At 42.8% G+C, this 71619-nt stretch overlaps 2 protein-coding genes across 6 annotated transcripts; one reads left to right on the plus strand and one right to left on the minus strand.

Moving 5' to 3' along the window:
• Positions 1-3269: 3269 nt before the first annotated feature.
• ETV4 (ETS variant transcription factor 4) lies at positions 3270-21331 on the plus strand. Of its 4 annotated transcripts, none has more exons than XM_044672250.1 (12): positions 3270-3359; positions 3693-3786; positions 4104-4151; positions 11547-11600; positions 12758-12884; positions 13578-13736; positions 14045-14319; positions 16594-16668; positions 17924-17992; positions 18188-18360; positions 18895-18996; positions 20232-21331. In XM_044672250.1, the coding sequence occupies exons 1-12, from the start codon at positions 3300-3302 to the stop codon at positions 20454-20456; spliced, it is 1461 nt and encodes a 486-aa protein (XP_044528185.1). In that variant the 5' UTR covers positions 3270-3299; the 3' UTR covers positions 20457-21331. The 4 variants fall into 4 exon arrangements, with proteins under 4 accessions (XP_044528185.1, XP_044528187.1, XP_044528188.1 ...); XM_044672252.1 differs by having other exon boundaries at positions 16594-16653; XM_044672253.1 differs by having other exon boundaries at positions 13596-13736.
• Positions 21332-25386: 4055 nt separating this feature from the next.
• DHX8 (DEAH-box helicase 8) lies at positions 25387-55637 on the minus strand. 2 transcript variants are annotated; one of them, XM_044676653.1, is made up of 23 exons: positions 55561-55637; positions 52613-52698; positions 51720-51792; positions 50269-50354; positions 47905-48014; positions 46727-47044; positions 45741-45885; positions 45398-45601; positions 44516-44603; positions 43988-44085; positions 42712-42859; positions 40637-40818; positions 40030-40224; positions 39113-39298; positions 38745-38955; positions 38378-38559; positions 31653-31793; positions 30430-30585; positions 28839-28976; positions 28247-28375; positions 27889-28085; positions 26999-27178; positions 25387-26148 (listed from the first exon to the last, which is right to left on the minus strand). In XM_044676653.1, the coding sequence occupies exons 3-23, from the start codon at positions 51751-51753 to the stop codon at positions 25929-25931; spliced, it is 3348 nt and encodes a 1115-aa protein (XP_044532588.1). In that variant the 5' UTR covers positions 51754-51792; positions 52613-52698; positions 55561-55637; the 3' UTR covers positions 25387-25928. The 2 variants fall into 2 exon arrangements, with proteins under 2 accessions (XP_044532588.1, XP_044532587.1); XM_044676652.1 differs by having other exon boundaries at positions 46727-47050.
• Between the last annotated feature and the right edge of the window lie 15982 nt (positions 55638-71619).

Here is a 71619-nt window from a genome sequence, read left to right on the forward strand (position 1 = left end):
CGGGCAAACAAGGTTAAGTGACTTGTCCAGGAACATATAGCTAGTAAGCATCTGAGGCCAAATTTGAACTCAGGTATTCCTGGCTCCAGGCCTGTCATTAAATCCACTTCCCCTCCTAGCTGCCTGAAGATTAGGGGAAAGAAGGTATGGGGATGGCAAGTGGAGTCTGGGAACAATAAGTAAACCAGTTTAGCTGGAAAATTGGGTGTGAAGGGGAATAATGTCACTCTTTACCTCTGATGCACTGACCATCACAATCTGGTTTGTACTATAGATTTGTGTTGGTATTTTTGTCCCCCTTAGAAGCTGCAGAATGGAGCCAAAAGCTCAGTGGTCTTGGATGCAGGAGACATAGGTTAAATCCCAGCAAAGGCATTTCCTGTTGGACTTTCGGCAAATCATTTACTCTGAGTCTCCTTTCTTCATCCATAAAGTGGGCACAATAAAACACTCGGGAACTACTTAACCAATTTGTTGTCCAGAAGGTCCCTATAATGGGTTATTTTCCTCCCTTCATTGAAGAAGTGAGGGCTATGGGTATAGAATATTGCATGTACTGTTAGTCACCATAGTTTTGTTTTGTTTGGGGGGAGGGGCAGAGTTGCTAAAGTGCTTATCTTTTTTTATTTCTTTATACCTCATTGTAAGGAATGACTGGCTGGGAGAGGGCGAAGAATTTATTTCCAAATGAATGATGTAACAGCAAAAGATACCAATAAAAATAAAATATGCTTTTAAAATTTTAACATGTAAGAAAAAGGTAAATCCAATTATTATAGATATCTACTTCCCAGCTAGACTTTTTGGGGGTGGGGTAGGAAGAGCAATTGTCTTGGATTCAGAAGATCTGAGAAGAGAGCCCTAATTGACACTTTCCAAGGTGTGTGCCTATAAACAAGTGATTGAGGATTATGCTTGCAATACCACTAGATTCTCCGGAAGAAAATGCTTTGTAAACCTAAAAGTATTCTAGATACTCTATCTTTGCCCTCTCAGTATCCTCCTCCATACTCCAGATCAGGTTTTGCCTGCAATACTTTTTTAAAAGCTCACTAGATTTTAATCTCTTGCTTATTCTCAGACATTTCTGCTCTCCAAACAGTATGAGTCACTCAGGAAAGACCCTCCCCCCTCCATCTCCACCCCCTTGGCCCTCTATATATTTTGTGGCTGGGAGAAGAATATTCTTCTTAGAAGTCATCAGCTGTGGAAGTTGGGGCTTGATATCAGAGGCCAGGTGAAATAAGCTGCCATTATGTCTCAATTAGAAAACCTACTAGGCTCAGAGTGGCGGTTAACATCCCCTCACCCCCCCAATCCACAGCCTGAGGCCAGGATAAGAATTCCCCGCCACCCTTCCCTTCCCCCCCTCCCCAAAAGCCTAGGGAGGATACTTTACTTTCATTGGAGTCTGAATACTTCTCCCAAGAAAGCCAGCCCAGAGAGTAGGAAGAGTAGCGAGAGGGCCCTAGGCTGGAAACTGCCCTGGGATACTTGCCGTTTGCCCAGCGGCCTCTAAAACGGGCAAAGTCTACTCCAACCCCCACCCCACCCCCATCTTCCATCTCCTCCTTCCTTCTACCTACCACGTCATCGTTACGGGTAGGGCCCACCCTGCCCAAATCCCTGAATTTACTTGGACTTGTCCTCCCCACCCCCTCCAGGAAGGGAGAAGGCATTGCTATTTTATCTCCTCAAAGCTCTTGTCCCGATGGCACCACTCTTTTCTGCCCACTGAAGCCTGGCCATTCTCCAAGGCCACCAGACGCAGATGCTTCCCCCCTCCCCCATCTCACCCCATCCCCATACTGGCTCCAAAGATGGCCCGCGGAGGTCTGGATTCACCCAAAACAACCCTTTTCCGGGGGGTTTAACCCTTGGGGTAAGAGATGGAAACACTGACAGGGAAAGTGTGGCGGTGGAGTTTACCAGGATCTCGTAGGGGAATGCTTGGCTGGCCACCTGTGCGCTCTAGCTATATACACAAGCAAACACGCGCGCACACACACACACACTCACACACACGGATTCTTGGGGTGGGGAGTGCGCTGCGCACGCACCTATATAGCTATACAAACCCAGACGGGTGTGTACACACATTCACACACACACAATTCCAGATAAAGACACCCGCCGCCTTTCCGTCACAGAGGCTGTTTGTAAGCTTAGCAGAGAACCCGCCGGGGCCCCTCAGCTCCGCTAGTCTCTGCTTCCTTGCCTTACACGAAGCCCTTTATGAATGAACTCCGACAGCAGCAAGTTTATTTTTTTATGAATGGGAGCCCAAGCCGTGAATGAAGCCCAGAACCAGGCCTTGTGTTCCGATTGGCCTGGGTTGCTGGGAAACTCCGCCCCCAGGCTCGGACGGGCTGCGATCCTGATTGGCGGGCGTGTCCGGCCCTGGGGTTTCATTCACAAAAGTCAATGAAACAAAGGGAACGGGGAAAGCTGAGCCCGTGGTGAAGGAAATGCACCAATCGGAGGGTCCCCCGGGCACACAACTGTCTGCTCCGGCCGGAAAACAAGTTGGTGCGCTTGGGACTGGGGACTAAGGAAGCCTTGCTCTGACTCGAACCCCGGAGTCCCTACTTTCTAATCCAGGGACATGCTCCGGACCCCAAAGCGGCAACTGCACTGACGCCCCCTCCTCAGGTGAGGGTGAGGGGAAAGGGAGGGGGAGGAAGTGTGATCCCCGCCCACACACACACACATACACACACACACACACACCCCACTACATACAATCGTGAGTTCACACACATGTCTCTGTAAATTTCGGGGAGGAGGGGGAATAAAAGGGGAAGCAAATGTTCGAGGTTAGAGCGGAGCTGGACCCGGAGCCCAGGTGTCCAGCAGAGAGGTGGCGGGCTTAGTTGCACGCGGATGGTGCATCAGTCTCCTTCCCCCCCCCACCCCCACGCACAAGCGCGCGCACTCACACGCACACACACAGACACACACAAAATAACTCTTATGTAACCGATCCCAGCAGTCCGGGGTTGCAGAAAGAAGGGAAAGGAAGAACTGTAAAGCTTCCGAGAGCAGGTGGGGGTTTATTTGGCGGGAGGGAAGTGGCAGTGGGGAAGTCCTCATTCCCTCCCGAGGTGGAGAAATTTGGTCATCCCACCTTGGACTCCCAACTAAAGGCAGTGGCCCTCCCCCTCTCTCCCAAGCCCCCTCCTGGGCTGTCTCGTGAGCAAAGCCCCGTTCCCACTCTCCCCCTGCCCCCATCCCCACTCCTACCCCAGGTCTTCCCCCCCTCGGTGGGGCCGAGGCTCGAGGTCTGAGGGAGGAGCCGAATGGAGAGGAGGATGAAAGGCGGATACGTGGACCAGCAAGTGCCATACACCTTCTCCAGCGTGAGCGCGGGTCTCGGCCCCTCCGGCACCGCGGGCACCTCAGTCCCCGGCTTCCTCCGACCCCCTCCCACCCCCGCAACTTTCCTCGCCCCTGGGCCATCCCTCTGTCCTTCCGCCACCCCCATTCTCGCTCCTCCTATCCCCACACGTCCCAAGCGGGGACCGGCTCTCTGCCAGTCCCGGGGGACCCAGCTCAGACCTCCACGCCCCAGCCCCGTGACCACCCTTGGTTGCCTCCACCCCATCCATATCCATCCCCCAACCCCACCACTCTAGAGGATGACTCGGGGTCCATTGGGCCCTTTTCTCCCCCCCGCCTCCCCCCACCCCCAGAAATCGCCCGGAAATGGGAGCCTGAGCCGAGCTCTGATGGTCACACTGGGGAAACTCATGGACCCTGGCTCCCTGCCGCCCCCGGAGTCAGAAGGTGAAGTGCCAGATCCTGGGGACCTATCCCTACCCTACCCCACCCCACCCCATGCCACAACATATTCTCCCAGTCCCCAGCCGGGGCTTCCTAATAATTACCCGGGCTCAATCTGTAATTCCCCCCCCCCCCAACACTTGTGGCATTTCCTTTCGAAGGACAGAAGTATTCTTTCCCCGAGTGCTCCTTACTTCAGTGGGTTCCTTCTGCCTCAGTGCGGTTGGGGGTGGGGGGAGCTCCCCGGCTTTGAGTTCATCTCTCGGTCTTCCAACTCCACCAACACCTCCCCATCCCATTTTATTCTATTCACCCCTCAGATCTCTTCCAGGACTTGAGCCAATTCCAGGAGACCTGGCTGACGGAAGGTGAGTTTGGGGTGGCGTGGTTGCTCTTCTTTCCCTCTGGCCTGTTACCCCCCACCCCCACCCTCCAGCCAGCTCCGGGACTCCCCCAAACCACCTCTCTTCTTCCCCGCCCCCCACCAGCCGAGTGTGTGGACATATATATTGATGTATTTATTTTCTCTTGCCCCGAGCGGGCTCCTAAGCTTGTGTAACTAGGCCTGGGGATGAATCAGACCATTGTGCGGGGTATTTGCTTATGAATGGAACTTGGCCTCAGGCCCATTTTCCTTGTTGAAATTTTCATTTGCAAAGTCTGCTTGGCCTGGTAGGAAGACTTAAGGTGTGTATTGGGGTGTGGGGGGTGTAGGGGAAAGGAGCAGTTAATTTGTTACTTATCGGCTAGAGTTTCCAAAACATTGATTCTTCTCCCCCTCCCCCATCTCACCAGACAATCAGCTTATTCAGTATGTAACACAAAAGAAGAAAAAAAGTTGAAATGATGTGTTTTTTTTCCCTGTCTTCTTTGCCCCCAGGGCCTAGGGATGTAGCCCTAAATTCCCTTGCTCATAAATCAGATATTTCTGCTTTTTTCCTCTCTTTCCCCCTCATCACCCACCAAAGTGATATTCTCCCAAATCACCTTTTCCCAGCGGGAGGCTGGAGGGCTTGGTGGTGCTTGGTGGGTGTATTGTGTTTCAGTCTGATGCATTTGCTGGGGGTCGAAACCAGATTTGGGTGTGGTTGGTGGATGTGTTTCATCTAGGGTGTTTTGGAAGGGATAGTTGACAGATTTTAGTTGGATCTGAGAATCTTAGATTTAAAGATGGAAGAGATCTTTTGATCTTATTCTGGTTGGTATATTTCCATAGGTTTGTTTCTGAGAAAACTGGTGGCGAGTTAATAGTTTTGTTTGTAAACACTCTGGATAATCAGGGCTCAAAGGATTAATATGCCATTTGAAGTTCATTTCATTTTAACATCTTGCTGATCAAGAAACAAAATAGAGATTTCTCCCACCTCTCCTCTTCCCTACCATCCCTCAACTGCAGGTGTCTTACCCAGATGACATTTTGTAAGTTCCAAACTGCAGGGGATCTTGGGGGGATCTGGAAAGAACTCTTGACTAGATAGCTAGGATTTTAGAGATATTTTGGGGTGCTATAAGTAAGACTTTTTCTCAGCCTTGTATGTAGCCTAAGAAGATCACTCACTCTTAGAATCACAGATCCAGAATCCTATCTCCCTATCCCAATCACCTTCCTTCCAGGGATTCCTGGTTTAAGACCTAAAGTGGCTTAAAACTAGGGCCAGGAGGCTATTGCACCATTTTTGTCACTTTGCTCATTTCTCATAGTTTCAAATCCCTCTGGCTTGCCAGGCTGAAGGTCCCCAATTCCTGTAACCCTAAAGTGGGCAGTAGCACCCCATGGTGCTGAGACAAGGAAGATTGGGCTCCCAGATTGGCTCTGGCATCAGCCAGTCTCATCTGTGGCCTATGTTTAGGGGTGAAGAGAGAAGAAAATGGCTCCCTGTCCCTTCACAGAGGAAGGTTCACCCCCTGATCAAAGGTTTTAGGGATGCTTAGGGGTGACAGTCCCAGGGAGCGTGCATGTATGTACATGACTCTATGCTCTTGTGGGTAATGCTCATTCTGGTACCCTGGAGTCCTGGCACATTCAAATCCAGTGGGTGGACAGTGTATGGCCAGAGAGGGGGAGGGAAGTATAAGAAGCAGGGGGAGGGGGATTGGGATCTCCCTGGTTCCCTTCCCTTCGGAGGGAGCGGCTCCGGTTCCCAGCTGGAGATGGAAGGGGCCTGAGGTGGGGATGCTGAGGCCGCTCACTCACACTCTCTCTGCGGAGACAGATGCAGCTGCCGGGGCCATGTCCCCCTCTGCCGTCAAGCCACCATCCTGGCCTTCTCTACTGCCTCCTCCCACAAGGTCAGTGTCCCCTCTTAGTACAGGGGGGCCCTGAGATACTGTGTATATGTGGGGAGGGAGGCTGAAGCTTGAAGGGTGTGGTGGGGGGGATGGGCAGGAATAGTTCCTTTGGAAATGAGTGATTGTAGGGAACCCCAGACCAAATGTGGGATGACCTGCCACCCCATTGCTTCCTGGAAAATTTAGAAGTCTAGTTTACCTCAACCCTCCAGGGGCAGAGTCCACACAGTTATGCCATGGGGTGTTTTTGTGATATATTTGGTGCCGAGTAGCTTCGGAGCACCACTGCTGTGCCCAGGACCAGGGTACCAAGATGTGGGCAAGGGAACCCTTGGTCTGGTGGGCCACTGAGGTGAAGGGACAGACAGCTTAGAGATGTTTGTTGTAGGGTGTGTCTGGTGTTTATAACCAGAAGGGAACTAACTCCCAAGCCCCGGTTTTGTGGAGCCTTACCTTGGAAGGCACCTCCATTTTCAGGGTAGATGCCAGAGTTCCATTGAGATGCTGGAAGAGGAGAGTGTGGGAGCAATTCCCTGAAGTTAGGTCTGATTTGGAGGGACCATTGACTGGTAGGGACTGGGGAGCTGACCGGTATTAAATAAGGTTTCTCCTCTAGGGCTTTCATCGGCGAGGAAGAGGTAGTGAATCTGAACTGAGGTTCTGTTTGGTGGAAATCAGAATGTTTGATATATCTTCTTGTGCCATAGGGTTCAAGCCCTCTGTTGTACTGAGATCCCCTTTGCACCATGAAACCTTTTGATCTCCTTGGCGAATGGGCATAGACTGTGACCTGATTCAGGTTCTCTAGGTCTATAATTGTCATAAGAGTTGGTCAAAGGAATTAGGGAATGTTCCAGTGTTCAGGAATGGGTTTATATCTCCATCTATGTGTACGTATGTCTATACATATGGAAATGCATATAATTCTGTGTTAAGGTATGTTGTGTATAAGCATGCGCTCAATTTCTCTGCTGTCCTCACCCGTAGTCTTTACCGGCACTCCCTTGGCTTTTCTTGTTGGTTCTCCCTCACAGGGCTGCTGGGCACAAGTGTTAGCCCTACCACCTGGGCTTAAGGAAAGGTGGTTTCTTATAGAACAGAGGTTGGCATTTGGGGTATGTGTGTGTATTATGTACAAATCATAGTCCATAGACACATTCCTGAAAAGCTGCATGGGAGTTGCTGAGAGTAGGGAGACAAGGCAAGTAGTTATATGCTCTGGAAAAGAGATCTCCTTCCTTACTTCCTTCCTTTCTCCTCACTGGCCTGTCCTTCTATTGCTGGGGTTCAGAAGTGGGCAGGAATCACAGAAATCTAGCAGAGGAGAGGGGCAGGAGTCAGTATATATGCAGCCAGACTCCTACCATATTCCCAGATCTATCAACAGATAGAATTGATGCTGCCACATGGAGACAGGCACAAGGTAGGGGAGCTATCTAGGTGAACTTTATCTAACCTACCTTCAAGATTAATGTAACCTTTCTGGAGACTTTCTGGAGGTTGGGAGACTGTCCATAAATCCCCCTTCAAGCATCCTTCCTTATCCTTCTAATTTTCCCCCTTTCCATTCTGGTTTCCAGAATTGCATAGACTTGAAGAATATTAGAATATGGATGGACCTTAGAGGTTATTTCCTCCAGCTCCTTTCTATTACAAGGCCCAGAGAGAAATTATTTGCCTTCAGTCATACAGCAAATCATTGACAGATCCAGGAAACAAAAAGTTTCTTCAGATCTCTTGCTGGCTTGGCAGTTCCTTGCCATCACAGCCATCCTCACCCCCTGCTCAGAAGAGATCACAAGAGCCTAATATTTAAAGCTGGAAGGAGCCTTACAGGATCACAGATAGAAACCATCAAGTCTAACCATCCTTTTTTATCTGCTATGGAGAGAGCATGAGTTTTAGCTTGGTATCTGGCTAGAATAAGAGAGGGAAGTCAGAACTCAATCAGATGAATAAATCCATTGAAGAAAGTGCCCTTGCTCTCCAGGAAAGGAAGTTTCAGGGTCATTCTTATTGTCATCCCTGATCTGCTCTCTGAAAATCTCCTGGCAAAGGAGCCCATCCCTCATCCTCTAGGCTTCTCCCTCCAGCCCCCATCCCCACCTGAACCTTTTGTCTCAACAACAACAACTGTGATAGCTACCACAGCACTTTAGGGTTTACAAAGCTCTTCACAATGTTATCTCATTTGATTTCCCCCCTTCTCCCCCCCAGCAACTCTGGTAGATTGGTCCTCTTATCCCTTTTTTTACAGGTGAGAAAACTGGGACTGATGGAGGTTTAAGTGAATAAGGTAGCATTTGAGCTCAGGGGTTTCTGATTCCTAAGTCCATCTCCCTAGTCACTGAGACTTCTAGCTTGCCTTAGTATGGAGGTACAGACAGGATCGTGGAGGGCTTTGGGAACAGAGCTGAGCAATAGAGGACTCCATGTAGCATTTTATTTCTTGTCCTATTTTACATTCTCCCTTCCCTTCCTTTCCCTTCTTTTCATTCCTTCCTTCTTCTCTTCCCTCCTTCCTTCCTTCCCTCCTTTGTTCCTTCCTTCTTTTCTCCCTTCTTTCCTTCCTTCCCTTCCTCCCTTTCCTCCTTCCTTCCTCATTTCCTTCTTTCCTTTACAACTCTTACCTTTTGTCTTAATATCAGTTCTAAGACAGAAGAGGCTAGGCAAACAGGGTTAAGTGACTTGCCCAGGGTCACAGAACTAGAAAGTACCTGAGAACCATTTAAACTCAAGCCCCTCTGACTCCAGGCCTGGTGCTTTATTCACTGTGCTACTTAGCTGCCCTCTCATTTGTTTCTCTTTTTAAAAATTAAACCTTTTTTGGAAAGTGGCTGGAATCCTAGAAACCCGGGGTTTTAGACCTAGAAGGAATTATAAAGTTATCTATTCTAGCCTCACCCCTTCATTTTACAGAGAAGGATCCTGAGTGAGGCCCAGAGGAGGGAAGAGGCTTGCCCAATGTCACACAATGAGTGGTTTAACCAGGACTTGAATGGGAATTAGATAGAATTCCTACCCTGGGGACTTTCATGGGATAGTACCAGTACCAGCTCTTCCAAAGTCTAAGGATGAAACAGATGAAAAGATGATAGTACCTATAGAGTACCGCAATATGGGCCTTGGGTTCAGGTTAGCACTACTCTTAATGGGATAGTGGAGGGAGTGACGTCAACAAGGGCTGCCCTGGCCCCATTACCTCAATGGAAACAGCTGTTTAATGAGGCCCCAAGGGGACCTTGAGTGCGTCACCTTTCTCCAAGCTCTGTGCCTTCACTCCCCTCCCTCTCTAGAGACCCTCTTTGCCTGAGTGGGCAAAGGAAGGGGGGAGGAATCTTTTTCACTTTGTATCCCATCACCCTTCTCTATATAGCCACGGCTACCATCCCCATTTGAGTTTGGAGGTGAGGAAAGGTGAGAGTGGGATAGAAAAGAGAATGAGAAGTCTGGGCCTTCCCAGAACAGAGAGCACTCATGACTGGACCATGTAGAGGACAGGTCAGGGAGAGGCTGAGGTACTCTGGAGTCTTTAAGGTCTTTGAGAGGTCTTAAGTGTCCTTAACTCAGTAGATGAATTCCTGAAAATCTGGATGTGTCTATCTTCTAGAAATGACTTTAGAATAAGATGTGGAAAGCTAGAGAGAACCTCAGAAACCAGAAAGTTCAACCTCCTCATTTTACAGATGAGGATAGAGTCCCCAGGAAATTAAGTGATTTACCTGAGGTCACAGAAGGAAGAAGTGAATGAGCATTTAATAAGCTCCTACTGTGGGCCAGGTACTATGTTCCCAGTCAGCCCTTTACAAATATGATCTCATTTGATTTCTACACAAGTAAGGACAGAGGTAGAATCTGAACAGAGGTTCCAGCATCTACTTTTTTTTCCCACTGATTCTCTCGATCGTTTCTGAGTTGTTTTACTTTTCTTTGTGATGGGTAGGTCTAGGAATGGCAGTGGCTGCTTGTATTTTGACCTGTTCTTCAGGCTTTCTCTTCCATCTCTCAGAAGGCAACCCATGAATATAGAAGCCAAATGTACCAGGCATCTCTGTTCCTCAGAAGAGCTTGGTGGTAGTGAGGCAGCTTGGTGGCTCAGTGGATTGAGAACCAGGACCAGAAATAGGTTCAAATCTGACCTCAGACACTTCCTAACTGTGTGGCCCTGGGCAAGTCACAAATCCTACTGCTTAGGCCTAACAGCTCTTCTGCCTTGAAACCAATACAGAATTGATTCAAAGACAGAAGTTTAGGGTTTAAAAATAAAAGAACTTGGTGGTGAATTGATTTTATATATAAGTAAATAATCATACCCTAATTTTTCTGTTCTATATATCGGTGTGTTCTCACTTAAGAAATATCTGTGATGTTTAGTTACAAAGAAACAGTTATAATGTTCGGTTCAGGATTAGGAGAGTGGGTAGGGGTTGTTTGGTTCTTTAAAGGTCCTATCTTCCCAGGCTTTGGAATCCCATCTCACCATCTGCTAGGCCACAGTGGGCATCTACATTCCAATGGTCTATACCCAGGGACCATCTTGACCCCAACCCCCTTTGCCTATTAAACAGTATAGGTCTTCTCCCTCTAGCAACTGCCCAGGAAAGAAATCCTACTGGATCCCTTAGAAAATAGTTGTGGGGTCAAACTCCCCTCTATCTCCAACCCCAAGCCCCTTTCCCTGGAGAGTCAGAAAAATCTTTGTCTCTATTAGTTTACCCAGAAGCCTTCCCACCACGCTCTACCTGGGAGGCCTGGCCTCAGGAGGAATGGCTCTGCCTTCTGTTCCCCACAGAACAGATTGCCTCCACCCATCCTACTCCTATCATTCTGCTCCAAATTCCCTACAGTTGAACTACCCCCCCCCAATCCCCCACCTTCACACCCTTAAAGCTTGTGTCAACTTGTCAGACTTCCAAGCTCTGAAAACTCTTAGAAACTCCAGCCAGGTCCCCTCCACACCCTGACAAAGCAGCAGATAAAAGGGCTAAGGCACCATGCCATCCCCACCCCCAAACCCCTTCATCCCATAATTTTCCCCTATCGCTCCCTACTAAGGCATGGGTAATGCCCCCATTCCCCACGCTACTCATCCATGACTTCTCTAAGTTTGAGTTGGGGAGAAGGAAGAGAGGAGGGCGGGGAGTAAACCTGTTTCAACTTCCAGAGGGGGAAAAAAAGGGAATTAAAATAAATCATGTAGGAAAAGACACTGGAATCTCCTCAGACAGGTTCTAGGAATGTTGCAGCCACAAAGTAGAGGAGAAGAGGGCAGAGGGGCCGAGTGGTGTCTGAGCCTTAGGACATGAGGCCAGTTCCAGGACAAAGATGCGGTTCCTCTCACCTGGGTTCCGCTACTCCACAAGGCCCTCTTTGGATGAAGATGATGGATCTGGTCACCTTTCTGTTATCTCTCCACCTCTGACACTGGCCTCACTCTGAGCTCCAGGCTCACTCCAAACCTTATTTCTCTGCAGCTCAGGTTCCCGACAGTGACGAGCAGTTTGTACCCGATTTCCACTCTGAAAACTGTGAGTTTGGGGGCCCTGTGTACAAGGGAGTTGGAGAGGAAGGACTAAGCCAAGGAAAGTTCAAGTATACATCAGACAGACCCATTTTCCCCCTTTCCTTGATAAAAAGTGTGAGGTGGGGTTCCTATTTTTTCAACGTAAACAAAGACTAGGCTAACTGGCAGGTTCTGACCACTGGTCAGAGGTGCCTGAAAACAAGGAGGCTCTGAGCCACATAAGTGTGGCTTCATTGTTGATCTCTTTTATAAGATCAACAATCAAGCCACATTTATGTGCCCGGCTCTGTGCTAAGTGGTTAGAGGTGCAAAGAGAAGCAAAAACCCATAGACAGTCCTTATCCTCAGGGAGAGCAGAACAGGGACAGTTCGTCTCAAACAACACATAATATGAAATACTTGACTCGATATTCTAAGTATTTGGCTCCAGAATATAATAGTAAGACCCCTATACATTCCTTTTTCTCTACCTCCATTCTCTGAATGCTCAGAACCCAACTGAGCCACGGTGGAGGAAAGACCATTTTCCACAGATAATCATGAATATGGTAGGTACAATGCAAAAGCTAAAAGTAAACATGAGGCAGAGGTTCTATGGTTCTGGGTTCAAGCCTCATGCAAAAAAAGCCCTTCTTCTACCCGGCTTAAGGTATAAAGTTTAATGCTTCCAGTGAGCCAGGATGAACACAATTATGAAATTAGAGATTTATTTGCACAAGTTCTCTGGAGTTTGGGTTTATGTTGAATATTGAACTTTAGGCAGCATCTCTGGCTAATGTCTAACTCTAGGCACTGTCTCTGGCTAACATCTAACATCGCCGGGTTTCCATTAGCTCTGATGTCCAGCTGTGCACTCCAGCATATTTACATATCGCTCAGAATATAACACATAGCAATATTGACCAGTGATTTTATTTGACCCGGTTCTGGCTTTAGCCATAGAATGTAAGAGCTGAAAGGCCCCTTAGAGATCATGGAGTCCAACTCTTCTTTTTTTTCCCCAAAGAAAAGGAGGCTGAGGTTCAGAGAGGTACACTGACTTACTTAACCCCAGATAGCAAAGACTCAGGGAGGGAGGCAGGAGACCTAGGTGGGGAGGAGGGAAACCAGCAGGCTACTGATCTCTGATCCTGCTTTGCCAATTCCACTCCCCCCATTCAGTAGCTTTCCACAGTCCCACCACCAAGATCAAGAAGGAGCCACAGAGCCCTCGAGCAGACTCGACCCTGTCCTGCAGCCGAAAGCCGCCGCTCTCCTACCACCATGGTGAGCAGTGCCTTTATACGAGGTGAGTCCTAGGCTGGGGATCCAGAGAAAGGAACTGTGGCTCTGCTATGGGGAGGAGCGTGGGAACCACCAAGTTGGGGGCTCTAGTGAGAGAGAGAAAGAGTTAGAGAGAGAGAGATAGAGAGAGAGGGAGGGAGGAAGGAAGGTAGGTTTGATGACCACCAGGACTGCCCAGCTGTCTGAAGGATGAGCTGTGACAGGTATATTTATTGGGGATTGGGAAAGAGGGGGCATCATCTTCCCTAAAGCTCTCTCTCCATGAGAAAGGACCCCATCTAATCAGTCTGAGCTCCCCTGAAACCAGCCTCAGTAGAAAGAGGGAAAAGGTGTTGAATTAAAGACGATGAATTAAAGAGGGGCGACAATGAATTAAACCAGGACAGGTTAGATTAAGGGAGAGGGATAGCCACAGTGGAGATAGAGGGTCTTGGTATTTTCAGCCCCTCCTCATTCAACAGCCTCTCTCCTCCCATCCTTCTATATAATGTGGGGCTGTGACCTCACTATCCCTGGGGAGCGTGTGAGTGTAAGGGGGAGGAGGCAGACGGAGCCGAGAATGACATAATGATAATAATTTATACTTGGATAGCTCTTTAGGGTTGGAAAGTGGCAGTTTGAGGAGCTTGTAGAGGGCTATGCCTAGGAAAGCTCACCTGACTTCCCTTCTCTCTCACCAATGTCTGCCTGCCTCTAGTGCCTATGACACCCCCAGACAAGTTGCTATCAAGTCTCCCACACACAGTGCCCCAGGACAGTCACCTCTGCAGCACTTTCCCCGGGCAGAACGGAGTTTCTTGAGACCCCCAGGGGCAGCCCCACCCAACCCCAGCCATGGGTTCATGATGGAGCATAGGTGAGTGGGGAACTTGGTTTTGGGGACCCACAGCCCCGGCTTTCCAGGAATTCCCTCTTCCTCCATCTTGGACCTGGCTACCTTCCCCGAGGCGGTGTGGTATAGTGGCTAGAGGTCATCTGGAGAATGAAGGAGTTGTACTGAGTAACCTCTCCGGTCCCTTCCAGCCCCCAATCTGGCATCCTCTCGTGGTAGGGAGCGGAATACCGCCTGTACTTCCACCCCAGCCTTGTGAGGAAAATACCCTGCTGTAGGAGGGAAACTAAGGGAAGCCTCTAATATTTTCTGTTCTCTCCTCCCCCATCCAGCTCCATTTTCCAGCAGCCCCCAGAGATCTGCCACTCCTTCCCGTCTTCCCAAGGTGGGGGCCGGGAGCCCCCTCCAGCCTCCTACCAGCCCCAACTGCCGGAGCCCTGCCTGCCTTATCCCCCACAGAACTTCAAGCGGGAATACCACGACCCCCTGTACGAGCAGGCAGGTGGGGGCGGGGGCAGCGGCAGCGGTGGTGGCAGCGGGGGACACAGGTACCCGGGGTCAGGGGTGGTGATCAAGCAGGAACAGACCGACTTCGCCTACGATTCAGGTGAGAGGAGTTGGGGATGTTAAGTGGGAAAGGAAAGTCTGGGTGATGGAGGAGGCTGGTATTAATGATGGCGAAGTGGAGGGGGGATATATGAATGGGAGAGAGACACTGCTGGTGTTAGTGATGGTCAGATGGGGCTGGGGGGTGGGGAGAGTGGCCACCGACTGAATGGGAGAAGAGGGCCCAGAAAAGCAAGCCAGCCCCGAGTGCTGAAACCAGGGAGCAAAAGAAGTGGTCCACATTCTCCCCTCCATGTTTCTGATCTTATTTTCTGCTAACCTGAGCTTACCTGCAAAGCTGGGTGGGTTAAAAAAAGAATGGAAACAAGTGGAGAAGAGGGGGGATAGTTGACCCTAACTAACCACTGGGGCTGGTTTTAAACCAAGGGAACCTCCCACCTCATTCCCTATTTCCACACCTGACAGAAGGGTAGGAGAGGAGTGTGCGTGTATGTATACACATGCATACGTGTGACACGCCTATATGCACACATTTGCTTGCTGATAGATATAGTTTATGTACATGTGTATACACACAGATTTAACGTGTGCATGTATACATGTTTAATATATTATAGGCATGCATGTAATGTGTTTGTATATAAGTAGTGTATGTGTGCACAAATACACATGTGTGTACACATGCATATACATGTTGCATGCACACATGTAATGCATTTGCACACATTTTAGTGTGTATGTACAAATGTGATGCATGTGTAGGGCACAAACACATCTATGGCATATATATACACATGTATTTAATGCATGCATTTATATATACACTTGCAATGCATATGTGCACATATACTCTGTATGTATGGCACTTTATGCACACACATACATGTAATGCATGTGCACAAAGAAATACATTTAGGCATGTATGTAGAGATATGTGTGCAGAAACACATTTAAGGTATATGCATTTACATGTACACATGGCAATGCACAGGTGCACATTTATGGTGTGTTTATTGTGTTTTGTGTACACACATACATGTAATGCATGTGCACAAATAAATACATTTAGGGGTGTGTACAGAGGTCATGTGTGTGCACAAACACATTTAAAGTATATGCATGCACACGTACTTCATATGTGCAATTATAGAGGCACATGCAGTGCATATGTGCACAAACACCGTGTAGACGCATGTATTATGTGTGCCGGTGTGTGTGTACACAAGGACACTTAATGTATGTGTGGCACCTATTTAATGCGTGCTTATGTCTGTATCCACAGGCACACGTGGAGTGCGTGTGCATTTACCCATATCCCCACAGACACTTGGCTGTGTGCATACACATCCCCTTGACTTAGGAAGCGGGAGATGAAGGAAGCCTGGATGGAGGCAGAGCTCTTGCTCCTGACCTTCAAACACTGCACAGTGGAAGGGAATCCAGTTACATGCCCTTGAACTCAGGGCCCCTCCCCCTTCAGCTCCCTCTGAATGGAGTCAGGAATTCCATTCACAAAATGGAGGCATAAATGAGCCCACCCCACCCCCTTCCCCAATCCCGGAGGTGTCAAATTTCACTTCTAGCTTTTCACTCATAGGTGTGAGTGGGGGAAGGAATGGACCCGGAACTGTCTTCTTCCGTCCAATCACCTCTGGGTGGGAGCAGCCGATGCCTGGGGCGGGGCGGGGGCGCCGGCGGGGGAAGATTCTCCTCCCTCCTCCCCCCCCCACCCCTCCCCCTAGCCCTACGGGTTGCAGATTCGGGGATTGGTCCAATAGGATCGAGGTTCTGGGCTGTTGTCTTCCAAATTGTAGAAACAAAAAGCTGGCCCCAGATTGGGGAAGGAGCCCAAGTGTGTTTGGGAACTTGACCCACCGCCCCTCTGCCCGGACTCCCCGCAAAGAACATACTGACTCCTTTTCTCTGGGAGCCGCTGCTCTTCATTCATGCACTCCCGTTCCTCCCTCCCCCTCTATAAACAGGAAATAGCCGCTCCCAGAGGCTTCCTCTGGGGTTGGAATTATCCTGGCCTCCTTTCAAATAGAGGGAAAACCCGACTCAGCAACCCTGCCTGCTCGCCAGGCAACAGCTGCCCTCCACTCCCTGGCCCAGGGCTGTTCAGACCAGAGACTGAGGAGAAATGGGCACCTTCTCTCCGTGGTGGGGATGGGGCCCAAGAAGGGCCGTCAGGATGGGAGAATAAGAGGGATGCAGGCTAGACATCAGGAAGGAATGAGACGGGGTTGCTTCCCCATCCCCCACCCCCATCTCCCTTGACGCTGATGGTTCTTTCCCCCACCCCCACCCCCCACAGATGTCCCTGGGTGTCAGTCCATGTACCTACACGCGGAGGGCTTCCCTGGCCCCACCCCCGGTGAAGGAACCATGGGTAAGGCAGCTGATCCCCAGCCCTGACTCCTGGCCCCAAACTCTTACCCTGCCCCCATCACACCAAGCAACCAGGATTGTAAAATGTCAGGAGTGGAGGAAGCCTTGAGACTCCAACCCCTTCCCCTCATTTTACAACTTCTGGTCTGGAACCAAGACATCAAATCTAGTCCCAGATACTTTCTAGCTATGTGACCTGGGCAAGTCACTTCATCTCTGTCTGCCTCAGTTTCCTCATCTTTAAAATGGGGATAGTAACAGCAACCCCTTCAGGGGTTGTTATGAGGATCAAATAAGATAATATTTGTAAAGAACTTTTTACAAGCCTCCAAGCACTATGTAAATTCTAGTTGTTATTATAAATATTATCATCATTATCATTATTAATAGAGTATTTGGGGTCCGGAGGCAATAAATATCACACCTGGAATTTTAACCTAGGTCTGTCTTCTGATTCCTAATCCAGTATTCTCTGGGCTATAAAGCCACAGAATATCTCAAACCAAGATTTCCTCTATGGAATCTCATTTCAGTAAGGCATTTTGTTCCACTCTCTCTTTGCCTCTCACTGTCTCTTCCTCCTCTTCCATCTCTTTCCTTTGTTTCTCCCTCCCTCCCTCTTTCCCTATGTATCTCTGTCTCTCCGTCTCTCCCTCTTTTTCTCTTCTCTCTCCCTCTCTTTTCACTCTTCCTCCTCTCCGTCTCCTCCTCCCTCTTTCTCCCCACCTCCCTCTCCCCTTCTCCCTTCCTTCCTCCCTCCAATATCTCTCAGTATGCATATATAGAATCATGGATTTAAAGCTAGGGAAAAAACCTCAGAAGCCATCAAGTCCCAACTCCTTTATATTACTATATGAAGCACCATGTGCCAGGCACTGTGCTAAGCCTTTTACAATTATTTTCTCATTTGATCCTCAAAACCCTGGGAAGAAGGTGAAACGTCCAGGGCCACACAGCTAGGATGTTCCTAAGACTGTATTTGAACCCAGGTCTTCCTGACTCCAGGCCCAGTGCTTTATCCATCATGCCACCTTTACAGATGAGAGTTGAAGTGATCGGACTTGCTTCAGGGTCCACAAACTATAAGCATCAGAAATGGGATTTCAACCCTTGTCCACTGACTCAAGAACCAGTTCTTCCCCCCTATATCTATTTTATAGATATAAACTGCCTCCTTTCTGCAAATGGGTTGGAGGGGATCTAAGATCCCAAATCTCTAAAGTCTGTCTTCCACCTTCTCTCTTTCCCCCCCTTAGGTTATGGTTTTGAGAAGTCTCTTCGGCCCTTCCCAGAGGATGTGTGTGTGGTTCCAGAGAAATTTGAAGGTTGGAGAGGGTGACTGGTGGGGTGGCAGAGAGGGTGGGAGAGAAGTGCTGCCCGTCTATGACTCCTGTCTGAGCCTCCTTGGTGTTGTGGGTTTGGAAGTCTTCTCTGCATCTCCTTCCTAGAAAGGGAGAGGTTCAGAACCTAGAGAGGGCTCCCCATCACCTCTCCTTCTGCTGCCATGTTGTTCTTCACAGGGGACATCAAACAGGAGGGTCTTGGGGCATTCCGGGAAGGGCCCCCATACCAACGCCGAGGCTCCCTCCAGCTCTGGCAGTTCTTGGTGGCTCTGCTGGACGACCCGACTAATGCTCACTTCATTGCCTGGACAGGCCGAGGGATGGAATTCAAGCTTATAGAACCAGAGGAGGTAGGTGACTCCCTTCCTTTTCCCGCCATGAAGCTTCTACCCTCCTCACTAACCATGAGGACTGAAAAACCCACAGGTGAAAAAACCCATGGATTCCTTCACTATCTGCCTCTCTTTTTATTTTTTTTTAAACCCTTACCTTCCATCTTGGAGTCAATACCATGTATTGGCTCCTAGGTGGAAGAGTGGTAAGGGTGGGCAATGGGGTCAAGTGACTTGCCCAGGGTCACACAGCTGGGAAGTGTCTGAGACCAGATTTGAATCTAGGACCTCCCATCTCTAGGCCTGACTCAATCCACTTAGCTACCCAGCTGCCACCCCCCTCCCCTCTATCCTTTTATCAAAGCCTCATTTCTATCCAGCCTGGGGATTTGGGAGGATTCTGCTGGCTGGTGCTTAGACTAGGCCTGACAGTATTAAGTGTATCAAAACCAGGCACTTCTCCTGGACCACGTCCTCTTCTCCTCTCTGACTTTCTGCCCCATGCCCCTTCAAGAGCATTTCTCCCCAGACTCATTTGCCCATCTCCCCCAGGTCGCCCGGCTCTGGGGCATTCAGAAGAATCGTCCGGCCATGAATTATGACAAGTTGAGCCGCTCGCTCCGCTACTATTATGAGAAGGGGATCATGCAGAAGGTTGGGCTCGCCAAAAGGCTGGGGCTGGTGGGGAGTGGTGGGAGGGATTGGTGGTGCTGCTATGGGAGAAGATGGAATGAAATCAAAAGCTTAGGAGAGGAAGGAAGTTGTGTTTAGTGGGGGGGGGGATCAACCATCATCACCCCCTTCACACCAAGGAAATAGTTGGCGGGGGCTGGGGGAGGAGGGGGAAGGGCAGAATGTGGAGTTAACAAGTTTATCTGTCAACCTGCTCTCCCACCTGCCCCAACAGCTGAACTGCTCAGAGTTATGAGATGAACAGTTAGGTCAGAGTTTCCCAAGCTATTTTTGTCACAGGAAACTTGGGCTTTAAATATATTAATGGAAATGATGGGATTGAAGCTAGGATAATGGAGCATTAAAGAGAGATTGGGGGGAATGGGATAAAGGGAATTATAATAACTTTTCCTCCTCAGCCCCAGGTGCCATTATCTAATAAGCAATTTTGATGCATAATTTAATAATTAATAAGAACAAATAATAATTAATATGTTAGAAGAGTAACTATTGATAGCATGGACAGTATTGGAAATGGAAGGAGGCCCTGACTGGGATGCCCTAGAAAGAGCACTCACTCTGGTGGCAGAGGGCCTGGGTTCAAATGTGACCTTTGTGGATTGTGGACAAGTCTCCAAGGTGCTAACATCCGTTTTCTTCTCATCTGTAAAAAAGAGAGATATTGGACTAAATGGCCTCATTTCAGTCCTATCTGACTCTTTGTGACCCCATTTGGGGTTTTCTTGACCAAGATACTGGAGCGGTTTGCCATTTCCTTGTCGGGCTCATTTGACAGATGAGGAAACTGAGGCAAACTATGTTACTTGCCCAGGGCTGCGGAGCTAGTGTCTGAAGCCAGATTTAAACTGAGGTCTTCGTGACTCCAGGCTGCGCTCTTTGCACTGCACCACGTAGCTGCCCAGCTCTAGAATTATGTGCCTGTATTTTCACCTAGAACTGCCAGTCTCATCCTGTGGGATTCCAGAATGCCTTTTAGGAATACCCAGTTGGGCATAGAACACTTCTTAACTGAATGGGGCTGGTACAAAGGGATAGGTGCTGGCTTTTCTCTTCCCAGGGAATCTGAGCACGAAAGGATTTCCCTCTTCTCCCCACGAGAGCCCCGGACAATCCTGTTCAACACAGGGAAGGGGTGATCTTGTCTGGAGCCGGGGGGATAGATGGGATGGCTCCATCCTCTCCATTCCATCCCTCAGGTGGCTGGTGAACGCTACGTGTACAAGTTTGTGTGTGAGCCCGAGGCCCTCTTCTCTCTGGCCTTCCCAGACAATCAGCGCCCGACCCTCAAGTCTGAATTCGACCGACCTGTCAGTGAGGAGGACACTGTCCCCTTGTCTCACCTGGATGACAGCCCTGCATACCTTTCAGAGCTGGGGGGGCCTGTCCAGCCCTACGGGCCTAAGGGTGGCTACTCCTACTAGCTCCAACATGTCACCGAGAACCCACAAACCCCCCAGGTGGGGGCAGGGGACGCTACTCTGTGACCATCCTCTTTGTACATATGGATACATTTGGTGTTGGCAGGAACCCTTCACTCCCTTCTCTGACACTCCAGGAAACTTTGGGGGGCAGTTCCCCAGCCCTGGTCATCCATCCCTTCTCACTTTCCTTCCCCCACTGAAATGGACCCCACTCATGGTGCTCACTTGAATGGCTAGAGAAGGGGGAGAAATAACCTTGCCCTTACGTAGGAGGCCCATACATTTTCTTTCACTTTTCCCTACTACCCAAGAGGACTCAGCTCTGCCTTTCCCCATTTCCTTCTAAGTGGCCCATCCATCTTCCTTTTCCTCCAGTAAGTACAGAGAAATGGGTTTGCCCCTACCAGATCAGGGGAAGAGGACTGGCTCTCCCTACCACTTTGAACCCCAGGGGATCTTTGAGGCCCAGAAAGCTCCCATCAGATCCTTCAAGAAACCTAGATAAGCCCCCTTATCCAATGACCAAATCCTCAGATCACCTTTCTGCCCCACACCAACCTCTTGGTTAATTGGGGGGTCAATAAAATGCTTTTTGAACTAAGGAAGATATTGACCCTCTAACTTGGCTAGCTGTCCTTTCCCTGCAGGTGGCTGATGGCAAATGATCAACTGGGTCACTGGAGGGTGTTCGCTGAGGGGGAGGAGTTCCTGTTTAGATTCTCTGGGAAATGAAGGCTGGAGGGGGTCTATCTTGGGCTGGGTAGTTTCAGGATGGGCAGGAGAGGGTTCCGTGCTCAAAGGAGAGCATATTATCCTCTCCCCCACATCAATGTCCTCCCCCCTCCCCCATCTCTCCAGATTGAAATAAATGCCCCTGCCAGGCTGTCGAGTCTCTGTGTCCTCAATGTAGCCAGGTTGAGTCTTATTTCCCCAGCATGTGGATTAAGAGTCTGGGGATGAAGACATCAGAGAAACAAATTGCACAATTTGCTCAAAGTTTAGGGGTTCCAGGATGTTTTCTGAATTCCGACGCTAGTTTTCTACAACCTTTTGACTAACCCATAACCCATTCTGGTCTAGTCAAACAATACATCAGTACACCACCAACTTAACCCTACCTCTTGCTGGCTTCTGGCATAAGGAGTAATTCAGGGTTCCCTCCCATCACTCCTGGACAGGCTGAGGGGGCCCATTTGTTATCATTGCATTTTTGCTAGGGATGAGAGGCAGGGGGCAGCAGGATGTGAGGGGGAGGCCAAAGTATGCCCTGGGAGTTAGGCCAGTTGGGTAAGACAACCAGACGTGTACTTCCAGGGAGGAGGGATTGGAAGTAGTAAAGAATTTTCTCTTCCAAATTTGGAAGAAATATGATTCCTGGGGCTGAGTTTAGTATGAAGGAAGGAGTAGGATACCTGAGCTGTGTGTAACTAAGACTGGTGACTTTGCTGTGGTGGGTGTGCTGGTGGGAAGACAGGATAGGACTAAGGACCAAGATTAAACAGAAGCATCCCCATTAAGCCTAGGCCCATTTTTGGGGATGTAGGTAAAGGGGAAGTCAGAAACAGGTGGCCTCCAGATAAATTTCTATTTTCAAACCACTATGACTCTGGAGCAAAGAAGGCATCAAAAAAAGCAGGCCCACATGTAATCTGGCTAACTAGATCCCAAGTGACTTAGTAGCTTGGCACAGGCCTTGGCCCACAATTCTTCAACCGTAGTCCTTAAAAGATTCTGTATTTAGGTACAATATAAGAGCTTGGAAAGGGAATCCTTTATCCTTTGGGGAAGGGAAGACATCTACTCCAGAGCCATACACAATCAAAACCATTTTTCACTTTATTTCTGAAGGGAAAAAATGTTTCGTATTCATTTGCTTCAAAAAAAAAAAAAGTACAAGACAGGGAACATAAAACTTCATTTAATAGATACAAGTAATCGAAATATACATCCATGTCACACGAAGGCCAAACACTACACTGAGGGGAGTGAGAAAATGAGAATGAAATAAAATACAGAGATAGGAAGGAGTCGAGGAAGAAAGTCAATAGACTGAATTAAATTGCTCATCACTGCCCCATGAAAAAGCTAATTGTAGGATTAGCCATTGCTCACTGCCCTTCAATTGCTCTAATCCTTCAACTTTGAGAAGCTTGACCAAATAATGGAAGTCTACTGGGAGGAAGTTATCATCTTGGCTACTACGAAGGTGGTCAAAGCAAGGTTACTGTGGGTCGAGTGAGATCAGGCTGGGGCCGGAGGATTCTGAAGTCCTGCCTACACCCCACCGAGATCCAATATCCACATGCATATGCAGACACAAGTGCATACACAACACAAATCAGATGAAAGGAGCAGGAAACTCCCAAGCACGGGTACCTGCTGGGCCACTGAGAATAATGGACTTTCATAACCAGGAAGATTCCAGTTCACAGCATGGGATCCATATACTTTCTCCAGCCATCACCCAATGTCAGAAAAAAAAAAACCGAACTGAGCCAAGGGAAACAAGCGCCCCATTGTAAAGCAGCCTGGTCCAATCTTGACCAGAGTTCTTCCTGGGGGCACTTTTCTGTCCTGGAATGGAAGGGGTGGGGAAGCAGCTCAGGGGAAGGAATCCACACCGGCCCCTGTTCCACAATCCATGTTGATCTTTCCTGAAGGAAGGTCAGAAGGGCTTGTAGACTCAGCAGGGCCCCTGGTGTGGGGGAGGGCTGAGGAGGCCATAAGGTTGTGTCTCACCCCCGCTGTCCAAGAGGAGGTTACTGGAACACACACAGAGCCGGAGGCCAGGAGGCATTCTGCGTGGCCACCCAAACCACCATCAGCTGTCTCTGGACTCCGTAGGTGGCCAGCCAAGCTGCACTCCTCCCACTATGATAAAGTCACATATTACACCTTCTAGCAGGACAGCACTGTGCAGGGAAAGGGGGTGGGATACTCCAAATGACGATAAGGTAGGATGATGGAGCATGTATACTTCCAACTCTGTCTTGGAACACCTGACTTGCTCTCCATCATACTGCCGAGTCTAGGGGGAAACGGATAGGGAGAAAGGTTGCTGAGCTGTGCTGTTCTTTGCTCAGCCTCCTTTTACTCTCACTATGTAAAGCTTTACACAACATATGAGGTCTCTGTTCCTAAGGCCCTTAAGCCAATTTTTTCTCTGTGGGACCATTCCAAGGTGAATCTAGCACAATTCTCTTGCTTCTTCAGGACCAAACTTCTCAAGATCTTTCAGGTTCAAACATTTATACTCCCCACAGAGAAAAGGAAATGGTGAATCTAGTGGGGGGCGGAGAGTGGAGGTGGTGGCCAGACACTTCCCTGACATCCTAAATAATTCCTGCCCCCTTGGCCTTGGGCAATTCCTAAATGGAGTCTGTTCACAGCAGGTGGTCTGAATTTTCAGAGTAAGCAGCAACTCTTAGGGGCAAATAAAGAAGGATGGTAAAGACATGGAAAATAATGAGGTCATACTGCCTGGTTTCAACAATTGTCCCCCAAAAAGTTAGCAGGAGAGAAGACCAGAGGATTTAGAGCTGGAAAGGCCCTTAGAGATCATCTAAGTCTAATTTTCTCATTTAACTGAAAAGAAATCAGACTGGGGTAGGGGGAATGCCCAGAAGTTAAGTAGTTCAGTGGCTAGAGCCCCAGGCCTGGAATTGGGAGGACCTAGGCTTGAATCTGGCCTCAAGACCCTTCCTAGTTGTGTGATCCTGGCCAAGTCAGTGAGGTTTCATTTGCCTAGTCTTTGCCTTTCTGGTTTTAGAGCTGTTACTAACTAGGGCTGAAAGTAAGGGTAAAGTCTGATGATCCTATGAAGTAATGCATGATCCCAAGGTCTCACAAAGTGTAAAGCCTACGTACTCCAATCTCTGACTCCTAAGAATTCAGGGTCTTTACATATTTAAAACTGGTCCACCCTTCCTAAATGGACAAGAGGGGAAGCAAAACCAGCCAAGGAAGCATAGCAACCAATAAACAAGACAGCCCTTGGGGGAGAGATGTTTCTCTTTGAAAGAACTGTTATAGGTTCCTAATGACCACCTTATTTAGGTGGATTTAGGACCAGTTAAAGATCAGTGATGCCTTCGGACACCAAAAGCTTGCAACAGAGGGAGACGCTACATCCAAAACATTCTAGGACACACCATGGGCCTTGACTTCTTCAAGCAAGGTTGCTTTTGGAGAGCCCGTTCTATCTCTTGGCACCTCTAGAGCATACAAAAGTAGCTTTCAGAGGGTTAATGCCTCATATGGGTACTACCTACTACCCAAATGGGACAGCACTGTAGCTGGAGAACAACTAAGCATATTATGTGGCAAACCTAAGCAAAGACCTAGGAAAGGTGAGCAGAGAAAAAAAGGAAATTCAGGGCTGCTTCAGAAGGGCCTAGAGTCAGCTGTTAAGCATCCACAAACCATCTCCAAGAAGGTGTTTGTGTATGTGTGTTTTGCTACAAAAAGTCTCTGTTAAAATTCACAAGAGTTCCTGGGGGAATACTGGGTCTGTTTTGTGGAAGGGGATGATGGGGGTGGAAATTAAATAAAATAAAAGCTTGTGATGTCACCTAGCATTTTTAAAGAGGAAATAAGACACATTACACATTTTGTAGTGGGGGAAACCCTCCGTATCCAACATCTGTAACTACTCAGACCCCTAGACTGAAGCACTCTGTGGAATGGATGTGGTTAATCTCTGGGTGACCTAGAGTTCTTAGCTATGCTAGAGACAGTGCTGAAAGACAAGACTCCCAGCCTGACGTGTATGTCCTGCCCAGGCCCAGCCCAGGCATGAAGGCTTTGGTTCTGGGGAGGAGGAAAGAGGGGGACTCTTTCACTGCATGTCCTCCCCCAAGCTGTAGATCCTAAATTTCACTAAGACATGCCAATATATATACATTTTATCCAAAAGAAACAACTACAGAAAAAAAATATACATATGTATTTAAAAATACACAAATACATATTTCCAAAGGGTTAAGCTTGAAGAAACAGGTTGGAGAGTAGGTAGAAAGCCAGGGCACTGCCACCTGGACATTCTGCTGCTAAGTCTTCAAAAAGCACTGGGCTGATGGGTGAGGACTTCAGTGCTTGGCATGTTAGGGCCCTTTGGTCCAAAGATCTTGTAGCATGAGCCATTCAGAAAAGAGAAAACAGTTCCTCTTAATCCAGCTGTGCAGAAAAAGGTGCTACATACCTGTCCTTCACAGGGCCCACGCTAGCCCCAGCCAAGAGGGTTGAGTGTATCTCAAGGCCAAGTGGGCTCTTGCCTTCTGAGGATTTCACCACAAGGAAAGAAATGAGAGTCAAGTTCAGGATGTCCTCCTTTGGTTTTGGGGCCTCTAAGCCCAAGGACAGCTATGCCCCCCCAAGTGGTGAGTTTTAAATAAGTCACTAGAGTCCTGGACCTCTATCCCACAGGGGGGACCCGGAACTGAGCACTTTATGTTAGAGACTGTGGCTTCCTTGTCACCGCCGCCGGAAAGCCCGGGAGATCCTCCAAGCATTTGGCTCCTCATAGCGGTTGTACAGGGGCTCAAGCCGCTGCTGCTTCTTCTGCTTGCTGAGCTTTGTGGGGTCTGATACCTTGAAGAAGGCTGGGGCAAACTCTACCAGCCACCGGGGGTCAATGGTGGTAACCTCCCGCATGTACTCCTTGGTAGTCAGAACTAGCTCATGGTACACCACCCTGGGGAGAGATGAGCACAAGACTCAAAACTGGGTACTTATGGTCCACAACAAAACCTACAAAACCCTCCCCTTGTACAGTATTCCTTGGGTTTTTATTTTGATCCTTATTCCACTGATCTTTGCTTATTACTAATGTGACACTGCATTCTCAATAATTTCTATGTATTCTCCGCTCTGGTAGAATCTGGCTTTTTTTCTGAATCAAAGAAACTGTCTGTCCTGCCACTGAGTGGATCACACACCTATGGTCAATCGTAACGATTATCACAATATGAATACTCCCAGAGATCCACAGCCTGGGAGAAACCAGGCTGTTAAGAACGGGAAGAAAATATGATTTCCCTATGGAGACTTGTAGAGGGCAAACATATTTCTAATCCTTTTGAGAAATGGCAGGTCTAGGGACAGCTAGGTGACTCAGACTACCAGGACTAGAGTCTGGAGAGCCTGGAGAAGAGTCTCAAACCTGGCCTCAGATATTTCCTAGGTATGCGACCCTGGGCAAGTCATTCAATCACACCTGCCTAGCCCTTACCACTCTTCTGTCTTGGAACTGATAGTTAGTATTGATTCTAAGAAAAGGTTTTTTAAAAAAGAATGAAATAGGACCAGAGGAAGTGCTGGGAGAGACTATAGCAATAACTATTTCAGCTATGTAAATTTAAAAGAAAATCTATCCAGAAGGTGCACATGATTATCTGTGATTAATGAAAGAAATGAGTCTTCCTATGAAAGGCAACATTCCCCTACAGCCAGGATTCCATGAGTTTTGTCCTTTTAGACCCAGAATGGGCAGGGAGGACTCCTTCCCCATCTAGTGTGCCCTACATTAGGTACTGCTGGCCTACCATTCCGGCTGTCTGTTGAAGAGAGCACTGGAGGGATGAATATAGACCACCTGCTGGTCAATCAAAGTACGATAGCCCTCTTGTGGGTCCTTCTTGGCAGCATTTCGGAAGAAACCACTGCAGATGGCTTTCTGCACACGGACTGTAGCCTTGCCACAGGACACCACATCCAGCTTATGTCTAGGTAACAGAACAAAGGAAAACAAGAGAAAGACATGGGACCAAACTCCAGGAGATTGGGTCAGACACCCTGCCATACACACAACACACATATGTGTATGACATATACACACACACACACACACATACACAATCTCTCTCCCTGTCTCCTCCTGTCTTTTCCTCCTCTCCCACCCTTCTCATCTCTCCTCTCCTCTTCAATCTCTGTCTCTTTCTCAGATGACCAGCAGGTCCCCACTTCTAACACCAATTATCAAAGAGGGATAGCTGCTTTATAGAATGAGCAAAGTGTAAGCCCCAATCATTCAGGTATGTTCCCAAGATAAGAATTTTGACTTTCAAGATCTTGATTCTGGACTGGTTACTTCCAATACGTTTGTAAAAGTATTATTTTTAGGCACAAAAAAATCTGTCCTCCTTTGGAGGATCTTGAAGCAAAAATCTGCATTATCACACTTCCCTAGAACAAAAGAATAGGCATAAGAAAATGGAGTAGATCAACATTTGTTGGTGAATGTAGGTTGGTTTGAGGCTTTTTTTTCTTGGTGGGGAAAGAAAGATTGGCAGCTGAATGTGTAGGGCTTAGAAGGACAAAAATCCTGTACAGAAAGTACTCACTCTGTGCCAAGCCACACCAAAAGAATCTGCAACAAATGCTTCTGGGTTTTTCATGGTGAGAATGAAGGGAAAGAATAAGATTTTAGGCTCACCTATCCATGATGCCCAACATCTGTTTACGGATATCCTGGGCTCGGCGCAAGGAACGAGCCTGTATGAAATTCTCATAACACCAGGGGTTGGAGAATTTGTTGTTCTTCCAAGAATTGTACACAGCCAAGAGAGTGAGGTGGTCCCCTTCAGTCTGGTGGAATTTGGCTTTTTTCTGATCTGCAAGGGCTTGTTTATCCTGTCAAACAATGGAACAAGATTATTCTCTTTTTCACAATAGCTACTTATTCCTACCCAAACTAGATCCAAAGGACCATTCCGGGCCTCCCTCAAGATGGGCTCCCAAAAAGCCAGCCACTAAGGGGGAGTCATTAAAAATGCAGGCCTGTACCCCCCCACCTTGGGCCTGTAGAAGACATTCTGCACTGACAGCATGGACACAATGGTGAGCATCTCTTCACTGCAACCTAGATGCACAGACATGATCAGCATCTTGCACAACATTGGCTCCAGGGGAAACTCTGCCATCTAGAGGGAGAAAGAAAAATTGCGTTTGCTTCCTTTCAGGAACATCTCCCTGGAAGGGTATAGAGAGGACATAGCCCTGAAACATGCCCTCGCCCAGACCTGGCTTCCAATGGTTTATAAGTGGCAAAGAGCAGAAGAACAAACTGCTGTCAGGAGGCAAGTGGCAATTTGTCAAATCTAAGCTTTCAGCCCACAAAACCCCCACTGGGGGTCAATTCTGACCACAATGACTAGGGAAAGGAAGCAGCTTCTTCTAGACATAAAGTAAGACTCCTGAATGGTATCTGGAGACCAGGTAAGACTTGCAGGCTTGGGACTGTAGTCTGAAATTGAAACCAACCCCGTACCCCTGCCACCCAGAGTACCCCAAGTGCTCACTGACAGACAATTGGAGCGAAGAAGACCTTGGGAAATAAGGCATACAGAATGTGGGGATGGCTATGAGGCAAAGCCTGAAACCTACCCTTCGGCCCAGACGGGTGAGCAGGCCCTCATCGTCCAGGGCTCCTAATGTGTACAACTGCTCCATGGCTGTGATCAGAGTCTCCATTGGGGGGGCATCCATGAAGTCAAAGGAAAGCAGGTCATTGATGCCCATGGCCTGGATTGGAAGGGAGAAAAATACTATCACCCCATTCACCAGGCATCCCAAACTACTTACAGAGACAAAGCAGGCTTGTAGATTCTTCCCTTTTAAGGCCTGGTTTCCTCAAGTGCAAAAGAGAAAGAAAATCAAAGAAATGAATAGTGGCCAACAGGCCAAATAGGTCACAGGTGCCCAGGGGTTAGAACAAGGAAGGACATCACCCTACTTTCCCTTTCCAGAAATCCTGATTTTTGTCCCTGACAAAATTAAGGTTTCAGGAAAGTGTGCAATTTCATAGAAATTCAAAACCCATTTCTGTGAAAAGACAGTACACTGTCTTATTTAATTTCTCTAGTTGGCCTTTAAGAACCTTGAAGATAGATCCAATGTTTTCTATTTCTTTTCTATTCCCTAAAGTCCTCACGATTTATGTTCACTGTAGTTGTCTTATTGAATGAACAGTCTTTTTGGCCATTGAATAGATAAATGCCTCTTTGCTAGGACAACAGAGGAGGATAGATTTTTTTTTCCCTGAAGCTATCCTCCCCCCTTCTCACAGAGGATAAATAATAAATTACAGTGGAGCACTCTGCACCAATAAAGTGACAGGGCTCCAGAGTAACTTCAACTGTCGTGGGGATGATGCCATCATTTGGGAAATTACTCGTGCAGCTGCCACTGCCAAGAGAGAATGAAGCTCTCCACAGGGGACTAGGAGAGGAAAAGAAATTATTCAGAATGAAAACCAAGCTCCCAAAGGACAAGTCTGTACTCTGATCTTACAGCTTAGTTCTAATTTTTCTTTGGTGTTGGCTTATTTTCTTTGATTTTCCAAAAGAATGAGAAAAGGACCTGAAAACTAAGATTCTTCAAGAAACTATACTGGTACATAGTATTATGGATTTAGAATTAGAAGAAACCATGATTTGATGATAATTACATTTTTCAAATGTCATTTTTTAATGCTACTAACAAGTCCTCTAAAGTCAAATGGCCAAATTACTGTAATCACAAGAAAACAAAAGGCTGGGGGCTGGAAGAGATACATTGGCTTTTTCCAGCCATTTGTATTTGACTCAAAGGGTTTGATTTCATGAGGTTATTGGAATTTTTAACAAGATTCACAAAATTGATGCTAATTTACTAAAAGCCTTATAATTGAGTTGTGCTAATACCCATGTTGGATGTGGCTCAGTAGATAAAATGGGGGACTGGGGGTGAGGAAGACTTGAGTTCAATTCCAGCCTTATTTACAGTGAGACTCTGGGCAAATCATTTCATCTTATTTGCCTTAGTTTCCTCTTCTATAAAATGAGCTGAAGAAGGAGATGGCAAACCATTCTAGTATCTCTGCCAAGAAAACCCTATGGACAGCACAGCTATGCTATATTCCACAGAGTCACAAAGAATTGGACACAACTAAACAAGCAAACAACAATGCTCCATGCAATGGGACAGTGATGTCTACCTTGAGAGAGAGCACCGTGCTGGCTAAATTAGTTCTCTGGATCTCAGGCACGTTGGTGGTCAGCATTTCATCTCGGTAGGCACGTTCTGTGTAGAGCCTATAACACTTTCCAGGCCCTGTTCTCCCAGCTCTGCCAGCCCTCTGCTTTGCCTGAGCCTAGAAAGGTGAACATGAAGAAACAGCACACCTGTTCAGCAGCTATCAAAGTGGAAGCAAATCATTATAAGTAGAAAACAAGCTGGTAGTAAAATCACAAATGCAGCTGTTTGTTCCACTTCCATGAAGATCGTTTCTAAGACTACCAATATCCTAACTCTCATCCTCTACATCAGGATATTCTGAATGATCTCAAATGAAACAACTACCATGGAGGGTAAGAAGTCTGACTTCCACACCCATAGCACCAGCTGCAAGCTGGTGGTAAAGAAGCCCATGCCTGGCAAAGACACCTCGAGCAGGAGAGCTGCTCTGAAAGGACAGCCTCTCAGCCTGAGTAGCAGAAGTATAGAAAGTGCCAGGCTGTGCAAACTTCCGCTCTAGCTACAAACCAAAGGCAGTCATTGTGGGACTGGAGGGAAGACTGACTGGGATACCCAAGTGCTTTCAGCTCATATCCAGCCCATACAATCCAGAAAAATACCAGAATTGGCAGCACCTTAGAATGATACTCAACTGACTAGAGTAGGGTGATTCTCCGAACTACTCCTAGGAGGCCTCAATAGTACACAGAGGTTCCAATGAAATAGGAAATGGTGATTGTAGCAGACAATTTATCAATCTGCTTCTCAACTATGTCCTTAGCTATTATAATTTGATTAGCAGAATATTACAATTACTGGGAAAATAAATCTGCCATAAATGATCAGGGTCTTTGTCATTTCTGTCTATGTATTTGTTTAATGTGTTTTTTCACCCAGGTAGACTAGGCTGGAGCATGGTAGAATCCAAGTTAATTATTCTGAAAAGGTGCTACAATTTTGGAAATTGAAAAACACAGCTTGTAGATTTAAAACTCACAAACACCATCCCATCATCCAAACACTCCTTTATCCAGCTTAAAAAGTATGTCATCACTTAAAAAATCTTATCCTTAAAAACACTGTAAAATCCAAAAGCAGAACATGCAAAACTTTAATAAAAATGCAACCAAATCTTTTAGAAATCTGCTGGTGAGTCCCATCTGAGAGCTGACCTCCACTCCTAAGGGGGCTGAGTCTGTGTACCTGAGAGATGGGAGTCACCACCAGCTGGTCGATCCCAGTCTTGGAGTTGTATACTTTCTGCTTCACAAACCCGGGGTCCACCACATAGTAGATCCCATCAATTGTCAGAGAAGTCTCAGCAATGTTGGTAGCAATTACAACCTGCAGGTGAGAAAACACAACTAACTGTGGCCAGCTGTTTTCTGCTCAAAGGGTATGCAGATATGCAAAACTTTGCAACTCAAAAGGGTGTGAGACACTGGGATAGTCGCCAAAGAAATACGCACATCTTCCCCTCTGGAGGTTCTTACAAAGACAGTTCTATCTGGGAAAGATCAGGGGATCCTTGCCTGATGGCAGGGGGAAGGGAGGAGGAGGTCCTTTCCAGCTCACAAGTTCTATGAGGAGGAAAAAAATCATCCCTAAGCTAGAGGGAAAAAGGACAAGGAGGGGGAGGGAAAGGGGAAAAACTAAAACTGATCAAAGACCATTTTACTTAAATAAAATTGCTATCTAGCTCACTGTCAAGACCCAATGCCAATTACTAAAATTTTAATTTTCCAGTGCCCTGGGAAAGCAAAGATTTTCTAGTATTGTATTACCCATTGCAAAAGGAGATTTTTCTCTTGCCTTCAGGGACATCTAAACTACAAAATGGGCTTTTCACATATGTGGAACATGGGAGAAAATTTTCCAACCATAAAAGGAGGTTGAGAAATCTCATCAGCTGGGTACAGCAATATACATGATCTAAAAGGTTATTAGTCTCGCTTTGGCACTGCCACAATTCTTCTACCCAGAAGCCTAGCTAATAAAAGATGATGCCTTGGGAAAAGTCACTGCTAGGAGGCTATATAGCACAGCTTACAGCATGCCAGCATCACACTGGCCCCAAAAGACTGCCTCGACACAGAAACTTAATGCTTAGAAAAGACAGCTGCCATCAATCAATCACCAAACACTTTTTAAGGTCTAACACCATGGGGCAGGAACTGTGCCAGGCGCTGGGGATAAGAAGAAAGACAAAAACACTGACCCAGTCCTCCAGGAGTGCACATTCTAATAATAGGGAAGACAACACATAACTAAACTTGTACATACAAAATTCAAATATAGATGAGATGCGAGGTGAGCTAGGAGGGGAGACACTAGCAGCCCAAGAAAGTCCCTGTGGAAGCTGTCCTGAGTCTTGAAGGAAACCAAGGATTCCAGGATGCAGAGATAAGGAGGTTGATTCAGTCAAAAGGTTGCATGCAGCTGAGTGGAAAATAAAGAGTAAGGGCCTAGAAAGGTAGGAAGGGATCAAGTGGCAAAAAGCTTTAAATGCCAAGGACTTTATTCTAAACCTGAAGGTAAATAGGGAACCACTGGAGTTAACTGGCTGAGGAGGAAGAAGAGCTGGTCATACTTTTAGGAAAATCACTGATAGCTCCATGGAGAATGCATCAGAATGAGGAGAGTCAAGTGAAGTCAATAAGCATTTATTAAGAATCTCCCAAGTGTCAGCTCCCAAGTGCCAATCACTTAGACCTGAGGCTAGGAGATCAATTAAAAGGCTACAACAGGGCAGAGAGTCAAGATGGCATAACAAGAACAGCAAGCACCTACACCTTCAACTTCCTTTACTTCCTGAAAGAAACCCCCAAATGAAAACTCCCAGTAACAGTCAAATCCAGAGCTTCCAGGTCAGAAAAAAAAATACTTCAAGCAGCCAGAAAGAGTACAAGTAACATGTAGTCACAGTCTGAATGACCACAATTTTAGCAGCCATCCCCATGAATGAGCAGTCAGCTTGGAATTCAATATTACAGATCCCTAGAAAATGTATCATATTAACCCTGATGTTAAAGGAAACAGAGAGACCTGAGGAGAGTAGGGTCAGAAAGTGAACCACCTGAGAGAACTCTACATGAGGAGAAGCTGAGCACCAGGGTAAGAGGAGGTACCCGACCTCTCCTGGACCTAGATACTTTGTGCAGGGTACAAGGACAGATGTCAACTCTATGCAGGTTTCAAGGACAGATGTCAACTGGCAGCTCTGTCATAAAAGACCCCTCGTGGACAAAGTAGAAGGCCTGTGCTGAGAAGCAATCTTGGGTAAAGAGTGGAAGTGGGTACCCCAAAGAGATAATAAGGAAAAATTCATGTACAAAAATATTTATTGCCACACTCTTTGTGGTGGCAAAAAAGTGGAAAATGAGGGGATACCCTTCGATTGGGTAATGATAAAATTGTGGTATCTGTTGGTGATGGAATACTATTACACTGAAAGGAATAATGAACTGGAGGAATTCCATGTGAAATGAAACGACTTCCATGAATTGATGCAGAGTGAAAAGAACAGAACCAGGAGAACATTGTACAAAGAGACTAATACATTATGGCACAATTGAACATAATAGACCTTTCTACTAACAGCAATGCAATGATACAGAACAATCCAGAGGAACTTATGAGAAAGAATGCTATCCACATCCAGAGAAAGAATTGTAGAGTAGAATGCTGAAGAAAAACATATGATCGATCACATGGTTCAATGGGAATATGATTGGGGTATTGGCATTAAAAGATCACTCTATTGCATGTATGAATAATATGGAAATAGGCTTTGAACAATGATACATTTTTAACCCAGTGGAATTGCTTGTCAGCTCTGAGAAGGGCGAGGGGAAGAGGGATGGGTGGAGGAGAAGAGGGATGGGAAAAGTCATGAATCATGTAACCATGAGAAAAAAATTCTTAAAAAAAAAAAAGAGTGGAAGTGAGTCCCAAACTGTGTCTCTATTTCCATTACAGCCTCTATTATAGCCCAGCCTGAAGCTTGTAGAATAATAACCAGGGCAGGAATCATAGACCAAAGAATATGGCTTCATCATAGTCAAAGATAACTTACACAGTAACACTGAATATTAACCATGGGGGGGGGGGGAATAGAACTGTAATGAAACAGAGGGATTCTAAGCAACCTTGATGAAAAGACCAGAGCTGCAAAGAAATTATGAAATTCAAATACAGAAGGTTAAGAGAAATATGAAAAGGTAAATCATAAAGGACTGAACAAGGATAAAGTGTTTCAATTCTAATATGAGGAGATGAAATGTACCCCTTCTGAATCTTATTAGCATTAGGGGTCGGAGAGGGAATCTAATTGGACAGAAGGCCTGGTTACACACCAGATGAACTTGAAAGAAGAATTCATTATTTGGTAAAAATTGTTGGGAAAACTGGAAAGCAGTCTGGTAGAAATTAGGTATAGACCAATACCTCACACCACATGCCAAGACAAAATCAAAATGGATACATGACCCAGACAAAAAGGGAGATATCATAAGCAAATTAGAAGAACAGAGAGTATGTTACCTACCAGACTTAAGAATAGAAAAATTTGTGAATAAACAAGAAAGCACTGAGATGTAAAATAGAATAATTTTGATTACATTAAGTTAAAAAGGTTTTGTAGAATTAAAACTAATGTAGCCAAGATTAGAAGGAAAGCAGAAAACTGGAGAAAAAACTTTATAGACAGTTTTTCAGATAGAGGTCTCATATCTAAAGCATATAGAGAACTTTGTCAAATATTTAACAATATAAGACATTCCCCAATTGATAAATGGTCAAAAAATATGAACAGACAGTTTTTGGAAGAAGAAATCAAAGCTACATATAGCCATATGAAAAAGTACCCTAATTATTGATTAGAGAAATGCAAATCAAAACAACTCTGAAATATCATCTCACACTAGTGAGACTAGCTAAAATGATAAAAAAGGCAAAATAACAAATGTAGGAGGGGATATGGAAAAATGGGGACCATAATATACTGTTAGTGGAACTGTGAACAGATCCAACCAATTTGGAGAGCAATCTGGAATTATGCCCCCAAAGTTACAAAACTGTGTAAATCCTTTGACTCAGCAATACCACTATTAGGTCTGTTTCCTAAGTGATCAGGGAAAAAGGAAAAGGAGCCATATTATTCTAATATTCTAAAATATTTATAGCAGCTCTCTTTTTGGTGGCAAAAAACTGGAAACTGAGGGGACACCCATCAATTGGGAAATGGTTAAACAAGCTGTGGCATATCATTGAGATGAAATACCACTATGCTATAAGAAATGATGATCAGGCTAATTTTTAAAAAAAACCTTTATCTTCTGGACTTAGGAATGATACTAAGTATGGTTCCAAGGTAGAAGAGTGGTAAAAGCTAGACAATTAGGGCCAAGTGATTTGCCCAGGGTCACACAGTTAAGAAATGTCTATGGTCAAATTTGAATCCAAAACCTTCTGTCTCCAGGCCTGGCTCTCTGTTCACTAAGCCACTTAGCTGCCCCTGAGCAGGTGAATTTTTTTAAACATGGAAACATCTATATGAAATTATAAAGAGTAAAAGGAAGGGGCAGCTGGGTAGCTCAGTGGATTGAGAGTCAGGTCTAGAAACAGGAGGTCCTAGGTTCAAATCTGGCCTCAGATACTTCCCAGCTGTGTGACCCTGGGCAAGTCACTTGACCCCCATTGCCCACCCTTACCACTCTTCCACCAAGGAGCCAATACACAGAAGTTAAGGGTTAAAAAAAAAAAAAAAAGAGTGAAAGGAACAGAACCAAGAACATTATATACAGCAACAGAAATACTGTTTGAAGGATAATTTGTGAATATTTACCTGCAGAAAAAGAATTGATAAACAAAAACAAACAAGACAGTTTTGTACATACCATTTTTTTTTTTTGGTCAAATGATGCCTGCTCTAGTGTGAGGAAGGAAATTAGGGGAGATACCTGGGAACTTTAATGTAACAAACAAACAAATAATTTTTAGGAAGAAAGAATGGAAAGAGGAGTACACTAGGTGGAAGAAAGGAAAGAAAGGTAATGGAAAATTATCTCAAAATTGGGATGGACCAAGTAGAAGTCTATACAATAAAAAGAAAGAAGAGGGAATGGCTGGAACTTAAATATTACCCTCATGTGAACTGGTCAAAGGGAAAGAACACCCACTCACAAATATACATAGAAATACCTTTTACTCAACAGAGAAATAGAAGTTTAGAAGGTGAGAAGGAAAAAGGGGAAGGGAGAAGGGGAAATTAAAGGAAGGATAAATTAAAGGAGAGATTAATCCTAAACAACAACAAAAACCCCTAAAACTGTACGAAAATATTTATAGCTCTTTTTGAGGTGGCAAAGAATGAGAATCTGAAGGGGTGTCCATCAACTAGGGAATGGCTGAACAAGTTATGGTATATAAATATGATGGAATGTTACTGTGCCATAAGATATGATGGAGGGAGAATGGTTTCAGAGAAACCCAGAAATACTAATATGAGCTTATGTAGAACAAAGTGAAAAGATCCCGGGCAGCAGCAATTAATGCAAAAATTTAGGAACTTTAATCAACATAATGACCAACCGAGATTCTAGAGGAAAAATGATCAGTTCCAGATGACTAATGATCCACCTTCTGATATACGTATGTACACACATCTCATTCTGCACTCTTTCACTTCTCTCCCTACACATATGTATGTGTATGTATATATAAAATATACATTACACATGTGTACATACAGACATTTATTTAGCCTATGTCAAATGTGAACATTTGTTTTGCTTGCCAAACAAATGTTTTTAACAGGGGTTTTGTTATTCTTCTGTTTTCAGTGGGGAGGGGGTAGCCTTTTGCTGACTGATAAAATAATTAAATCCTCAAAAAAGATATTATAAAAGAACAGGAAAAAGAGAAGATGCCTACTGATTTTGGAATGGCTAAAAATACGAGCATAATGGAATATTGCTATGCTATAAGAAACTGTGAATCTGAAGGATACAGAAAAGCTAGGATCTATATGAACTGATATCAAGTAAAGTAAGCAGAACCAAAAAAACAATATACACAATGACTACAACAAGAATGAAAATGAAATGGTGTAAAATTGTAACCACCAACTTGACTCCAAAGAAGAGGTAGGAAAATCATCTCCTACATGGAAGACCAAAGGTATGGGATATTGCATATAATTATCACAGTGGGAAATAGAAATGATATAAAGATGAAATACATCAATAAAAGTTTTACTTTTAAAAAAGACTATAATAATAGTCCAGATGAATGGTGATAAAATCATGAATTAGATGGTGGCTGTGTAAATGGAAAGAAAAGATGTATATGAGAAATGTTATGCAAGTAGAAATGATAAGATCTGGCAACTGACTGGATATATTGGCTGAGTGAGAGCGAGGAGTCAAGTCTGTCACAAAGCTTGTTAAAATAGGGTGACTTGGGAGGATGGCTATACCCTCAATTGTCAAAGAAAAGTTTTGGAAGAAGGTAGGTTGTTTTTTTTGGGGTGGGGGACCTGGGGGGCCTGGGGGGGGGGGGGAGGAAGGTAGTGAGTTCTACTTTGGTCATATCAACTTTCATACAGCTGTAGGATATCCAGCTCAAAATGTCCAGCAGGTGGATGTGAGCCTGTAAATCAAGAGGGACATGAAAGATCTGAGAATCATCTGTACAGATCTATGATCACTAAACTTTAGAGTCTAGGGAGAATAACCCTGGTGAACAGGCATGACTCGGATGGAGAACTAGCAAAGAAGACTGAGGAACAATCAGCAATCAGAAGGTCAGAGGTGGACCAAGAGAACAGGAAATTAACAAACAAAGCATGCATAAACTTTAAGCAACTCTCAACATGGCTACTCAAAAAGTGTCTGAGATACAAGCAATATGAATCGACTTCATATTACCTTCCTGCTACCAGGAGGAGCTGGGTCAAAGATCCGGGTTTGCATCTCACTTGGTAGAGCAGAATACACAGGGAGGATGATTAATTCAGGCACATCAGGTCCCAGAGACTTCATGCGTTCATATAAGATCTCACAAGCAGTATCAATTTCTTCCTGACCAGTCAGAAACACCAGGATGTCACCTGCATAGAATGAGTATTTAGACAGAGAGCAACAAAACCAGAGCAAAGTCAACCAGTGGCCAGCAGTTACATTTTTCACTTGGCCAATATGAAAGCTTTGCCCTTCAAGAGATCAGTTATAGCATGGGAAAAGAGACATACTCATGTGTTAGCCTAAGAGCAAAAAAAGAGTTCCACCCTCTTACCTGGAGGTTCAGTTAAATGGATCTGCATGACTGTAATCAGGCTGGCATCCAAGTAATCTGTCTCGGGTTCTTTAGTGTAGAGAATTTCTACTGGATATGTTCGGCCTGGAATGGTGAAAATGGGAGCCTCATAGAAATACTGGGAAAATTTCACAGCATCTAATGTGGCTGAGGTAACAATTAGCTTCATGTCTTGCCGTTTTTGCACTGTCTATTAAAAAAGAAAGGGTCTCTGGTTATACCAACATACACAACCAAAAGAGGATGGTTTTCATGACCTTTTGGGAGACCAATTCTCTTCTCACAACCTCCCACCAATCCTGCTCCCAATTGCTGGAAGATAACACCACAAGGAGCTGTCTAGATACCTTTTTCAACAATCCAAAGAGAACATCTGTATGAATTGTTCTCTCGTGAGCTTCATCCAACATGATGATTGCATACTGCGTAAGGTCAGGGTCAATCAAACACTCCCGTAGCAACATCCCATCTGTCATGTATTTAATGACTGTTTCCGGGCTGGTACAGTCTTCAAAGCGAATAGTATAGCCCACCTGGAATAGGGAAGAAATAAAATCTCCTTCGATTGGGGAATGGCTGAACAAATTGTGGTATATGCTGGTGATGGAATACTATTGTGCTCAAAGGAATAATGAACTGGAGGAATTCCATGTGAACTGGAATGACCTCCAGGAATTGATGCAGAGTGAAAGCAGAACGAGGAGAACATTGTACACAGAGACGGATACACTGTGGTAAAATCAAATGTAATGGACTTCTCTGCTAGCAGCAATGCAATGACCCAGGACACTTCTGAGGTATTTATGAGAAAGAACACTATTCCACATCCAGAGAAAGAACTACGGGAGTAGATACACAGAAGAAAAACAACTGCTTGATCACATGGGTCAATGGGGACATGATTGGGAATGTAGATTGTAATCAATCACCAATGACATATGTAAAACCCAGTGGAATTACTCGTTGGCTATTGGGGGGGGAGGGGGAAGAACATGAATCATGTAACCATGGGAAAATATTCTAAATCAATTAATTAAATAAAATTTTTCAGTTGGGAAAAAAAAAGAAAGAAAATCTCCTACTTAAAACCAAATTTCCTTCTCATTGTAATCTTCATGCTAGTTACAACAAGATGTGCAGGGAAACCAGTTGCTCTGCATAGCCAGGCTATCATTTTATGTGATACTAGAGGAACACAATAAAAATCAGATCACCCAGCTTTTACCAGGCCCTTCTATAGTAGCAGCTTTCTTTGCCTTCTTACCTCTTGGCCTAAGCAACAACCAAACTCCTCTGATACTCTTTTGGCCACTGACATTGCTGCCACTCTTCGAGGTTGTGTACATCCAATTTTCCCCCTGGAGGTGTAACCTGCCTCAGCAAGGTACTGTGTGATCTGTGTTGTCTTCCCAGAACCAGTCTCTCCAATAACAATCAGGATCTGATTGTCATGAACAGCCTAAGATGAATTAGAAACAGATAAGAAATTGTTATCCTCATTTGAGAGAAAGACAAGTTCTTTTCCCTGACTGACTCAATGGTCATTTTCTCATTCTAATTTATGGTCCAGTGCTAAGTTCACAATGTCCAGGACTATGGTCCACTTAGCACAATGTCCTAACAAATGAGACTTCTACTCAGATTCCCAGGGTTCAACCATTTTCATTTTCAATAGAGAACAGGTTTTGTAATGAGTCACTGACTTTTAAAAATGCTTTCAAACTTAAATCGTATTTCTTTAAGTGTGTCTCCCCCCATGTTTTGAAAACCATCTTTAGATTCATACATGCCCTCTTCCAGATAATCTTGCCCTCAAATGGCCTCTACTCTTTAGAACTCCTTCCCCAATTAGATATAAAACAACTTCTCACCTGAACAAGCTGCTCTTTGAGTTTGAAAATGGGGAGACTTTCCCTCTGTTCAATGATTGACAGCTGGGTCTTTTTACCATAAGATGCTTTGTTGCCCCCAAAAGCATGCTTCTTCCACTCAGGTATGTCATTAGGCATCATCCCAATGCCTCGCATGTTGGCAGCAATCTGCCTCCCATCCACTAGAGAGAAAAACAAACTACTTAGCAAGTCACCAAATTCTCAATATTGCCTACAACTCTTGAGTTTGATGTACAAAGACTAACATGGCAGGAGAGGACAATACACACTGCTGTCTCGGTAAATCTGAAATCCCTGCAAATCTAATTATTAGTTTAGACTTCTTAAAACTTAGCTTTCTAGACCTAGAAAAGCAATACTGACCAAGACTATAATGATATAAATGACAACAACACAAATAGGCAGCAAGCTTCAGTTTACATAGAAAATGTCTAATTTTGGTTCTAGAAGATGAATGCTAAAAAGAAGTAGGTCTGGATTTGATATATATGCTGTCTGTCACTGTTGCTCTGTCCATTTCTTCCTTTTTTTTTAAACCCTTACCTTCTGTCTTGGAATCAATACTGTGTCTTGGAATCAATACTGTGTATTGGTTCCAAGGCAGAAGAATGGTAAGGGCTAGGCAATGGGGGTTAAGTGACTTGGCCAGGGTCACACAGCTGGGAAGTGTCTGAGGCCAGACTTGAACCTAGGACCTCCTATCACTAGGCCTGGCTCTCAACCCACTGAGCCACCCAACTGTCCCCTGTCCATTTCTTTTGCTAACTGTTTTTGTTTTGCTACAGAGCTCTATGGAGGATCAGTTACTGTTAAGTGCTTAAAAAAATATGTCATATATATATATGTGTATGTGTGATCTCTTCAATGTGGGCATTCTCTCCAATGATGCTTATCACAATCTATTCATTCTTACCCATCCTGGATGACTCTCATTCAAGATCTCCCATAAATGTACCACCAAGAGTCTAGTCAACACACTGGAGGCTTATCTTGTTTTATCTTGGCTTCAGTAAGATACCAACAGTGGCCCACTCACACTACCCATCTCATACCTATCTTTTCCTACCATACATGTCACTGATGACATCTTTACTCCTGTTCTTTTTTCATTGGTTTTATGTTGAAGCCTACTCATACCTACTATTATATCCTGTATGATACTCATTTTCAATTCTCTAAAAATGATTGCATTTCCTTTCTGGTAGTTCTACTACACTGGAAGAGTATCAACTAAAAAAATAAAAACAGACCTGTTTCCAAAAGAAGTCTAGTTCATTGAAGGTAATTTCTCAAAGCCAATCCAGGATTCTCTACCAGTCCAGATGCATACACAGATGGACACCTTGTACAGCAAGGTTGGGCAAGAAACATTCTTCATCTACTTGTTTTTTCCAATGTGGATAAGCAGGCTAAACTCTTCAGAGGTGAGAGCTCTCTCCTAGGAGGCTCTGCAATATTCTAGGTCTAGATACAATCAGTACAATGCTGAACATGACAAATACGAGCCACTTTCCAGTGGGAACTCCAGTTCCCTAAGCCCTTTTAGAGAGCATATGCCCTCTTATTTTATGTTCTATCTGATTTTTACAAGGAGATAGACACTGAAAGAGTAACCAGTTATTTGTGTTATGTCATTTGAGAATTTAGAATTCTTTTGATTATGGATAGAAAGCCTTTAAGGCAGTATTTTACTCTATTTAATCAAATGCTGTTTCATAATTTTTTAAAGCATTTGGGAAATGGTAGTGGGATAAAAAAACATCAAAAGAAAATATTCAATTACAGCAGCAAAAATAAAGTAGGTACCTTGCCTATGGAACAACTCCCCAGGCAAATAAATATTGGAACACCACCCTCATCAACAAAGGTATGGCTTCAGTTTTAATCATTTACAAAGATGATCATATTTCAACTGGATAAACTCAACAATGAAATTGAAACCCATCAAAAAATAAGAGATATTAACTTCTAACCTGGGTCATTCCTGGCTTTCTTTTAACCTTGGGAGTATCAACAAGAGGACCTCTAATAGCACTTTTCCCCCAGGGTCATACCATCAGGTAGAGGATCCACCCAGTGTTTGTTGAGTCCCATAGGAATGGAGTCCATCTCTGCTTCACGCTGGGCCTGTTTGAGTTCTCTTCTTTCTTTGGCCAAAGCACTCTGCATCATTGCTGCTTGCGACAAGGAGCCATCAGGATTCTAGGAGAGCAGGAGAAAAAACTTGGAGAAATCTCAGGTCCCATCCTACCCAAGCGGTTTAATCTTCAAACCCCCCTACTACTAGATACTCTAAACCATATCTCTTCCCAGCACCTGCTCCATACCTAGTAGGTATGGAGAAAAGGTTTGCTGAACTGAAATGGGGCTTACCTTTTGGTAGCAAAATGAACCTTTTTTAATTGTTCTGAAGCTTTGTGATTATTCTATTTTTCAAGATGCAAGAGGTAACATCAGTAACAGCAAGAAAAAACTCATGTGAATGACAAAACATACTAAAAGTTAGCATCTTCAGAATTCATCAGAACTCGGAAATGTCTGGTTGCGGCATCATCTCCAAAGGTGACAGCTTATACAGGTAAAATAACCATTTTCAAGACAATTTTGACAATGGCAGTAACAGCAGCAGCTTAAGGAGCTCTCAGTCCAGAGATGGTAAAAGGGTCAGAAAACTGGTCAAAAATCTTTCTAGCAGCTCTTTATGTGGTGGCAAAGAATTGGAAATTGATGGAATAGTCATTAATTGGGGAAATGACTTAACAAATAGTGGAGTACTAATGTGCTATGAAAAATGAAAAGGAAGGCTATTTCTGAAAAAACATGGCAAGACCTATGTGAATTGATACAAAGTAAAATGAGAAGAACCAGATCAATGTGCATAGTAATAGCAATGCTGTGATGATAATCAACTATGAAAGACTTGGCCACTGATCAACAGAGTGATGTAAAACAATTGCAAAGGATTCATGATGAAAAACTGATATCTACCTCCAAATAGCGAACTGATGAACTCTGAATGCAAACTAAAGTATAATTTTCTTGCTTATTCATTTTTTTCACAATATGGCTAATGTGGAAATATGTTTTGTATGATTTAATATGTATAACTGATACACATACATACATACACACTCATCTTTTTGACCTTCACAGTAGATGGGGAAGGAGTAAGAGGGAGGGAAAGCATTTGGAATTTAAAATTTAAAAACAAAACTACACTAAAAATAAATAAATAATAAATGGGGGTGGAGGATGGGGGGGGGTGTTCTTTTTGTCCCAAGAGAATGAAGTCACTTTAAGGTTTCAAGGTTTAAGTCCAACATTTCTCACCTTAACAATTTTAATGGGGCTCATGTCCATGCTTTGTTTGGTGTGTCCTCTCAAGAATGGAGGTTCTTCCTCAACCAATTCAATCTCTAGGTCCTCATCTAAAATCCCCACAAAAAGAAGATCAAAAAATAAATAAATTAACTCAGATTCCTTTCACCAAAACCTAGGCATCACTTACAAAAACGAACTGCCGTCACTTAAGGATATTGTGCCAAAAGCCTAAAAAGTAATCAGGGTCAAGGAAAGCAGCATCTCAAGGTACCTAAAGAAAAACCAAAACAAAACAGTTTCCTTTTTCCCCTCTACCAGTCTTCTGTAGAGGGCTATCATATACCTCAATCTAATTGCTCCTTAACACTTTTACATGAAGTCAAGCAAGTTGAAAATGCTTTTCTGAGAGTATTTAACATTTCCTAAATACCTTTTTCTAACATAAACCAAGATATAAACTGGCTAATCCTATACACCTCAACTTGAAAATACCCTTTTGATTTTTCTTAGTTTAGCCAAACCCAAATGGTCTGTTACCTTCTTCATCATCCACTTTAGGAAGGATTCCTGTCTCTTCATCAAAGTCTGGAAACTCTTCTTTGGAAAGTACATTGGCTGCAATCATCTGTAAAGAAGGCAAAGAGCATCATTTATAGTTTGCTGGTGTAGGAACTGACTGAATGAAGGTGAATTAATATACTGCCTTCTAATGAAGATGAGAGGTTGTTGTTTCTTCTTCACTTCAAAAAGTCAGGGACTGAGTCAAGTGGTGGCTCAGGAGATAGAAAGCTGAGCCTGGAGATGGCAGATCCTGGGTTCAGATTTGACCACAGATACTTCCTGTGTGACTCTGGGGAAATCACTTGACTCTAATTGCCTAGCCTTTACCACTCTTCTGCCTCGGAAACAATACTTAGTATTGACTCTAAGACAGAAAGTAAGAGTTTTAAGAGAACAGTCAAGGTGCTAGTTCTTTTAGGTCTTTTTTTTACAATGCATTTTAAAAACTGAACTAAAAGTAATTGGGGGAAGGGGAAGTAATGGCAAAAAAATATACAAAATATTAGACTTAGCAACTAATTGAAATCACCTACTATAAAGCAAAGTTGGGCCAAATGGGAAAATAGAAAGAAATTGTTTGAACTCGGCCTGACTTTGCCATTTACTATCCTTGTAACCTCTTATCTCTAAGGAGATGACAATCTACTGAGGATCAAATGAAAATATGTAGGAAAGTCTTTTATAAACTGCAAAATGCTATGCAAATTAAGAAATTATTTCTAATTCTGTAGGGTTACTGTCAGACCTTCCTTTTCCCCCACCTTCTTTTCCAGAACCTACTACTCCCACTTACAGGACAAAATGTGGGCCCTAACACCTGATAATTAAAACCAAATAAAGAAAACACAGAGCCCCCACCTGTTTGATCTCCCATTTCTCAGGATCTGAGATCCGGGTGAGACGTTTCCGTTCAAGTGTGTCATCTTCTACTTCTGGGGCACTAACAAGGGAGAGGTGAGTGGGTCTATCAGGGTTCCTCATAGAGGTTTCCTCATTGGTTTCCCCAACAAGGTTCCTGCGTCGATTTGGATTCAGATCTTCTCCAGTATCCTGATCCACATCCTAAAGCAAACAAAAACCTCTGGGCTCACTTTTCACTCTCACTTACATATTCAGGAGCATCGGGTGTGAGTATACCCAATTCCAACACCCTTACCAAAACCCCCCCCTTCAATTATGCTGAGGAACTCTCCTGCCTTACCTTCATGCTCAGGCTGGTTTTAGTCCCAGTGAAAGACAGGACTTTCACCTTAACTCTCTGGCCTTTGCTCACAACATCAGCAACATTGGCCACTCGGCCTTCCCGGCGAAGCTCAGAAATGTGAACTAAACCTTCCCACCGTTTCCTGTGCAGTACAAAAGAAAGATGAAGATATATTTCTTGAACAGTCCTAAAAAAGTTTCTCCTCTGATGCTTAAATTCTAGTGGAAGCCATCAAATCTCCTTCCCTGAGAAACATCTTAAAAAAAGGATGAGATGGAGGCAGTTGGAAGGCTCAGTGGATTGAGAGCCAGACCTAGAGACGGGAGGTCCTAGGTTCAAATCTGGTCTCAGACACTTCCTAGCTGTGTGACCCTGGGCAAGTCACTTAACTCCCATTGCCTAGCCCTTACCACTCTTCTGCCTTGGAGCCAATACACAGTACTCCAAGATGGAAGGTAAGGGTTTAGGGAAAAAAAAAAAAAAAAAAAGGACAAGATGGCTTCTGGCAGGGTATGCTAGCTCCCAAACAATCTTTGAATGGATTAAAGCAGACTGATTGGATTAAAGAAATATCTTCCACCAAACTACCTATTATAGATATCCCTTCCACATCATGACTTTCCTCATCTAGGTTTATATATTGCAGGTTGGCATAAGAGATTAAATGGGAATTTTTTAGGGTTTCATAGAAGCTGCAGATGACACAGAAAAAGTTTAGAAATTCAGAAATGCATAAAATATATGTAAAATATTATATAATATTTTAAATTTTTTATCTTTAATACCACAAATTTACATAGTAGACATCTTATAAAGAAAAAAAAATTCAGACCTTCTTCTCTGGTACGAAGGAAAGACCAAAAAATTTTACATGGATTGATCACTGGGGTGCTTCACCCCTAATCTCTATGAAATAGGATATCTGTACTTTTTTTTTGTATAAAAAACTCGAAAGATTACAGAAGACATTCTGCCTTAATTACCTTAGTCCTTCCAGTTGCACGAAACACCCAAACTGCATGATACTGGTAACTTTGCCATTGTAAATTTCCCCAATGGAAGGCTCTTCAGGTGGGGGGCGGTCCACATGTTTATCTCGCCATCTGTCATTGTTCTTCTCCCCATATTTATCACGGTCTTTCCGGTCTTTGATAGGACTTTGACTTCTGCTCCTAGATCGGTATCTGGATTTCCCTTTATTCCTATCCCGAGTCCTAGAACGTGACCTTGATCTGGACCTATGTCTTCGTTTGTGGTCTCTGTCTCGGCTTCGACTCCGACTCCGTTTCTTCTTCTTTGCCCTGTCGCTATCAGAAAACAACCAGGTTTTCAATTATTCAACGCATTCCATCTCATGTTATTAATAGGTCCCACAAGAACAGGACAGTAAAGGAAATCAAGTTAGAAGGGGGTAGTTAAGTTTATAATGGGAGGTAAATAGGGAGTTTAGAACAGGAACATTATAAATGGAAAACTGGCCAAATAACAGTACAGTGAGGTTTCACAAATTTATGGTTGTGAAATCTCTATATAACATAATAATATTCTACATGCCTCCCTATAAAATATTAAAACTGCAACATAAGATTACTATGATAACCTTATATATGACACCAACCTATATGATGGTCATATGTTATGAAAGCCAGAAATACTGGTATATGTCCACCATTCAAAACAAACCAGAAAGCTAACATTGACAAAATTTGGCTTTGCTTCTCTTTTTCAAGTCCTTTTGTTTCAGGTCTTTTTCTTTCATAAATTTCTTAGCATTTGCTTATAAATTTGTCAGCAAGAAGCAGAAAGTGATACAAATGGCCAGAAGGGTGCAGTGAAGGACCAATCCAGATCCTAAGGACTGGCCCAGAAATGTATCTGGTCTGGACTACCAAGGAGAACTATGATCTAATAGGGGTAGCTAGATGGTTCAGTGGATTGAGAGCCAGGCCTAGAGATCAGAGGTCCTGGGTTCAAATCTGACTTCAGACATGTCTTAGCTGTGTGACCTTGGGGCAAGTCTCTTCACTCCCATTGCCTAGCCCTTAGTGCTCTTCTGCCTTAGAACCAATACACAGCATTGATTCCAAGAAAGAAGGTAAGGGTTTAAAAAAAAAAAAAAAAAAAGAACTATGGTCCCTCCAAAAAAAAACAACAGAAGTACCGGTGTTCAGAGCTTCTCTGCTTCTCATGTGCTGCAGCACTGGGCATTAGAGCTTCCAGCTCCTTGAGGACATCCACAGCTACTTTGACATCATCTTCATCAAGCATGGTCTATAGGAACAAATACAGTGAGAAAAAATACCAATCAGAAAATGCAGTCAACAAGGATGAATGTTCTCACTAAAATTCTGCTCTGAGCTGCTCTGTTGGCAGCATAGAGATGACTTTGGTTTCAAAGATAATGTCAGAAAGAAACACAAGCTCCGATAGGCCCTACTTTTAAGTATTTCCTAAAATACACTGTGCACCTATCATTCAAGAACTATTGGCTAAGCTCAGCAAGGCTCACCACCAGTTGGCCATCCGGTTTTTAATTTTTAATTTTTTTTTTGCCACAACAACTCATGAAACCTCTTATTAAAACATGGATGGGTTGAGATCTGCCTGCATGAAAGGAGTGTTTATACCGATGAAATCACAGATCTTTTGACATGGTAAAGTCAGAACAATTAATACTCATTTAAAACATTTAACTGATTCAAAAAGCACACCGTTATTTTATGTGATGCTCCCAATAGCCCTATGAAGTTAGCAAGACTGGTATTTTCCTCATTTTAAAGACAAGAGAAATTGAGGATCTGAGTGACTTGCCCAAACTCACCTTGCCAATATGTATTCTAGGCTATACCCAGAACCCCTTTCTTTTGACTCCCAGTTCAGCATTCTTTCCATTACACGCATCTGCCCTAGGTTATAGCCTACAAAACCAAAAAGGCACCATAAAGAATACCCAATACAATTTAAAATGATGAGAAAGGGCAAAAATGCAGCAACTAGTCATAAAGGAAGCTTACAGCCCTACTATACACTGACCATTTCTAGTACGCTTGTTCTAAGAGGGCCCTTGACAAAATGGAGTGAGCATAAAGGACAAGCAGTATGGTAGTATAATCAGGGCAATGGAAACCATGTCATGAAGGAACTCGAAGTGTCTGACTGAGAGAAGACTCCAAAGAGAGTACAATGGCTATTTTCAAGCGTCTAAAAAGCTGTCATATAGATGTAGAATTAGTTACAATTACCAAATGGGATTGTCTGTACTATGAAGAAGTGAGCTTGGCACAATAGAGAGAATACCAGGCTGGAAATCAGGAGGCCCTGGGTTCAAATTTGGCCTCAGATACTGCCTAGCTGTATGACCTTGGGCAAGTCACTTTAATTCCATTTGCTTAGCTTTCCCCTTCTGACTTAACAGTTGTTACTAAGACAGAAAGTAAGGGTTTTAAAAAAAAAGTGAGCTCCCCATCACTGAAATGTGCTAGCTTAGAAAGGCTAGATCAGGAAGGTTAGAGGGATTATAGCATTGAGAAAAGGCAGAAATAGACAACTTCCAACTTTAAGATGTGATTATCCTAGATCAGTGATTCCCACAGTTGGTGCCACCACCCCATGGTGGGTGCTGCAGCAATCCAGGGGGGGTGGTGATGGCCACAGGTGCATTTTACGAAAAAGGTAGAAACATTAATACATATATCTTTCCTATTAATTGCTATTAAAATTTTAAAAAATTAATTTCCAGGGGACACTAAGTAATATTTTTTCTGGAAAGGGGGCGGTAGGCCAAAAAAGTTTGGGAACCACTGTCCTAGATGATAGATAGACATAAAAGTTCTTAGAAAGCCTTTCTTATCTTTGTTAACATTTAACATTTGTAACATTTTCAATTAATGGCAAAAATTTTTTATCAACCTGAGACCCAGGAAACACACAATTATCCAAATGAAATGAACATGTTTAATTCTAAAACAATATATTTAGCAGATATCTGGTTACTTTTAAGTTAGGTAAAATTCCAGGTCTCCAATACATATTCTTTTACCACAGCTGACAAACCAGAATACTAAAAAAATTAAATACACATTTTTTTTTTAAATTTTTTAAACCCTTAACTTCTGTGTATTGGCTCCTAGGTGGAAGAGTGGTAAGGATGGGCATTGGGGGTCAAGTGACTTGCCCAGGGTCACACAGCTAGGAAGTGTCTGAGGCTGGATTTGAACCTAGGACCTCCTGTCTCTAGGCCTGACTCTCAATCCACTGAGCTACCCAGCTGCCCCCTTAAATATACATTAAACTATGTAACCAAATAAAAAGAAGTCCTTCTTCACACATGCTGTTAAACATCAGTTCTCATAACTTTTTCATATCGCCAATTGCTTCCTATGGTCCCTAATTTAATTAACTATCATCAGTGTTTCTTGGGCCCTATTTTCTAAGAACGAGAACAATAAGATTAACTGGAGACGTGTACAACAACTGTTAAAAACTCATGTGGTCCCAAAAATTGAGCCTCAGTGGATGTCAGTACCCGGACTGTAGGATTGTCTGGTCGGCAAAGTGCTGGGAACAGTTCCTTGAGCTTTTCCTTTTCTGTCTTTGGTTTAACAACTGGATCTTGTGTTATAAAAAAGAAAGGGAAAACACACAGTAAGGTCAATTTAACCTTTTTTTTTAATTTAATTTTTTAATTTAATCTATTTTTTTATAATACTGATCATAATATGCATCAAAGTTTTTGGCACCAAATCCAACCCTACGCAGTGGGAAAGGGGACACCTTCTTCTCCCATCCTGAGGAACTAAAGGAGCAAATGATCTCATTTCAGTGCTCAGGAAGCAGCCCTAGTTAATCTCAAACTTGAGAAAACCTGAGTTCTGACAACTCCCCACCCCACCATACACATACACATATATACACACACATACAGACCCTTTCCCCACATGCCTGTCTACATCCCATCTCCCATTTCCTGGTCTGGCAGAAGCACTGACAAAGGAAACTTATGCCAACTACTTACTACTTTCCATCTCATGCCCATTTCCCCTTGAGCCCTATCTCTCAACAGGACTGAGGGTTACGAGGAAAAGAAAGGATGAATTCCTTTTTTGGATCTAGCACAAGAGTTCTTAACCTTGAGGACAATGAACTTTTTTCTTTATGTAATAACTATTTCAGTGTAATTGGTTTCCTTTATATTCCCATATATTTTATATACAGTTTTTAAGCATATCATTCTGAGTAGGGGTCCAAAGGCTTAAGCAAACTGCCATGGGGGCTATGACACATAAGAATACCTCCCCAGCCCAGGCCACATCAAGGAGGAAAAAGATTAAAGATATTCCCACTTAAAGGAGGGTTGCCCCTCTACCATTAAAGTTTCCTAACTGTTTACACTGTCTTGGTAGGGACTCTCCTCACACAGCCAACTTTTCTTTCCCCAAATCCCAGCTCCTCTCAGACCTCTCAGACTGAGAACATCAGCATCACTTTAAATGGAAAAAAAAATTCTAAATGTTTCAAATTCTTGATATATTTCACCCACACATATAATGTTGTAAAGATACTAACTACAAAACACTAAATAGATTAGAGAAGGGGAGAAAATTATTTGTACACCCTCATTATGGATGGCCTCTATCACTTTAATTTTGCCTCAAGTTACATGGAGATTTTATTTTTTTAAATTAACTTTTTTCCAGATTACATGGTAAAAAATTTTCAATTAGTTAGTTTTCTGATACATTGTGATCTATGTTCTCTCCCTCCCTCCCACCCCATCCCAAGAAGGCAAAAAATATTAAATTGCTTATGCATATGTTATCATATAATACATATCTCCATGTTCATCACAACACGGAAAATTTAAATGGCTGGAGTCTATGCTCAAAAGATGACAACAAGATATCACCAAAATATGTTTTATAATACTCAAACTCTAAAAGACACTGAAAGCCATGGCCAGTTCAAAACATGACTTACCTTTGACAGCAGAAGGCTTTGCTGGGGGTCGCATGGTCTGTATGAGACGTAATAAGTTGCTTATAAGAGAGTCCTTTGAAAGCAAGCACAAAACAAGAGACTTTGTTTTTCTTCTGTTCAAATATACTTAGAGAAATAGCAAGAGAAAGCATATATCTGCCAAAGGAAACTCCCCCATTAAATTGGAAGCTCCTTAAGAGCAAAGATTATGCTTTAGTTATATAGCATGCTTTCCAGAGAAGGTATTTATAATATCTATCATATATCTATTAAATAATATCTTCTCCATCTATATCTATAGATATATATCTATTAGATAAACATATATCTATATAATAAATATCTATTAAATATCTATTAAACAAATATCTATTGAAAGATGATGAGGCTGCACCTCACAGTTTAAGTAAAGGCAACATCAGGCAATATACCAACTTGCAAGATTGTGTGATACTGGTAGAGAACACTGAACCCTTAGATGTACTTACATGTTCAAAATAATCAAATTAAAGAAGAGTTCTAGAATTCTTTAGACAAGTTACTTAAAGTGTTATACTTTTAGATCTCCTAAAACCATTTTATTGTTCATAGTTTACAGCCACCTCCATAAAGCCTAACAATTTATCTCTGTTCAGAAGAATTAGATAACTGCATTCATGGGATAAGCATGCCAAAAAAGACTTAATGATGGAAACCCTGCTCTATTTAACTGGAAAAGTACCCCAGGAAGCCAAATTAAATAGAATAAATGACTGCTGGGTAGCTTGGAAACATTACTCATTCAAGCCACTTGACTAGTAAACACCAACCTCTGGTCCTTCCCCAATAAGTGTCCCATTTTTAATTCAATAGAAACTTAAACAGAATGGAAAAAGTCTCAAGACCATACATACTGTGAATTCGGCACCATTTTTGGTGAGGGAAGCTTTGAAAGTGTCGAAGGTTGTATTTTTCTCAGCAAGATTGATCACAAATTCAGCTATAAAAAGAAAAGTACTATTAAAACAAGAATAAAGCTGAGGGATTAAGATAAGGAGTCATTTCTCAGCACAATGAAAAGCAACAGATTGCCCTTTAAGAGTCCTGAACACCAAAGAGTCCCAAACACACAAAAAAACAATTTACCCTGCCCTGATTATGTGCATTATATTCCTATAAATCTGTACATGACTGGAAGCTGCTTGTACAAAATTGTTTTCCAGGTCTTCAAGTGTATTACAACTGGGAAATAACTATTGATTTGTTCCCAAACCTGAATTCCTCACTCCCACTACTAGCTAGATAAACTTCTACTGAGCTAGAATATGCTAGTGTCAGAAAGGGAAGACATAATATGCTATCTATCCCCTATGATTTCCAGCAATATTAACTATACTCAAAGGTAGAAAAAGTAATATGAAACAATGGGAAGAGTGATAAGACCAGGAGTCAGGAGAAACCTACCTATTTAACTACTAATTTCCATCACTTACTAGCTATGTAACCTAAACAAGTAATTTTAACCTTATCCCTCAGTTTCCTCATCTGCGAAATGTCTATAATAATACTTGCATTACTTCACAGGGTTGCAGTGAAGAAAACACTTTATAAACCTTAAAAGTACAAGGGGGCAGCTAGATGGTTCAGTGGATTGAGAGCCAGGCCTAGAAACAGGAGGCCATGGGTTCAAATCTGGTCTCAGACACCTTCTAGTTGGGTCACTCTGGGCAAGTCACTTAACCCCCATTGCCTAACTCTTACCACTCTTCTGCCTTGGAACCAATACCAGTATTGATTCTAAGATGGAAGATAAGGGTTTTAAAAAAGCATTATGTAAATCTAAGTTATTTTCAATGTATATAGTTTAATTTAGAGGTGGCTAAAAGCCCTATCAGCCCCTAAACCACAACTTACTATTCAACTACCAATGTAAAAGAAATTCATATATTTTGAGCTGTTCATTAAGAGCTTTCAGAACATCCAAGAATTGTGACACAGCTAACAAACTTAAGTCTAATTCTGATATAAGAGCTAGTTAAAGCATTAGCAATTTTTGTATACCTGATTAACAAAAAAAACACCCTAATATCTCCCAGGTAAATGAAAACTCCATTTCTATTTATGGGAGGAGAGGAAAGCATACTAAGAAATGAGGAGAGGGGCAAATGAATTTTTGTCTTAGTGGAGAAGGATATGAAAAAGGGGAGAAGGAAAACATCACACCCTGTAAGAGGCCTAAGCAGTTAAAGCACCATAAGTACACTAGAAAGCTGGAGAAAGAGTTATTTCTGTGGCCTTTTCCAGCTCCAGAATCTATGAATTTTAGATAAACAAAAAAAATCTGAGTTCAGTTTTACATAAGGCTGGAACTATTTTGTAGAGAAACCAAAGACCAGAATCATGCAATGAAGCAGACTAGGATGAGGAAGGACCTTAAATATTTCTATTGTCCTCCTCTAATATTTGCTTTCTAGTTCAGAGATTAAAACTTGGAAAATTTCTAAGAAAATAAAAATACAATGCAACCTAGGAAACATTATTATGTGGTTTTCTAAGTCTCTATGGAGCTACAAGGATATTTCCATTTGAGTTTGACAATGCTGCTCCAAACTATCTGACTATAGTTCAAAGATTGAGAGTTAGAAGAAACTTTGAAGTTCATCTAGGTTACTCCAGGCATTTTACAAATGAAGATTCTAAGACACAGGAAAGGAAATAAAAAACTTGTTAAAGACTACAAAGCACTACCTAAATTTAGTTTATCTGAACTCCAACACCCCAATGATGGCAAATACTAAAGGAATTATTAACCATATTTGACATTTAACTAGAATAAAAGATATGTAGTGCTCTGGATGTGAAGTCAAGAAGATATGAGTTTGTATTCTGCCTCAGATACTGACAAGTTGTATTACTCTGGCTATTTCAGCTAAATGCAGATTACTCTATTTTTTTTTTTAAACCCTTAATTTCGGTGTATTGTCTCATAGGTGGAAGATTGGTAAGGGTGGGCAATGGGGGTCAAGTGACTTGCCCAGGGTCACACAGCTGGGAAGTGGCTGAGGCCGGGTTTGAACCTAGGACCTCCTGTCTCTAGGCCTGACTCTCACTCCACTGAGCTACCCAGCTGCCCCCCAGATTACTCTTAATAAAAAAGGGTTAACCTGCCTCATAGGCTTGTTGTGAAGATACCACGGAAAGTATTCAGCAAACCTCAAAGCACATAAGCATTAACTATTATTATTTATTATTATTATTGTTAATTATTATCATCATGGAAAAGGCCTTCAAAATCATCTAGCCCAACCCCCTCATTTTACAACTGCAGAATTAGAAGCTGGGAGAATTGTCTTGACCATTGTCACACAACCAGTTAAGTGCCAGGGATAGTACACTAAAACCAGATTTTCCTAACTCATATGTCCAGCATAAAGAGTCCATTTCAATTCTATGACACTATGGAGCACATAGATTTTGGTAACAGAACTCATGGATTATAATTATCATAGATAATACTCATAAATTCATACTTACAATACTCAGCTACAACACTCATAAATCTAAAGATTTAGAGCGGAAAGGGACTTCAGTGGTCCTCTAGCCCAACCCCCACGTTACGGGAGAGGAAACTGAGGCCCAGAGAAATTGATTTTTCTAGGATCACACAAATGGCAGGGCCAGGATTTGAAATCCGGGTTTCTGCATCCAACGCTCTTTCCCCGCCGCACTCGGTTTCCAGATAGAGAAGAACCTCGCCCAAGGAAGTTTCAGCTGGTGGCCAGTAGCAAGGCCAGCATCTGGCTGGGGCTCGGCCCGCCACTCGTCAGTTCCACCGCCCCCAATTCCCTCTCAGACTTCTCACCCAGGTCCTTGTCGTTGATCCCCAGGTGGTTGTCCAGCTCAGTGCACACCTTTGAAACCAGGGACAGGTACTCGAGCTTGGCGAGCTCTTCGGCGGGTCCCGGCTCGGCCATCGCGGATGGCCAAGCCCCCTTAACCAAAGCACAGTTTATCGCCCCGAGCCGCCGCCGGTTCACCACTTCTACTTCCGGGTCGTCAGCCACTCCCGCCTCCTTGTTTACCTTCCCTGAGGTAGTGTCCAATGAGCGCACACCGGAAGAACCATAGAGAAGCCAAAGGAAGTGCATGAAGGGCCCTTATTGTGCGTGCGGTCACACCGCCCTAGCTGGCGGCGGTGTTGAGAGAGATGAAAGCTGGCTTGCTTTTGAGACGTTGGATACAGAAGCAGTCCCCATAGCGGAGCAGCAGAGGGCAGCAACGGGCCGTGGCGCGCGCTTCTCCTCCCTTCCCCCCCCACCATCACCCTCAGACTGCTGAGCACGCGCAGGCTCAGATACGTAATGTTGCGTGTGAAGCGTGAGGAAGGGGCTTTTGGGATTGGGGAGAGGAACACTTCAGTCAGGGGAACAAAAAACTATGAAGCATTCCTGCTTGAGAGTCCCCCAGGCTGTCCTGAAATTCCTTTTCTCCATATACTCTCTCTATGACCTCATGGGTTCAGCAACCATGTCAATGCAGATGGTGCCCGGATGTAGAAATCCAGCCTAGATTCCAATTCAGCATCACAGGATGTGTAACGGATTGAGGGCTGGACTTGGATTCTGGAACGCCTGGGTTCAAACTCTGCCTCCGATATTTATTGTGTGACTCTGAGGAAGTCACTTAATTTCTCTGAGCCTCCGTTTCCTCAGCTGTAGAATGAGAGTAGAGTGCTGCGGTTTCCTCATCTGTAAATTGGGAGTTAGGAGGGAAGGGACTGACTTGATGGACTCCTAAGGACTTTTCTAACACTAAATCCCAGGCAAGTCACTTTATAGTGGACAGTGAGATCAGCGTCTTGTCTTCATGTGGAGCAAGCGTAATCATAAGAGTTGTGCTTGAGAGAGTAACTATAGAGAGTGCACATAGATAGTTGGCCAGATAGTGTAGTGAGATAGGTAACGTAGTTAGTGAGTGTCAGAGGGTTTTTTTTTTTTATCTTGATTATCAAGTTTTTAAAGAAGGGATCAATTGTAATTAAGGAACAGAAGTCACTTTCATGTTTCACTTTAGTCTTCAAAGCCAAACCCATGAGTGTTTGCCCAGTTGGAGAGGGTATGCAAAAACCGAAATGTAAATGGAATGCTAATAATATGTTAAACACCCCAGGGGAGCAACTTTTCAGCAAATTTTGCTAGTTCTGCAAAGATGTCAAAAAGGGCAGTGATTGGAGAAGTTGGGCATTCTTTGAACCTAGTCCTAGAGAGCTTGGCTGGGAAACTGAACCACCTGTATTTGCTTTTCAGAGACCCTCAAGGACCCAAGTTAGTGATAGTGAACCTTTTAGAGGCCTGAGCCTGCCAGCCCTGCTCTCCCCTTACCCCAGACAGGGGAGGAAGGGTCACACTGGATTGCTGGGCAAAGGGGCTGGTAAAGTGAAAAATATGTCCTCATCATGGTGGAGGCCATCTGCCTTTCTAGTAAGGAACTCTGTTGGGCCACAGCTCACCTGCCCATAGAGAGTGCTTTGCATGCCCTTTTTGGCTCCTGTGACAGAGGTTTGCCATCATGGACCTAGGTTATGTCCAAAGTTTGATGGAAGGAGTTTTCTCATGATTGTGAATCTCAACCCTTGTGTCTTATCTGAAAGGTGACTTCATCTATACTAATCAATTAGTTATTGTTTCCATGTTTCTTTGATTGTTTACATCTACTTGGCAGGGCACTCCACAACAACTTGATTTTTCTGTGCCTCCATTTTGTCATCTGTACAGTGATAGAATTGAATTCCACGACTGGTTTCTTCCGATCTAAATCCATGGTTTTATGACCATAGACAAATCACAACCTCTTCCATCCTCAATATGCTCATCTGGGAATGATAATATCTAACTCTCAGGGTTGTTGTGAGGATCAAATGAGATAATATAGGCCTTGATATTTGCAAATCTTAAAGTGTTATATAAATGCTACCTTTTTTTTTTTTTAAACGCTCATCTTTGGGGCAGGTAGGTAGCCCAACAGAGCAGCAGGCCTGGACATAGGAAGTCCTAAATCTGACCTCAGATACTTCCTAGCTATGTTACAACCCCAAGTCACTTAACCTCAATTGCTCTTACTACTCTTCTGCCTTGAAAAACAGATATTGATTCTAAGAAACCTTTTTTAAAACCCTTACCTTCCTTCTTAAAATTAATACAGGTTCTAAGGCAGAAGAGGGTAAGGGATAGACAATGGGGGTTAAGGGACCTGCCAAGGGTCACACAGCTAGGAAATGTTTGAGATCAGATTTGAACCCAGGACCTTCCATCTCTGGGCCTGACTCTCAATTCACTGAGCCACCCAGCTGCCTCCAAGGGTAAGGGTTTCTAAAAGTAAGTAAACAAACCCTTACATTCTGTCTTAGTATTAATTCTAAACAAAGATGGCAAGGGCTAGGCAATGGGGGTTAAGTGACTTGCCTAGGGTTACATAGCTAGGAAGTATCTGAGGCCAGATTTGAATCCAGATTCTCCTGACTCCTGGCAATCTTATCTATCTGCTCCTTTGCTACTATTAATAATGGAAAATTCAAAGTGAATGTCTTGTAGGCCTCTTAAACTCAATATGTCGAAAACAAGTTTTTATTGTTTCCTCCTCAAACTTATACCTCTTCCAAACTTCCTTATTTCTTTTGATAGTACCACTATCCTTTTTGGAGATACCCTACCATCTCTTTTGCTCCTGAACCTAGTCCTTTATATTGGACTTACAGCTTTATGAATTGCCTTCCCCATTAGAATGTGACCTTCTGAGGATCACAGACTGACATTTCTATTTGTATGTACAGTACTTTTCACATAGTAAACACTTAATAAATTTCGTTCTAATTCATTTTTCTAATTCTAATTCATTCTAATCATGCTCATACATAACCTCAGAGTCATCCAGGATACATCAATTTCCTTCATCCCACATATAAAATCAATCACCAAGTTTTGTTTATCTTACTACCTTGGCATCTCTCATATCCATGACCTTTTTATACATGGCAGCCACCACCACCCTATTTCAGGCTCTCATCACCACTTTCATGAAGAATTATAAAATTGTTATGAGAGAGCAATGGGTGTAATGCAGAGAGAACTGGACTTAGAGCCAAAAACACCTAGGTTCAATTCTCTTTTGGGCACATAAATGCTATATAGCCCTGGGCAAGTCACTTAAACCTTGGGCAACTTTTTAAGCCTCTAAATTGCGGAAGAAGGTGAAGCATAGATTGGTAACAGTTGTTTCCTTATCTGGGAGTTGCTTATCTTTTCCTAATTGGGCTCCTTGCCTTCAGTCTCTCCCCTCTCCAGTTCATCCTCCATTACAGTAACCAAAATGATCTTTTTAAAGCATAGGCCTGACATGTCACTCCTTTGTTAAAAAAATTATAGTAGATTCCTGTTACCTCTAGGATCAAATGCAAAGAACTACTTGACAGCTAAAGTCTTTAACAACCTGAAAGGAAGCTTCATTTCTGGACTTGATTTTTCCCCCTGTAATATTGTTAGGTTTTTTCCAATTACTGTAGAAACAATTTTTAACATTTGTTTTCTGGCATTTTGCAATCCAAAATCTCCTTCTCTCCCCACCTCCCCAAGCTGGTGAGTACACTGATATAGGTTATACATGTGCTATCATGCAATACATATTTCCATATTCATCATCACGTTGTGAAAGAAGACATGTTTCTCACAAGAAAAATTCATAAAGGAAAGTGGAAAATGGTATGCGTCAATCATCATTCAAACTCCAACAGTCCCTTCTGTAGTGGTGGATAGCATTTTCCTCATGGATCCCTTGGAGTTGTCTTGGATCCTTGCATTGCTGATAATAGTTCTCATTCACAGTTAATCAAAATACAATATTGCTGTTACTGTGTACAATATTCTCTTGATTCTGTTCACTTTGCATCAGTTCATATAAGTCTGGGGCTTTCTGAACCCTTCTAGACTTACTATATATTACTCCCTTTCACACATTTTATGGTATAGCCAATTTGGGAGCAATTTATATTTTTCTTGAAGGCTTCGGGTATAGCAATATTGACTTTGTTGTCTTCTTCTGAGCTTCTGTTTTGTTCTTACCTGTCACCAAAGTAACTTTCTATGTTGAGTTTCTTTTTTTGTTGTTTACTCATTTTTCAGTCTTTTTCTTTTCTTAATTTTTAAAAACTTTTAAAGTTGGGCTTTATAACTGTAGTAAAGAGAACACTGTTCCAAGCATCATGTTCTTTGGGAAGAAGAATTAGCCTTCAAAGTTACTTTGGGGAATCTATAGATCTTATAAAGCTTATGTACTTTCAGTTCTTCCAAGGTGGTATGATTTAAGGAGAGGTGTATTTAATACTCTCCCAGTCTGTGCTCTGGTCTATTTTCCACCTTGGAACTGTGACTGGGGTTTCCTGCTCCTCTTCAGTGGTAAGTGGTATGTGTGCTAGTGCTCCTCCTCACCCTAAGACCATGACCTGGACAGCAACCTGGTACTGCCTATGGACAGTGTGCCAAAAGTCTTGAACTCAGAGCCAGCAAAGGTAGCCCTGTATTGCTCCTTCTGAGCAGTTGTCCTACTCTTTGATGTAGCCAATTTAGCCTTTCTCTTCACACATAGCAGCACTTGTGTTTCCCCATCTTTATGTACAAGGTGTCCTCTGTGCCTGGAATGCACTTCCTCCTTACCTCTGCCCTTTAGAATCTTTTGATCCACCCTACCTCAGTTGTCAGTGCCTTCTATTACAAAATTACATTTTTTATGTTCAGTCATTCAGTTACATCCTACTCTTTGTGATTCCACGGACCATCCTGTGCATAAGGTTTTCTTGGCAATGATAATAGAATGGTTCCCCATTTCCTTCTTCAATAGATTAAACTTGTCCAGGGTCACAGAGCTAGTAAGTGACTGAGGCTGAATTTGAATTTGGGTCTTCCTGACTCAAGGCCCAGGACTATTGAACCATCTAGCAGCCCATATATTTTATAAGGATAGATAGATAGATAGATAGATAGATAGATAGATAGATAGATAGATAGATAGATAGATAGTTTTCTCCCCCAGTAGAATATAAGCTCTTTAAGGGCAGAGGGTATTTCTGTCCCCACAAACCTATAGGACATCCAGTGTATAATTAGAATGTTGCTCCCCAAAACTCTCTTTCCCAGCTTCCTTCACATGTTACATGCTAATGTAGGGAAGATATAAGTAAGATATAAGTTTTGTGTAGCTACTCCCTCTCTTCTCCCAGAAATGCATCTGTGGAGGTTGGGTGAGAGCCAGGCAGGAGAATTTTACCCACATGTTTTTTATTTAGGCTTTCTAATTTTGTTTCTTTTATTTCTTCTACTTCAAGTGATTATTAATAAAATTTATAAAATATAATTGGAATTATTGGATATTAATTTAAATTTAATATCAGGAAGAAATTTATAACAATTTTATCAATTTAGAGTTGAGAATCATCTTTGTAGAGATGATCACTAAACATATAATATTGAAAAGGTCACCAAGAAGAAAGGATTTAGAGAGAAATAGTCCCATGACAGATTCTTGAAGAACCCCTACATTTAAGGGACAGAACATGGATGATCTGCCAAAGGAAACTAGGAAGCAATGAGATCAGTAGGAGGAGACTCAGGAAACAATTGTCACAAAAATTAAGACAGGACAAAGTATCCAAGCAGAGAGGAGATCCGGTGTCTAAGCCCTGGCTTTAACACTTATGTGGCCTTGGATAAATAATGTTACCTCTGTCAGCTTCAATTTCCTCAGGAGGAAAAAAAGGCTATGGATTTCCCTAAGCCACCTTCCTGAATGATATAGTGAGGAAAGTGTTCTTTGTGGAGTCAGAAAACTGAATATTAAATCATAGCTTCAACTGTTTTATTTACAATTCACTTCCCCTTCTGAACTTATTTCCTCATCTATAAAATAGATAATAGATAATCTATAAAGTGAATAATAATTATATGCTATAATACCTTCTTGACAACATTATGAGGAAATTTTTTGTTTTTATTGTTATTGTTGTTTTTTTTATTATTATTAAATGGGAGCAGCCAAGTGGCACAGTGGGTCAGAGCACTGAGCTCTTAATCAAGAAGACTCATCTTCATGAGTTCAAGTCTGACCTCAGACAATTAAGTCATGTGACCCTCAGCAAATAACTTAGCCCATTTGCCTCAGTTCAAATGAACTGGAGAAAGAAATGGCAAACCCCACTAATATCTTTGTCCTTACCCAAAATGTGGTAAGGAAGAGTCAGATGTTCCTGAAGAACAATTATTTGATGAGGCAATTGGACATGGCATTAGACAAATCATTTAGACTTTCTTTAGCTTGTTTCCCCATCTGTTTAATGGGAGTAACAGTTGTACTATCTACCTTATGGGATTCTTGTAAGGGAAGTGCTCTTTTATCACTGATAACTTCAATATTTGAAGGATCCTTGAATTTATTAGTGTAGTATTCTATCAACTCAGACTGCAACTTCTCTGCAATTCAGTAGACGGTCTTCTAGAACTAGTATGGTTAAAATTCACCCTTATATCCAACCTATGTATGAATCTCTAAATTTATATGTTGGTCTTCAAAGAAACAATATAGGTTTAAAGCCCATCATTGGTCCTTCTAAGTGCTTCCAGGTTAGTATAGGACCTGACAGCGTTGGCATAGCATTAAGAATTCAGGGTCATCACAAAAGGCATCAGAGAGGACTTCTACATATCTCTCTATCTCTCCAATGATAGATATACACACAGATATCTATATAAATCCATCTATAGATATTTAGAGAGAATTGTTAGAATATATATGTGTATGTATACACAGTTGTCCCTCACTATGTCATGGTTCACTTATTGCACCTTCACTGTATTGTGAATTGTTTTTTTTTTTTAATCTAATTCTGTATCACGGAGTTTTCACTATATTGTGGGATTTTGCAGATGAATACTGTTTCAATGGAAATGCAGCATATCACTACTTCATGGATTTTCATCCATCTCAGGAGTCTCTGGAATGTAATACCTGCGATAGGTGAGGGATCACTGTATATGTATCAAGGGAAGCAGCCTTAGACTGAGTTTTAGGATTCCAGGGCCATATTCTTGCCTTTTGCTCATAACTTTTGCTCATAACTCCTATATCCATGACTTTTCTCCTTTAAAAAGATATATCTCATATGAAGTATAATTGGTCATGGAATATTTCTTATAGTAGCTTTTGGGGAAAAGGTAGCCAAAAAGTAGAGACTTAATATAATTTGCTATGGAGATATTCTTTGACTTGTAGAAGAACTTTTCAAGAATGCCTAGTAATTGCAAAAGTGATTTCCAAAGTCTAATATCCAATCTTTAGTTGTCTTTTTGGTCCTCCATTAATGTCTCCTCATGGCTTGGTAATAACCCTGGCTTCTTGAAATATACTCTGACATAATGCAAGCCAGCACTCATACTTTATAGACACATCAGAAAATCTCATTTGGGTCCATGTAAAACTTGACAGGTTGCATGGAATTGAGTAAAAGCTATTTTTAAACCAGAATGAGACTTTGTTAAAATGATTATTTGAAGAGGACAGGGGAATTATATCCTTTGATTTCTTTCGAAGGGAACTTCTGGATGGAGATTTTTTTTCCATAGACTAGCAACTTTCAGTCTTTAAAGAGTTGTCTAGCTAAGTGATCAAAAGTTACATGACTAGCTTGAATCTAGATCATCCCGACTTTAATGAAGCCCAGTCTTCTATCCCTATACTACCTCCTCCTAGTTAAAATTCCTAAAAGAAAAAAAGAATTCTATGTAAGAAATCAAAACTTTCTCTAGTCCGTGGGCCCAGCAACTGACTCCATGCATATTATCTGGAGACCAATTTAACTAAGTTAGGAAAGGCTCATCACCAGAGAGTTGACCACTGGGCAGGAAGAGATTGGGAATGGGTGCACTAAAGCTCATTAACCCATCCACTAAGAAGTTGAAATGTTCTATATCCATAGGGACTTAGCACAGAGATGAGAAATAATAGATCTTTAAAGTGATGAGGTGGTATTTGTTGCAAAGAATAGAGCATTAAGAAATGACTGGGAATGTTCATTTAAATTCAAAATTTTTTAAACTCTGAGGCATTAAAATTTTTTTAAGGAAAAACAAATACTTAATAGGCATAAATGACAAATAGATGCCTAGGCAACTATCTTATTCTTTCTCCTCACTAAGAAACACTATGCTCCCTTGTGTTATTCTTGTCCTTCAGAGAAAATAAAAGGGAGCCATATAATTAATTTTCCATGATTCTTGCAAAGCTTTCTCTGAGAGGCCTTCAGTGACAGATTTCCTATCACTCATTGATGTTTAACAAGCAAATAAGATGCCTCCACAATAAATACATTGAGCCCAATATCCCAAGCTATGTCGCATCCCATCTGTGTGTGGCTGCCTATGAAGGCTGACATGATGGATGGGAAACTATTTCCTTCCATAATTCTCTGTGGGAGCAGGGGCTCTGATTTTATGCCTGTCCCTAGAGTGATATATGAACCCTCACCACCATTGCTTATATTATATATGCTATGCCCCCTGGGAGCTAATCCCAGCTGCTAACATTTGGTAAGGAAGGGGGGAAAAAATGAAAGTGTTATAACCCTCTTAGCAGCAGATTGGAAAGGAAAGTTAAATGTATGTAGCATTCTGGATAGGGTGTTTAGGATATTGGCAAGAGAGAATGGGGGGTTTCCTGTTACCAAAATAAATCAGTGTTGTGGCAACTGAAATGGCTTTTTACTCCTTTTTATTGTCAAAAAGCTGTGATTTTCATGGAAAGCATGTTAGCTCTAAATCAGAAGATCAGAGCAATTTGGGTTTAAAGAGTGTTACTCTCACCTTTTTGCTATTATTATTAATGCAGTGAGACTTCAGGAAGACAGCCCCCTAATTTGCTGCTTGACTGCTGTTTTTGACACAACATGGTGCCCTGGGAAACCTCATAAAGAAACTGGTGTGTAATGATTTGAGCCTTTCATCAGAGACTCTCACAGCTGGGGCTATGGGAAAAGGAAAGAATAACGAAAGAGAGGCAGTGATCGCCTTTTACCTTTCTTCTTCAGCCTTTTTCCAAATTCTTCACCATTTGAATGAACCCTTCCTGTGGGTTGGAAGAGCTTCAGAGAAATAAAGTATTCATATTTCATGTGACTTTTTCAGGTCTTGGTGAACATTCAAGTGCTTTGCTTTGCTGACAGAGCTCATAGCAGATCCTGGCTTTGTAACACACTTTTGTTCTGTAAACAGAACAGACTGATAGGCAGACAAAACCAAATAGGTCTGAACATAAGTCATCTTAAAGCAGCCTAGGAGAGGAGGTAGAGTTTCACAACAGAGCAATTTCCCATGGCCTTAGTTGCATCATCGTGGCCTATCATCTTAAGCCCAAACACAGTCTCAAATTCTACGCAAAAAGTTCCTGACCTACAATTCTCAAGATACCATCAAAACCTGGAACCCAAAATTTTAGAAAATGAATGTTTAAAATTATTTTGACGTATAATTGGGGAAAAATAAAAAAATATTTTTTTAAATGCCATCAAACCTACATTAACAACTACTGGAAATAATGAGTGCTTTGTACTTTCAACTATCTAAAGTTCTATAAAACTGGATGAGGGGGGCAGCTGGGTAGCTCAGTGAATTGAGAACCAGGCCTAGAAACAGGAGGTCCTAGGTTCAAATCTGGCCTCAGACACTTCCCAGCTGTGTGACCCTGGGCAATCACTTAACCCAGATTGCTTAGCTCTTAGAGCTCTTCTGCCTTGGAACTAATTTTTAGTACCAATTCTAAGACAGAAGATAAGGGTTTAAAAAAAATTAAGCTAGACAGACTATTTTCTCCAGTTCGTGACTGTGTTTCAGAAAACCTTTCTGACCCTTTCTGAGTTCCTAGGTATGACTGATCTCAGGAGGACATTCCTAGTATAAAGGAATAGGGTTACTGCCAGTGGGACAAAAGAAAAAAAAATCAGTGATTGCCTTAAAAAATGGTTATTATGGGGGGCAGCTGGGTAGCTCAGTGGATTGAGAACCAGGCCTAGAGACAGGAGGTCCTAGGTTCAAATCTGGCCTCAGACACTTCCCAGCTGTGTGACCCTGGGCAAGTCACTTGACCCCCATTGCCCACCCTTACCACTCTTCCACCTAGGAGCCAATACATAGAAGTTAAGGGTTTAAAATTTAAAAAAAAAAAAAAAAACTGGATGAGAACTTTCTTCCTTAGCAGGCCTCTTCTTGTTTGTCAGAATCCAGCAGGATATTTCTCACTTAGTCTTACAAAAAGGTTGAGTCACCTGGAGATGTTTGGAATGAAATCTAGTTGAGGAAATGGGGTGGGAAGGAGATTCCTCAAGTTTTGGGAGAATGCACCAAAAAAGTGACCAGTCATTTTTTGTGGTTTGTTCACATTTTAAATGGCTTCTTTCAGAACTTGATGAACATTTGTGGGCCATATTTTAAGCAAGTAATCTCTTCCTTTTCAAAGAGTGACTGTAATTCCTGCCTTAATGAGCAGGAGAAATGGCCATGAGGTGACTCTGCTCTCCTCACAGAGGGATACCAAACTAAAATCATATTTTTCTATTCTCCTAAATTTTGCTGGTCTAAGGGTGTGATGGGTTCAGAACAAAAAGCTGCTTTCCTAATTGTCTTTGTCTCCCCTTTGTTTATTTATGTAGTTATATTTCTTTTTTTTTTTAATTCATTCATTTATTTATTTATTTTAAAGCCCTTACCTTCCATCTTGGAATCAATACTGTGTATTGGCTCCAAGGCAGAAGAGTTGTAAGGGCTGGGCAATGGGGGTCAAGTGACTTGCCCAGGGTCACACAGCTGGGAAATGTCTGAGGCTGGATTTGAACCTAGGACCTTCCATCTCTAGGCCCGGCTCTCAATTCACTGAGCTACCCAGCTGCCCCCTATATTTCTTTTTAACTTTCTTTTTTCTTTTTTTTTTTTTAAACCCTTACCTTCCATCTTAGAATCAATGTTGTATATATTGGTTCCAAGGCAGAAGAGTGATAAGGACTAGGCAATGGGAGTTAAGTGACTTGCCCAGGGTCACACAGTTAGGAAGTGCCTGAGGTCAGATCTGAACCTAGGACCTTCTGTCTCTAGGCCTGGCTCTCAATTTCTTGAGCTACCCAGTTGTCCCTCTTTTTAACTTTCAAGTTTGTTTGTTTTTTATTTTGATTTTCAAATTCTCTATCCCTCTTGCCATTCCCCCACCCATTGAAAGGGCAAGCAATACATCAGTTATATTTATGAAGACATCAAAAACATATTTCCATATTTGCCATATTGCAAAAAATAAAACACTGATAAACAAGCAAGAAATATAAAGAAAGTGAAAAAAAGTATGCTTCAGTCTGCACTCAGAGTTAATCAGTTCTCTCTCTGGAGGGAAACAGCATTTCATAAGTTTTGGATCATTGTATTGATCAGAGTATTTAAGCCTTTCACATTAGATCAGTGTTACGATATTTCTGTTATTGTGTACAATGTTCTCCTGGTTCTGCTCACTTCACTTTGCATCAGTTCATATAAGTCTCCTGGTTGATGTCTCTTAAGGAGAAAGGAGAGAGGTATAAATATATCTACCACCTTAGTTCCTCACTAAATAATGGCTACACAAAAGACTATCACAATGAACAGAACCAGAGAAGTTACACAAATTAGACTATCCCAAAAATTACACAGGAGTAAATGAGTTTTGGGGGCACCTAGGTGACTCAGTGGATTGAATTCCAGGCCTAGAGATGGGAGGTTGTAGGTTCAAGTCTGTCATCACACCCTTTGCAAGTCTTTTAACCCTCATTGCCTAGTCTTTACCACTCTTAGAAATTGCCTTAGAACCAAAACACAGTATTGACTGAGACAGAACATAAGAGTTTGTTTGTTTTTTAAAGACAGTAAATGAGTTCTTTAGAGAAGAGAGGTGAGGTAAGGCTTAGCCAATCTGATCCCTTTCATTCCTTAAAGTCTCTAAGGAGGCAAGCTAGAGATCAGGAACATGTTGAGAAAGCAATATCTATTATGAGTTTATAAGAAACTCTCTTCTGGAATCAGTTCTAAAGAAAACCTGGAACAACAAGAAACTCTCAAAGAAGGAATGAAGAATATTTCTTCTCTTCAAAGTGCTCCCACCAACTCCAACCCTCCACTCATACAGGGTCTTCTCTATTTAGGAGAATTTCATGCAATATGCTCCAGGCCTTTGAATTGGTACAACCATTCAGGAAAGCAATTTGGAACTGTGCCCAAAATAATAAATTGTGCATAATCTTTAACCTTAAAATATGACAACTAAGCTAATATTCCAAAGAGATCAAAGAGGAAAAGAAACCATATGTACAAAAGTATTTAAAGCAACTCTTTTTCTAATGGCAAAGAACTGGAAACTAACAGGGTGCCCTCATCAGTTTTGGGGGAAAAATCAACAAATTATGGTATATTAATGTAATTGAATATTATTGGGCTGTAATAAATTATGTAGGAGATGATTTCAGAGAAAGATGGAAAGATTTGTAAGAACCAGCGCAGAGTAGCATAAGCAGAACCAGAGAAAAAGATTTTGTGAACAATTTGATATAGGTTATATATGTGCAATCATGCGAAACATTTCTATATTAGTCATGTTATGATAGAAAATATAGCCCCAAACATACACACACATAAAGAAAGTAGAAAATAGTATGCTTCAATCTGTATTCAGACTTCATTGCTTCTTTCTCCTGAAGTGAATAGCAATTTTTTATCACAGATCCTTTAGAATTATCTTGGATTTTGTACTATTTGTACTAGCTATTGCTATGTACAGTGCTCACCAGGTTCTTCTCACTTCACTTTGCATCAGTTCATGTAAGTCTTTCCAGATTTTTCTGAACTTATCCTGTTCATCATTTCCTATAGCACAATAGAATTCCATGACAATCATATACCACAACTTGTTCAGCCATTCCTCAATTTCCCTGAGCATTCCCTCAATTTCTAATTCTTTGCCTCCACAAAAAGAACTGCTATAAGTATTTTTGTACAAATAGGTCCTTTTCTGTTTCCTTTTTAAAAAAAATTTCTTTGAGATATAGACCTAGGAGTGGTATTGCTGGGTCAAAGTATACATATCATTTAAAAAACTTTTAGGCATAGTTTCAGATTGCTCTCTAGAATGGTTGGATCAGTTCACAACTCCACCACTAGTGTATTAATGTCCCAATTTTCTCACATCTCTACAACAATTTATCATTTTCTTTTATGTCACATTAGCCAAGCTGATAGCTGTGAAGTGGTATAAGATATAACTTTCAAAATTGCCATTTTTGTCCGTTTCCTTCTATCCTTCCTTTTGTTCTCTTCTGTGCTTTAAAAAAATGCTTCAAAGATTCTCTCAAGAAAAAAAAAATAGGAGAGGCAATCCAATCATTATCTCCTCCTTCTTTCATCAATCACCCTACCCCTTCCTTTAAAAAAAAAAAAGAGAGAGAGAGAGAGAGAGAAACAAAATCCTTATAACAAATATAGTTAAACAAAACAAATTCCCACATTGGCCACATCCAAAAATATATTTCTCATTCTGCACCTTGAGTAACCACTAAATGATTATGTAGTTTTTGGTTTCACTTACGGGCAATTTTGAAGTTTTCTACAGGATATATTTCTATTTTTTTAACCCTTATTTTCTGTCTTAATAACAACTGTAAGACAGAAGAAGGAGGTCTAAGCAAAGGGGGTAAAGCATCTTGCCCAGGGTCACATAGCTAGGAAGTGTCTGAGGCCAGATCCGAGCCTACGTCCTCCTAAATCCAAGACTGGTGTTCTATCCACTTGGGCCATCTACAGGATACATTTTTGAGAAAAACTAAACCTGAAGTTGAATGTGACATCCATGGAAATTCTCATCTGAGACCCAGACAAATTATTAGCATGAGGTCGAAGCCCTAATTAAAAGGCACAATCTCACTAAATATAGATGACTGCTTTTACCATAACTCCTCTCCATGAACATCACAACTACACCTCAAACCTAAGAGGCTATCCTGGCAAACAATACAAATGAAATTATTCCATTTTGCTGACCCTCTCCAGTCTCTGATAATCAGTGTTAATCAGCAATGTCAGGTAGAATGTTCGAAATGGCAGCAGAAGCCATAGCTGTCCCAGACTAACTGCCTCCTCATCCTAGGATTACAGTCATTATGTTGACTTATGCCTCCACAGTGAAAATTAGCAATCTGGTAAGATAGCTAAAAATGAGTATGCCTCTTTCCAAAGCTGAGCTCCACCCAGCTAAGCCACCAAATGAAACCAATGCACACAGCAATTAGGTGGACCAGTCCTGCTTTTCTGGCACACAAGACCAGAGTCCGGTGGCTCAGGATTTCCCTCCCACTGCAATAATTATCATGACTCCCCAACTAATGTTCCCTTTGCCTTTCATAATACCAGCCTGTACTTTATCCACTCAAAGGAGCTTGACCCGTCAGTTTCTGTTTGTTCTTCAATTTAGATCCAGGGAGAAAAAAAAAATTAGCCAATCCACATGATAACAGCAGATTTGGGTTTGAATTTTTTTGTGATTTGGCTTTGATTTCAAGAGGGGTTCTCTGGTTCTTACAAGTCTTCCAACACCTCAATGTGGAGGCATATATGTATTTTAAAATCTTTATGATACTTTGATCAGATGTGCTGACTTTTTTTTCTTCCTTCCAAAAAAGTGCTATTTGTTATAAAGGATGGCTCTGAGGGAAGGGGAAGAGAAGGGATACTAGGGTGTTGTAAAAAACAGAAAAATATCAATAAAAACTTATTTTTTAAAATAGCCCCCTGCCAGGAAAAGAAGTTTCTAAATATTGATTCCCTAATAAATAAAATCCAGGTGATAGACTAAGTCTCTAATTTTTTAATGGGTTATTTTACTGAAGTGTAACACTAGCTACTACTAGCTACTGAAGGGCAGTTATGTTACATTTCACCTTTCTGCTAGGGTTCTTTGGTACCCCTAAAAGGAATAGGGGTGTCTAGGCTCTTTGCAAATGGCATCAGCCCCCATGATGATATACCCTGCACCCCAGTTCCATTTAACCACTTAAGAGTCATGTTAACTTTTACAAAGGAATATTTACTTCAAAAAAATGTAATTCCAAATAAACAGACTTACTTCTCCAATAAATGGAGCTTAATACTTTCCCCTTCACCACCTTGATCTCTGGGGAGGGGAGGGAGATTAGGTTCATAATTTTGCTCAGTTCCCATAGAGGACAGTCACAGATTCTAAATCCAAACTTCTAAATCGGGCACTCTGGCTTCTCTGGGCTTTCCTGCCAGTCTTTGACATCCCATCTGGAAGCCTACATCCAAGGTTGTCATGATTCAAACTGTAGGTCTGGTGAGGAAGACTTCCAGCACCTGAAACTAAAAAGGACAAATGACACAGAACAGAAACAGAAATCCTAGGCCAAGAGAACCCTTGAAGCCAGGTCATGGCACCCATACTATGGGTGAACGATGATCTTCACTCTCTAGACATAGCAGCTGGAAGGAGGAGCATGCAGGAAAGAGAAAGATTGTCCCAGTCTTATAGGGCTTTGAAAGACATAGCTTGTTGCGGCTCTGTGGCCAATCAAAGTAGACTATTCTCATTCAGTGGCAAGAGAATCCAGGGCCCAGAAAGCCTCAGTGATAGGTGATTGGGACATGCTCCAGGATCTATTACATGTGTTATCTAACTTCAACTGGGCCCTCCCTGCAGCAAACCAATCTGTTTATTGCTTCCTAATTGATTTTTAATCTCATTCCTTACAGAAACTGTTCCAAACCTTCTCTTCTCTCCTCAGACCTCCATAGTTCCTCTTTCCCAACTG

The sequence above is a fragment of the Gracilinanus agilis genome, chromosome 4 (assembly GCF_016433145.1).
Source record: "Gracilinanus agilis isolate LMUSP501 chromosome 4, AgileGrace, whole genome shotgun sequence".
Classification (NCBI taxonomy): domain Eukaryota; kingdom Metazoa; phylum Chordata; class Mammalia; order Didelphimorphia; family Didelphidae; genus Gracilinanus; species Gracilinanus agilis.

Excerpts from the sequence above, each read along its gene's own strand:
- ETV4 (XM_044672250.1), top strand. The coding sequence starts at position 3,300 with ATGGAGAGGAGGATGAAAGGCGGATACGTGGACCAGCAAGTGCCATAC. Across the intron at positions 11,601-12,757 it reads CGATTTCCACTCTGAAAACT|TAGCTTTCCACAGTCCCACC; the intron begins GTGAGTTTGGGG and ends CCCCCCATTCAG. Across the intron at positions 13,737-14,044 it reads GGGTTCATGATGGAGCATAG|CTCCATTTTCCAGCAGCCCC; the intron begins GTGAGTGGGGAA and ends TCCCCCATCCAG.
- DHX8 (XM_044676652.1), bottom strand. The coding sequence starts at position 51,753 with ATGCGACCCCCAGCAAAGCCTTCTGCTGTCAAAG. Across the intron at positions 50,355-51,719 it reads AAAGCCTTCTGCTGTCAAAG|ATCCAGTTGTTAAACCAAAG; the intron begins GTAAGTCATGTT and ends TTATAACACAAG. Across the intron at positions 40,225-40,636 it reads TCAAAGAGCAGCTTGTTCAG|GCTGTTCATGACAATCAGAT; the intron begins GTGAGAAGTTGT and ends AATTCATCTTAG.